This window comes from Salmo salar, chromosome 01 (genome assembly GCF_965601325.2).
Source record: "Salmo salar chromosome 01, fSalSal1, whole genome shotgun sequence".
Taxonomy (NCBI): domain Eukaryota; kingdom Metazoa; phylum Chordata; class Actinopteri; order Salmoniformes; family Salmonidae; genus Salmo; species Salmo salar.
This window is the reverse complement of record NC_138291.1, coordinates 142,309,711-142,370,658: the sequence shown is the minus strand read 5'-3', so window position 1 is coordinate 142,370,658 and position 60,948 is coordinate 142,309,711. Positions and strand designations below refer to the sequence as shown.

The following is a 60,948-nucleotide window of genomic DNA, read 5'->3' as shown; positions in this document are numbered from 1 at the left end:
CATTTTTAAATAAATTGTGGTTAAGGTAGAGTATGATTTCATTTAATACTTTCATTAGAATTGTTTTAACACCAATCATAGTCAAACTATCGCAAACTGTTTGACTTGAAAAAATACAAAACATATTTTTTTAAAGAGCCGTTTGGGAGCCAAAAGAGCCGGCTCTTTTTGGTGAGCTGAGCCGAACGAGCCGGCTCACTGAAAAGAGCCGGAATGCCCATCACTAATCTGCAGAAATGTAGTGTGATTTTGTGTAGACGCTTTTCTTGTCTACAGTAGTAGAGACGTGTGATCGCCCCGATGTCGGTGTTGTAAACAGTTTTTACTCCTGTAATTGCAATAAAAGCAAGACTATAATTGAATTGCACATTCATTGTACGAAATGTTTATTCATGAATGGGAATATGCAGAAGAGTTTGGTCACGAGGGAAGAATGACGTCACCTTTTCAACCCGTTGAACAATCAGAGAGCTCCCGGTCAAGCGACAGGGACTTGAATAGCCCAACTTTTAATGTATTCTGCCTGAACCTAGCCAGCACAGCCTATCTTGGTGGTCTATTTGTTCATATTAGCCACTCCTTTTCTATGTGTCGATGCTATTTGAATAGATTCCTACCGACTGACAATTTAGTCAACTCTGCATTGAACAGGTTTTGTAGTCTATCAAGAGCAGGCTATTCCTCTGTGAGTCCAACTTTTATAGGGTAAGTGTCCAGTGTTCATATTTACAAAGTTGATGCTTGACTGAATTGTTAGCTCGCTAGCTCTGTTCGTATCTTTCGCTAACGAGCAAGTTTGGTTGAATGATACAAATGTATCGGATAAAAAAAAATAAAAAATCTAAAACCTTGCTGTGGAACATTGTGCACTAATGTAGCCATTATATTCAGTAATCTATTGCTCCAGGCTACTGTAGACAGCCCAAAATCACGTCCAACGTGCGGTGGGACTCGAGCGCTCGCTTGATACTTTGTAGCAGCCAAAAGCTTCAGTCCCATGAGTTTGTTTTCATTCATTAGTGCTGGATAGGCTATGGCGCCTTTAGAATAATGAGCAGAGGGCAAGACACGTTTCTATTGCAAATTGTTAATATTACACAGTTACATAATATTAATGCTAGTAAGGGCTAACTCTCAAATAAGTTATCATGTAAATTACATTACGTTTTCACATTTTATTAATGCCTCGCCCTGTTGCACTTTATATACTATTTAGAGTTATTTTTTTCAGCAGTTAGGCTTATTAAAAGTTTAAGATGTGTAACTATGCATTTTGTTGTTGTTGTTTCAGAGGCTCTCCTGGATAAGTGGGAAGACTGTATGGACCAGGCTTAACATGAAGAGCCTTAAAGCAAAGTTTAGGAAGAGCGACGTAAGAACATGTATCACTTGTCAGTGGGGTTGGGGGGTGGTGGTATGTTATTGCCTGACAGAATGTTTTCATTCATCCATTCATCCGTATGGCTCTGTGACTGTCATAGCAATGAAGCCCTCAGCCGTAAAGCTATTTCAATAACAGCCTCCATAGGTAGTTTCTCCATAGCTGTGACTGAATCATTTGGGTGTGAGTTTTCCAGGCAGGGAGTATTCTAAAGATCCTACAGGAAGTGAGTAGCTTCCACTGAGTATGACTCATCGGTCGTCACGGTGACCTGTATCAGACAGCATTAGTGCCAGAGTGTGGCCATGAAGGGGGGCGATTTAGACACTTTAAATTGGCTACATCCGTCATCTCGGAGGAGTACGTACCTAATCAGGAAGCTGGGGAGAAGTCCAAAAGTCAGGGAGTAGAACACTCAAGTTTGGGTTTTCATAAATCAATTTACATTTCAGAACCGTTCCTATGTTATTGACAGGCAGAGAATTTAGATGCAGAATACCTTCACTGAAATATGTAGGAGTTGATGATTCCTCCTGTGTCATTGGAATACTAAGAGTTGCCAAGAGGCCCAAAAAGTGTTTCAGGGTGGGATTATCTGTGGGAAAAGTACTCTGTTTAGCACTAGTCGTGCGCCTTAAATCATAGGACATACATGGAAGGTATATTTTCTTGCATAATGCAAATCTGATGGGAGATGTATTAACCTAGATACCTCTATTAGCTTGTAATTATAAAAGTGTGAGGCTAAATGCAAATATTAATGCCACAGATAATGGAGTCGTGGATCTGATGCTTTTGTGGTGAAACATAACCATTGCTGATGAATGTAGTTTAACAGTGGGAGTTGCAACCCGTGGGTGTTTTTCACATTAGGTTGCTTAGGAACAGTCTGTCTGTATCTCTGTAACCATCTACTTCACACCCACATAATCACTTCTCACTCTTTTTTTGCTATTAAAAATTCCTCTTCTGTCCTCAAGATTGGCTACAGTTCACTCTTTCCACTGGTTGCCTTAGTGTTAGTAGATTGTAAATGACCTAAACTGTGACCCAGTTCTCTACTCTCATCCTCACAAGAAACACATCGCTCATTGGTGGTCATGGTAGAGTCTTGGACTGAATACATTCAAAACAAACGTTCAAAACTGCTCACTCAGGAAGAAAAAAAACCCATCAGAACCAGCCGTAGACTTGCCTTCTTTATTAACGGATATATTATATTTTAGTTGAATTCTGGTTTAGCATCCAATTGATCCCGTCTTATGAATTTAACATGCTGCTATCGGCCCGTACATATTCCATGTGGCGTTTAGATGTCAATACCAGAACCATGTGCCATTATGAGGCTAGACTTTCCCTCTCATACAATCTGAGAAAACCCTCCTCATATGTCAGAGTAGTGGGATTACTGTCGATCAGCTAGCGCCGCAGACCACGATCATTCTTCCCTCAGCCATACCAAGCTAATCAAGGGCAATAGAAAGAAAATATCCTCCTGATTCTATTTTAGGGCTGTGTGGTAGCCTGAGATTGCGGTGGAATTCATTCCAGAGCCAGACCTTCATTCTTTTACAAAACAAGGAGACCTGGAATGCCAGTATATAAATCGTTTTATGTAGTCAGCCATTTGCCAAATAGTCCTTTTAATGTAATAGGCTATTTTATCCAAGGACTACGGTAATGTTAACTGTCAAATCAATGCTAAATGTGTCTCTCAGGATTTTCTTAATCTGCAATGATCTATTTGCAATAGGCATTCAAGTCAATCACTCTTACAACAGGGAACTCCGCTGAGAATGTTCAGGAATGGAGTGGAGTTGTGTCTACAGTGATTATTAGTGAAATGTCTTGCCCAGCACTCCCAGCTATGTCATTATAGTTCATACATCCTAGTCTCAGCTATCCTTCCCTCTGCACCTCCTCCCCCCCCCCCCCCCTGTTTCTTGTAGCCCAAGTGCATATTTTTCAGACTAGACAGTAATCCCCTATAGACCTATCCTTACCTGACACCTTCATTGAGTCTAGTCATCTAGTATGTATGCAACTCTCTGTTACAGGTTAGCCTCTGTTGCTGCAGCTGTATCTTACTGGTTAGTGTTGCAATTGGCTCATATAGGTTAGACACTGTTCCGTTGACCTGATGCTGTTTTACGGAATGCAAGCGCCTTCACAACCCAAATTGGAACTGGATCATCTAGCAGGCCTGTATTGACAGGGCCAGGTGGTGTAAATGTGCTTTCCCAGCTTGGTATTAAACAGATTTAACGTTGCATGAAGGAAAATGTTATATCAAGTGAGCCATGTCTAAAAACAAGTTTCACTGGTAAAAAAAAGAAGCAGCCATTGTAAACTATCAGCAGCAGGTGTCTTACAGTGTCTAGCTATACAAGGTCATAGTAAAAGATAAGAGCTGATTATTTTTATTTTTTGTTGTTGTTGTATGTGTCTGAATAATATTAGCGTTTTAGTCTAAGCCCATTTGGCGATAGCAACAAAAGTGAGAGCCTTGTTTTTTTCTCTGTCTCAGTAAGTCTCTGTGGCTAATGGCCAAGCACATTCCCAGAAACCAGGTTATATCCAGTCTGCTCCCTCCCAGTCACCAATCAGAAATCCACAGCTGCAGTATCTAGACCACAGATCCAATCAGGAGAGAGCTTGAGACCTGGCCAAACTGCAGGTGACCAATCATAGAATCTGGCAGCGGCGCAGCATAGGGGAATGAGACTGGCTGGGCGCAGCGGGACAGGGAGGAGTCCAAGCCTCTGAAGTACTATGCTATTAGAGTCTTTGTAGATCCCTATTCCCAAGGTCTCTGTGGTTTACAGTAGCTACCTTCTGATCTGGCCGAGTTACCATGAACAGTTTTGCACACACACACCTACACATTTCACAATATTCCTCATTTGAAATATAGATATTGGGATGTGTACTCGAGGTTGATCCAGTCATTATTGTGGTATATCTATTGAAAATACCCCCGGTCTGGCTGGTCACGAGAAGAGAAATTGTAAACAACACTGGAAGCTATTACAACCATGTGTGACCATGCTCATCTTGTTGTCATGTCAACATACTCCGTGTCCCTGCATTACCCTTCTCCCTCCCAGACAGACTCTAGCCTACTACCATACTTCTGCACTGGAGTTGATGTATTACCCTGCCCTGGCTGTCCAGAGGGATTAACAAAGGCTTGTCTCAACATACCGCCCCCTCCAATCCCCTCTAGCCTCCAGACTGTGTCTAATTCATGCGTGTGCTGGATTATGCATCCTCGAGTCACCAAACACGGCTGTCTGAATGATCTCAGCACAGAGCAGGCTACACGCACACTGTCTCTTGTCTCTGTCGTCTCACTGAAAGGCCTCTTAATGGGGGACAGTGACAGTAAACCGGTGTAGGAGGGCTTTAATCTGGGCTGCCTGGTGGGGTGTGTGGGGGGATAGACCCTGGAGGCTTGTCTGAGGGGGGTCTCAGAGACAGTTTATTAAAACTATCACCACGTGGTTTCGTTATCAGTTGTTTACAGAAGCAGAGACAAAGTAGTGGAACCTGGTCAATAACAGAAGGCTTGACTCCCAGTAATTCTGGGTTGAGCTGACTGTGACCCGGAGCATGGTATAGAATGGCTCTGTGGATGTTTAGAGCGCGGTGCTAATTCTGTCTGTTTGAACGCGACAATGGAAAAAAAATAAAAAATGTGGTAATAAATCAAATGTTCCTGGGTTCGGGCTGGCGGTTACATTATCGCCAGGAATGAGGTAATGATACAGTCCACTGATCACTGATAAAGGGAATGCCAGTAGAGTAGTGGGAGAGAGTGAAACTTAAGTAGAGGAGAGTAGGAGTTATTGGATTTAGCACCTCTTGCATTACTGCAGGCATGACATGTGACCTGAAGGAGTCCAGGTGAAAAGCTTGTAGTGAGATCACTGACAAGGTCATACTGCTATTTGTCACGATTTGGCAACCTTGTGTTAATTTGTTGTTCGCAGAACATTCCTCCTCTGGTCCATCTGATTCAGCTGGTATTTTGGTAGTTGCGCCTCCATAATGCATAGAGTGAGAAGAGGAAACTAAGTAATGAATGTGTTTCTGTGAGGGAGAGCTGTTTTTTTTTCACAATTTCTCAACAGGCATTCAGTGTTTCCGGAAATGGGGAGCTTTCCAAGTCGAATGTTGCTTATTTATTGAACAGGAAAGGCTATTTGTGTTCGTACTGCGATTATTTTTACTGTATGCATCAAAAGCGACATTTAGGCCTCGGCTTGTGGGACGTAACTGAAAGGGAACTCCTGCACAATAATAAACCTTGTGCTCACCCCACCGACTGCAATGGTTCAGAAAACCAGCATCTTTGCCAAGATCACATGCGAGGGAAAACATCATGTTCTTACTCTGAAACCCATAGCAGGATACATATGCTTTCCAACAACAGTCCCTTGTCTGTACCCCAGCCTTGGCTACTCGTCACCTTTACAAGATGAAAAACAGTGAAGGTAATTTGGCCAAGCTCAGTCTGCACTGCGGGGATGGGGAAGCCAGAGGATGGACTGAGAGACTTGAAGCAAAAGGAAATGTGGAAATTATCATTTCTTCCCTCTTTATTTAGCAGTAATTGATGCCATGGGAATATACAGTAGAGTATTTTTTTGCATGATGTCTACACAATGGATTCCTAGCTACAATTGCAAGTCTAAATAGGCTATAAAGTTAATTTGACTAAATGTGAGGGTGTGCATTCAACACACGTTTAGAGGTTTAATACCATGAGGTAATACTGTACATGATAAGATGTACTATTTTGCATGAAAACAACATGAGACTACTGCTATGTCTGAGAGTGGAAGTCTGTCTGAAACCTACCATATGTTATTTGTTTAACTCAGATTTTTCTGTGGTCTCCAATCCCTTATTTTGTTTGGAGTTTCAAAGTCATGTATACTGCTCGAGCCTATTTGAGATTGCTTAAGCAATTTCAGCTGTTATTTAGTAGAAAGGATGCATTGTTTTGGGGACATTGTGCATGTGCTTTGCGTTAGGAAGTGCTTGAAGTGAACATTTCCATTGTTTATCGAAATGCTGTAGATACTTACCACCCTTTCTACACAGACATGCATCTGTGTGGTGGTAGACAGACAATACCCAAAGGGACGCACTTGAAGTGGTGTCAGAACTCGGGTCATCGGCTGCTCCTCAGACCATTTGTTTTGTGCAGTTGTCTTTGCTGAGCCTGAGAAACAAACCGTATTGCCTGTAGCAAGTTTGCGCTCCGGTGTAAAACTTGCTCCATAAACCAAACATTGAAATCATGGCTCGTGGGTTTTGGCTGTCCTTGGGGGTCCAGAGAAGAGAAAGAGAGAGTGACTTTTACAGTTGCTGTCTGTCTGCACTAAGTGGTCTCCATGTAAATCTAGGCTGATGATTTCACCAGCAGGCCGTAGTGGAAGTCCTTCAGACCAGACCCGGTATGGTAGTACAGTGCACGATAGTGAGAATACCAGAGGAAGCAGGTATACTTTTACAGTACATTGCTCTTATTGTGTGGAGAAGTAATCCTTGAATAGTTGGCACGGTAACAGTATAGAGAGAATACCAGAAGCTGGCTGAGTGACACAACTGTGAGCATTGGAATGAGAACAAGTCTACATATGGAAAAGTGTATTCGGATGGCAATCCAGAACAGAACACCCCATATACTTGACTATTGTGTAGAAAGTACATGCCTTGTTTCACAGTATTTATTTTTTCATGTTGAGCTTAACATACACTCGTAATCACATGGTTTACTGGGGTCTTGGTGTCTTTTACCTAGATTTTCCCTCTCACAATCTCCATAACCCCCCCCAGGTCAAATCTATTTATACGATTTGGGCTGCAGATTATGGTCTAAGTGTACTTTTGCCCTCAGGAAATTGCTTCCGGGATAGAGCTTTGCAAGATGGCCTCCTCTTTGTTGAGTGGGACACTCAAGCAGATTCCAGAAATGCTGCATCTGCAATTCTCAGTAGGTCTTATGTAGTTTGTTTCTGCAGTAAGTCCTCCTATGCATGCTTCATATCTGCTATCCAGTAAAGAGCCCTGCTATCACCAGGGACCGCTGTGCTGCTAAGCTGGTGTGACCCAGTGAGCTTCATTTGCTGTGTGTTTATGATGTTGGCCCAGTTGCCTACTGTAATGGGAGTGGCACAGTTAGGATCGTTGGTACAGTTAGGGGACCAAGGTGCTTGCATGACCTGTGGCTAAATAAGTTCTGCACTACAGATTTAGTTGACAGGCACCACTCAATCTTTTGGAATGAATTAGCAAATTCAGCTTTAAGCGTAATTGTTATTATGGCAACATTGGTAAGAGGATCAACAGTTTGTTTTAAGCAGTGACCTGACTATCCGGCTGAGGGGGCAGTCTTCTGATGTAGACATTTCCTTCTTCCTAATAGAAAGTGGCTAAAATTAAACAAATACGTTGAGTGTAGCTGAAGGAATTACAACTTTGCAGTCTGGGTTTATTTTTTCTATTGGAGACATGGGGCCTCAGAGAACAGGAAGTGGACTCGAGTCTAGAACAGATTTTGGAATAACATTTGATGTGAACATTTTATTTTCACCTAATTCATGTCTATTTTCTTTGAATTCTCCATGCTGGTTAGAAAAATGCTTTTGCTCAGTTATGATGCAATTGTCCATATCTGTTCCATTCAAAACTCGTTTTGATATTCGCCATGGGGATTAGTATTTAAAGTGATACTATCCGGTTTGACAACAAGCCTTCTTTGTTGAGATATGTCTCAGAGAGAGTATTGACAGGGGGTTCACCTGTTGGGTTTTTTGACCGGCAGGTCTGGTGAGGTTCACAGCCCTTACATAAAGTAGTCCCCCTGTACACCATACTGTAACCGGACTCATCGGGGATAGGGGTGTTCGGAGGAAAACTTGCTCAGGAACATTACAATAATAACCTTTAAAAAAAAAATACTGTCAAGGTAATTCATGGCAAAGACGGTCTATTTTGCATGTAATGTGCCCATAAGGGAGTAGTTTCTCTATCAGTGTGCTATCCTGCTGCCAGGCTATGAACAGAGACCATTGTGTAGCGATTTAGGGAGCAGAGTTCATGCTTTTCACAGGTTTGACTGGCCTATTGTATAGGAGATGGTACATGTTTAACCTGCCTATGGGCTGACACCATACTGTTACACGCTGTCTGTACCCTGGGGTTTAGCTTGGGAGACTATCATGGTGCTAGTTTCATAGGCAGATGAAACAATCAAATTTGTTGAAAATCCCAAATTAGAAATATTGCAGGTGTGTAGCTTGATACAGTACAAACTTCCAAATGAGGCCCACCTATCCTGCATTAGATCAAACCGAACAATATTGATACAGTTTTGTGAAAAGGTTTCATTAGTTGATTTTGGAACATTACTCAGATTTTCGGAACACTACTCAGAGGACAACTGTTCCCGCCCCTCTCGTTCCCCTGAGGAAGACCTGTTAGAGATAAGGGCTGAATGTTTACTCTTCGAAGAGGGTGGTTATGTTTGTCCCATGTCTTTCTTTACCCTGATGGTCATTTAGCTGCACAAGCCCCTCCAGGTCATTTTAAGTGTTTCCTGTTTTTACAGGGCCTGGCCCTGACTCGAGAGACCCCAGACCAGCCGGTAGCCACTGGGCCATTTTACACAATATTTCTTTCAGCTCTGGGTTTATGAAGGGATGTAGCAAGTCATGGTTTAGTTTTATACGCATCCAAATCCAAGTGGAAATCTGTTCAATTGTTTACTCTTTCACTTTTGCATTAGTTTGAGTACATCGCAACTTCCTCCAACCCCTCACTCAATCTGATCATCTGTCTCCACGTTTGACAAAAGAGCATATTCCAGCCCAAGCCGGTCCATGTCTTCACTAATGTGATCCATGTACTTCTACTGATGGACAGTGGCCTAATCTGTAGCTAGTGTTTCCATGCTTTGGGAGGGGGCTGATTCAGCCCGGATACAGTATGCCGACTTAGCTATTGCTCTACATTTAGTTTTTGAGTGAAAATCTGCAGCAGGGAGGAGTCTCGTGCCTCGCATGACTTATGTGCAAGGGCTGATACATACACATTTTAGTGTGGTGAGTGGGTGTATTATATAAGTAAGCGTGTATTACTATTATCTAGCATTTGCAAGCACTATTATCACATTTCCTTGATGGGGAGGGGGGGGGGGGGATTACTGTTGTGTGTTTTATGGCAGTTTTATCAGAGGCACAGCATCCAGCCACGCCCATATTACAGTGGTTTTGAATTTGATCCATTCCATGGAATGTCACTCCCTTTGAAATTTGAGCATTGCATTCCGCTCCACTTAGTCCACTACTGTAGATCTGTCAAATGCAATGGTAAGGCATTCACAGTCCACTGCAGCAATATCCCGCCTCCTGTGTGTCTGTTTCATCTATCGCACTACACCGTACAGTCACGCGATATTGTTCAGTGTTCTGTTTGGTTAGTTCTTCTAGAGCACGGCAGTATTTCCATGTTTTGTTATCTTCTCCGTTCTACTGCAGTTGAAGTAATGCTGGTGCAACCACAGTTCCACAGACATCATCTGGGTTCAAATGAAAGAGAACTGGGAACTGTGGATGTGGTTTGGAACTGCAGTGAAACTTCTCTTTGAAACCGTGAAATGTTTTTGCAGGCTCCAATCAACAACTTTATGATAGACTTATTTACTAAATGTGAATAAGGCTAGTCGACATGTGAAATCCAGCTGGAGTGTAGGCCTAATAGTCAGGAAAGTAATGTGGACTTTGACCCCAGTCTGTCAGAAGTGCAGAGTGAGTGGTTTTTAATGGTGTTGGAGAACAGAACAGACCAGAGCAGGACTGCCACCATTTTAAAGTAGCTGCACTATGTCTCTGTATTAATCTGTAATCCCTGTTTACCCTCCTGCACATTCTTGCTGTAGCCGCTATGGTCTCTCTATCTGGCTGGCTGGCTCACTCCCTTACTGTACTATACACTGACTGACTTTTACTGACTATCTTTGTCTGGCTCACTCCCTTACTGCACTACCAAGGTGTTTGTTACTGACTGTCTGTAACTTCAAATCACTTTTTTTTTGGTCGCGTACACATATTTCGCAGATGTTACCGCAGGTGCAGCGAAATGCTGATATTTCTTGCTTCAACAGTGCAGTAATACCTGACAATACAAAACAATACACAAATCCAAAAAATAAAAATTAAGAAATATCAGAATGAGCAATGTCAGAGTCCAGAATATAAATATATATGTACAGTGCCTTCAGAAAGTATTCACACCACTTGACTTTTTCCACATTCTGTTACGTTACAGCCTTATTCTAAAATGGATTTAAAAAAAATTATAATCCTCAGCAATCTACACACAATACTCCACAATGACAAAGCTAAACCAGGTATTTTGATTTTTTTTGTGCAAATATATTAAAAATAAAAACGGATACCTTATTTACATAAGTATTCAGACCCTTTGCTATGAGACTTGGAATAAAGCTCAGGTGTATCCTGTTTCCACTGACCATCCTTGAGATGTTTCTATCACTTTATTGGAGTCCACCTGTGGTAAATTCAATTGATTGGACATGATTTGGAAAGGCACACACCTGTCTATAAGGTCCCACAATTGACAGTGCATGTCAGAGCAAAAACCAAACCATGAGGTCGAAGGAATTGTCCATAGAGCTCCGAGACAAGATTGTGTTGAGGCACAGATCTGGGGAAGGGTACCAAAAAACATGTCTGGAGCTTTGAAGGTCCCCAAGAACACAGTGGCCTCCATCATTCTTAAATGGAAGAAGTTTGGAACCACCAAGACTCTTCCTAGAGCTGGCCGCCCGGCCAAACTGAGCAATCGGGTCAGGATCAAGGCAAAGATGAATGGAGCAAAGTACAGAGAAATCCTTGATGAAAACCTGCTCCAGAGCGCTCAGGACCTCAGACTGGGGCGAAGGTTCACCTTCCAATAGGACAACGACCTTTAGCACACAGTGAAATACAACGCAGGAGTGACTTCGGGACAAGTCTCTGAATGTCCTTGAGTGGCCCGGCCAGAGCCCGGACATGAACTCGATCAAACATCTCTGGAGAGACCTGAAAATAGCTGTGCAGCGACGCTCCCCATCCAACCTGACAGAGATTGAGAGGATCTGCAGAGAAGAATGGGAGAAACTTCCCAAATACAGGTGTGCAATGCTTGCACCAGAAACAATTTATAAGCCTAATTATAGAATTACATATAGAATCCCTATTAATTCACGAGGATCTCTGTGGGCCTAGTCGTAAAGATTTGTAATTTTAACTTTAAAATGTATTACTTTTTATTGTGTCTTGAACACAACCCGTTACACACAACACCAAAAAGTGTCATGACATTTGGCGATTGTCATTAGGCCAGAATTAATGCGTCCACTGTTGTCTGCACATGGCTCAGTGTCGGCCACTCATCCCTGCCTTGGCAAAATGTCAGTTCTCGTGGAACCACATCGCATTTTAGAGCGTAGGCTGTACCACCCATTTTCAGTGGTGTAAAAATACTTTAAAGTACTACTTTACTTAAGTCGTTTTTTGGGTGTCTGTACTTTACTTTACTATTTATATTTTTGACAACTCTTATTTTTACTTCACTACATTACTAATGAACATATTGTACTTTTTACTCCATACATTTTCCCTGACAACCCAAAGTACTCCTTACATTTTGAATGCTTAGCAGAACATGCACTTATCAAGAGAACACATGGTCATCCCTACTGCCTATGTTCTGGCAGACTCCGTAAACAGAAATGCATCTTTTGTAAATAATGTCTGAGTGTTGGAGTGTGCCCCTGGCTATCCGTACATTTAAAAAAGAAATAAGAACATGGTGCTGTCCGCTTTGCTTAATATAAAGAATTTGAAATGATTCATACTTTTACTTTTGATACTTAAGTATATTTAAAACCAAATACTTTGACTTTTACTCAAGTAGTATTTTACTGGGTGACTTTCACTTTTACTTGAGTAACTTTTTATTAAGGTATCTATACTTTTACTCAAGTATGACAATTGAGTACTTTTTCCACCACTGCCCATTTTCAAGTCCATTCGCACATTTTTCTGACATGCGGTTATGATAAAAAGTCGTGTAATAGCCTACAGTTTTCTTGATATTTTGTTTTAGTTATTGTGATCGGCCCAGGTTTTACCGGTACGGCGTACCCCCACTATTTATTTTGCCGGCACGCCGTACTGGACTGTAGCGCCTTGCTTTCACCCCTGACTGTTTTAGAGATTCAATGACCAGGAGATTGCATGTGATGAGCTGCTGCATTTTACAGCTTGACTTTTTCCTTCCCCTCAGCTAGCTGCCTGTAGATAGCCTAGCCGACTGGAATAACACTGGCTATTCCCAAATCTCTTGCAGAGCCGTGTCTCATTACGCTGCATACCAAAAATAGTGACAGAGACTTTAGCAGCCAGCAGCCACACCGGGCCCTCTACAGTATATATCAGGGCTGACTTCACTGCTCTACTTTCCCCTGGCCCCTGCTGTGTAGAAACTGCAGGTCACCAAGTCCTCCACCAGCACGGCTCAGGTAGCGCTACAACAGAAAGGGATGAATCAATTTATAAACAAAGCACTGTAAGCAGTAAGCACCACTGTTCAATCATATCCCATGGACAAATTCATGCAGTATACAGTCATTTTCATGAGGACATAATACTAGAAATGTTGTTTTGACAATGTACCTTTTTTCTATTCCTACAGTGCACAATATGTAATATTTGACATCTGTAGGAGCCTTCAAAGGGTATTTTTTTCCCCCAGACGTTATACACACAGTCACGTGGCTTGTTATATAAAGCAGGCAGACGGGCATCAAGGTTTTCAGTTACTGTTCAGTTGAACGTTCGAATGGACAAAACTAGTGACCTAAGCGACTTTGAGTGGGGTATTATCGTCTGTGCCAGGCGCGCCGGTTCCAGTACCTCAGACGACTGGCCTCCTGGGCTTTTCACACAGGTCATAGTCTAGGGTTTACCGAGAATGATGCGACAAACACAAAACATCCAAACAGTGGCAGTCCTGTGGACGAAAATAGCTCATTGAGGAGAGAGGCCCGAAGGAGAATGGCAAGAATCGTGCAAGCGAACAGGCGGGCCAAATAACGGCACAGTACATCAGTGATGTGCAGAACGGCATCTCGGTACGCACAACTCGGCGATCCCTGTCACGGATGGGCTATTGCAGCAGACGACCACGCCAGGATCCACTCCTATCAGCTAAAAACAAGAAGAAGCGGCTTCAGTGGGCACGCGATCACCAACACTGGACAATTGAGGAGTGGGAAAACATTGCCTGGTTCGACGAATCCCATTTCCTGTTGCGTCATGCTGATGGCAGAGTCAGGATTTGGCGTAAACAGCATGAGTCCATGGACCCATCCTGCCTGGTGTCACCTGTACAGGCTAGTGGCAGTGGTCTAATAGTGTGGAGAATGTTTTCCCGGCACACATTAGGTCCCTTGATACCAATTGAGCAACGTTTCCATGGCACGAAAAATTTTGGCTGTTATGGAAGAAAAGGGGGTCTGGCCCGGTACTAGTGTAGATGGGTGTACCTAACAAACTGGCCACTGAGTGTATACAGTATGTCACGTTTCAGTTCATTATCTATAGATCACAGCAATGGCCTTCCAATGAGATGACTGTAGTCTGCCAGCACAGGTCCTGAGCTTGATGTTTATAAGAGGAATAATCTACCATACAACACTAACGTCAGATCATCCTAACAGTATAACCCCTTCACTATTTAGGTGCTAGAGTTCTACAGGGAAGAAACATGTGTTCACTAATTGCTACCACTAGGCTTGTGTTATCTAATACTGTAAGATATGCTTTCAGTTTGAATTGCTCATAGAAAACCAGTTGGCTGAATCCAAATGCCCTCTATTACCATGTATGGAAAGTTGGAAACCAATTACATGGAGGTTTTCAGATTTGTTTTACATATTTGTCCACTTACCCACGTGAAAAAATACTACAGTACTTACTACATAATTCTATACTAAACTGTTGTAGACTATAGAATACTATACTACACACTGTAGTATCCCTCGATCATGTGTAGTACTTACTATATATAGAATGTTGTAAAATACTATAGTAAATACTACAGTATTATCCGAAGAAAAAAAAAATCGCTGCAGTAAATAGTACAGTAATGTCCACAAAAACAGTATAGTCCGCAAAAACACTACACTTTTGTAAACTATAATAAATACTACAGTATTAATTTGCGTATAACCTTCCCATTCCCCTCCCCCAATATCGCAATTTGTGCCACCCAATAAGTGGGAAACCTACAGTACATGACAAGTATAGACCATATATTATGTTCCCTACAGGTTATAGAGAAGAGCTGAAGCTCTGAACTATCCGTTCAGACCCCAGTCCTACCTACAGGTTATAGAGAAGAGCTGAAGCTCTGAACTATCCGTCCAGACCCCAGTCCTACCTACAGGTTATAGAGAAGAGCTGAAGCTCTGAACTATCCGTCCAGACCCCAGTCCTACCTACAGGTTATAGAGAAGAGCTGAAGCTCTGAACTATCCGTCCAGACCCCAGTCCTACCTACAGGTTATAGAGAAGAGCTGAAGCTCTGAACTATCCGTTCAGACCCCAGTCCTACCTACAGGTTATAGAGAAGAGCTGAAGCTCTGAACTATCCGTTCAGACCCCAGTCCTACCTACAGGTTATAGAGAAGAGCTGAAGCTCTGAACTATCCGTCCAGACCCCAGTCCTACCTACAGGTTATAGAGAAGAGCTGAAGCTCTGAACTATCCGTTCAGACCCCAGTCCTACCTACAGGTTATAGAGAAGAGCTGAAGCTCTGAACTATCCGTCCAGACCCCAGTCCTACCTACAGGTTATGGAACATTTGCTCTTTTAGTAGTTCTCCAGTAGGTTTCTTCAAGGAGAAAGCTTCCACTTCTATGTAAAAGATAATAAAACAAAATCACTTCAGTCAAGACTACAGAAATGTCTGCAAAAACACTACAGTATACTACAGTCCACAAAAGCACTACATTAATTACTATAGTGTATATACTACAGTTTTCTTTTAATGCCATATTTAGACTATAGTTAAGTGTAGACTTTAGATTCTGCAAAGAGTTTACAGTGAATACTACAGTAAAGTCCGCAAAAACACTACAGTATTTATTAATTTATATATATATATATATATATATAGTATTTTTTTTATGTGGAAAGTTGTGTGTGTGAGCTGAGTTCATAGATGATGAATATGTCATACCCTGCTGTGTGTACCAGATCAGAACAGTGCATCTTGCCGGTGTTGGGTAGGGTAAGGTTTGGTATTCCCGGACTGTCTGTGAGCTGGCTTCTGTTACAACATTCCCAAAATAGTGATGGAGTAGAGGAGTGTCTGACCCCTCTGCTCTTTCTGCAGCTCATCTATGCATACCTGAGGTCGCAGGTCTCTTCAACAGGTCCCCTTCCTCTGCTCACGTGGCGGTGTCAGGTAGAACCCATAAGAACTAATAACATAGCTTCAACGTAAACCTGGCTTTGAAATGGCTTCGGAAAGGACACCATGGAATAAGCATCATCTCCTACCGTCCACATACTGATGTCTGATAGACATCTTGACTTTTGATGACACTTCTATTGTCGGATGGCCCTCAAATAAAAACAGAATTAATACTACCTACCAGGCCAGACAGTTTCCTTCAGAGCAGCACGTAAAGCTGAGTACATGAGTCAGTCACAAAGCATTGGTCCGGTTTGTTTTTGGTGTGGGAGGGAGTGGTAAAGAATCTTGACTGGGGGGGGTTCTCTGTGTTATTTTTCTCCCTGTTACAGAGGCGGACTGTCAGACTGATGGATAGTCCTCCTCTTGCATGTAGAGTTAACTTTGAGTTCCCACTCTACTCACGTCACCTTACTTTTCCTTCTCTCTCTGTCTCTGCGTGTGTGCACACAAGTGCGGAGAGAATGGATACTCGTTCCAGACTGAGCCTCCCATCATCCTAACAGTTAAGCCAGTGCCTTAACCCTCCAAAAAGATGGAAATGAATGGGTGGATAGTTGCTATCATCGAGCATATGAGCATGCCAGGCAGGGTAGGGCAGAGTCAGTGTGGCCTGGCCAGCCAGTGACCTACTATGAGGTCAGACTGGAGCCCTGTACGTCTTGACAGTCAGTCAGGATTACAAATGAGGGCAATTCGTTGTGAAAATGGACTGCGGCTGAGTTAGAAAAACAATCCTCCCTGTTTTGGGACATTAGTCACTTTCGGGACATTTCAACCATTCCTGTGGCCTCATTTATCAATGGTGCATGCGCACAAAAACATACCCTAAACCTTTCGTGCGCTGGTTTTCCCGCAAAGATTCGTATTTATCAATGTTGAACTTGACGGGAAAGTGTGCGTATTTCCACGCACTTCTCAAACCATGCTTACGCACGACTTCTAGTGGTTTATCAATTGTATTGCAAGCAAATATTTGTATTTAGTTGGAAATAGAGGTTTTTCATGCACGGGAATTATAATAATGGTAGGCTAATAAAACATTAGAGTAGGCCTAATGATAAAACGGGTGCATTTTCTGTTGGTAAGAAGATCGCATAGCAATGTCGCATAATATAGTCTATTTATTTTACTTTTATTATATAGGCCTAAATCATAATCATATTGCAGGGCATGTATCCTTTTCTCATATGACTGGTTTATACACAACAATTAGTAGGCTACCATTTATCAATCGCTCATTCAATAGTCAACCATGCTCGAAAGTAAAGACCGTGAGTCTATGACAGTATGGCTAGGGTACAGTATTGCTGTGCGATAGGAGCTCGAGTCTGCGCAACATAATATCCTGTTTAATCTCAGAACCTATACCAAGTCAGGACATAGAAACACAATCATTTATTGCTGAATAGTTTTTGAGGGGGCTTTTTATTTAGTTTTTTATTTTATTTAGTAAATTTAGATATGCGAATTGTTGTTCAATATTTTGTTTAACGTGTGCACTGTAGCATTTACTTTTAAAGTGTTCAATAGACAGTTCATTTCGCAAAATTCACGGCCAGTGTTTGGCAGTCGCTGCTAATCAATGTTACTCGCTAATTTCTTGAAAAAAGATCAAATTTGACAAAGCGCTTCAGAAACTGTCATGACCCAGTTCTAACATTTTCAAATCATACAGCCAATGAGGGGATTTATGTTACCATAAAAGGCGAATGGAGGGCGTTTTCCCAGGCGGGGTTTGTAACGCGAACGCAGAAATATAATATGCCTCTGATTTATCAATGAAAACATGCGTATATGTTGAAAGCGACAGTTTGGTAAATTTCAATTATTTGTTGCGCACGCAAATCTAGAATCTCCATGTACGCCAGAATTGTGTTAGGAACGTGTGCACGGTTGATAAATGAGGCCCCTGGGCTCTGGTAAAATGAATGCCCTTGTAAATCTCTGCAGACAAGCATTTATTTGAGCAATTGATTTCATGGTTTAGGAGCAGAGGGAAGCTGGCTCCCCTAGGCATTGTGTTTTCACAGTAATATGATCACGTGGTCTCAGGCAAGAAAACATGGGATAGGCCTAAGGTTTTCGAACAGAATGAGTGTCACGCAATACAGCCACGGTCATCACGTTATCGTGGCCAAAACAACGTGTTAAAAGTGAAACAATCTTCTGTTAATGGTGTTGAAACAACCTCCTGGTGCAGCTTGTCTAATGCCCATAAGCTACCCTAATGCCTTTAAGCTATAATGGAACTGTGTTCATCAGGTTATGTAATGGGGAGTTCCCTATTTAAGGATTAAGTCTAAATGGGATTATCACCTAGATTTGAGGTTACCAGAGAGACACGGCTGGCCGCGTTCACAGGCTGAATTGTGTTTAGCTAGGTTCACTGTGGAGTAAAACCAACCAACCGCTATGACTTCTCTTATCTTTTATGCTAATTGTCTACAATGGGTAAGGAACTGTGGTTTTTGCCACACAGGATTTGGAAGAGTAGTGGGAGGGTAGTAGGTACATTCTACTCTGTGAATGAGAAGCATTAGCCTCTGTGACGTTGTTTCGTTCTCTCCCTCCTCAGGCCCACGAATGGAGCAAAAATGATGAGCGCCTCCTGGTAGCTGTGGAACACGGCGAGGTGGAGAAGGTGGCCTCTCTCCTCACCAAGAAAGGAGCCAGCGCGGTCAAACTGGACAATGAGGGAAAGTCAGCGTGAGTATCGAGGGTTGAGGGAATTGGGACAGCTTGGAGATTTAGGAGGTGGGTTTTGCAAACTGAATTAAAGGACAATTTGGAATATGAATATAGTCTGTTTATTGTTTGAATCAATTACATATTTGCTCATCTTCCCCAGACCATCTAAAACTCCAATACTGATACTGTTTCAGTGCAGAATAGAAGTTGCAGTACGTGGCTATTCCCCCACAGTTCTATGATGACACATCCTACAATAGTTGATAACGATGGAATCGGCCCCAGGCAACTGTTTGACTCAATAAGCCATAGCCCCTGTCACTAATGGAGATGCTACTGAACTGAACTGCCCTAGATACCCTGTTGAAGGAGGGAATAAGTCATGTGGAGCCAGATAAGGTTGAGGTATTATCATGGTTAGAGAAAGTTAAAGAAAGTAATGCAAATCACTGGTTCTGAATGAACTGCACCCTGACAATGAATTGCTAACTATAGCACCATAGAGATGTAATTATATCTGTACCAGCATCACTGTCATCATATATCTCCTTTCTTCCTCCTGTTTAGCTTTGCCCTTCCTCCTATTCCATAATGAATATGTGCTAAAGTCTAAATGCCATCTTTTGTTACTCATGATGGGGAAATGATTAAATTGGTGAGCTAATGATTCATAAAATGCACCCCACGCACTGTTTTGGGAAAGCCATTCCTGTGCCCTTCTCTCTTTCCATGTGTACAAACCTGTGAGAATCTATGGCCTTTCATTGATAGCCTATTGAACATAATATAATTCCAATTGTATAGAGTAGGGCATGGTCTCCTTTTGTGTTTAACAATCTCCCAAATACCACAAAGCGTGATTGTGTCCTGATATTGTCCTGATTTCTATAGGCTCTGAATGGACTTGACAGCCATGCTCCCACTTCCTAGCTGGACCAGATAATGCGGAGGGACAGTGTTAATGTTTGACCTCTTTCTGACAGTTGTAGACAGAGCACCACCTCCAGAGACCAGTGAAAGATGACACCACTGACCTAAATATATTTAGTAATTTACTTTGAGGGAGATTTGCACACACCAGCCAGCCACACAATTAGGGCTGGGAATTGCCAGGGACCTCACGATACGATATTATCACCATACTTAGTTGCCGATACGATATGTATTGCGATTCTCACGATTCTATATGTATTACGAATCGGAAACTGTGATTTTATTGCGATTTGATGTTCCAAAAATATTGCTCACTGTATATCTGCTGCAGAGAGACAAGAGAAAGAATGAGTTTTGATCAGTCCGGGAAATAAAAGGGCTGAAAACATGTTGGCTCACTATTTAAAAGGAAGATGGAGAACAAGCTATAGGATGAAAACTACCAGAGTTTTGGCGCAGGTACAGCCGACTACAGAAACAAAAACCATATATATATAATACTATATATATATATATATATATATATATATAGTATCATATTGCGATATGTAACTATCAGGCTACATATGTGTTTTTAATGTCACTCATACAAAGACACCATTGTTTACATATCTGACCTTCCAAGGTTTCCCAGAAGGACACACACTGACTGGCATGGCATACCCAAACAGCCAGTGTCGCCATGGAGATACTGGAGACTTCTAATTTGTGCATAATGACTGGAATGGGTGGAAACTGCTGGTGTCTGAAAGCACGACATCTCTCATTATTATTATTATTATTATTATTATTATTATTATTATTGCAAAACACACACACAGATAATCACGTGATAACTCTGTTTATGTGTGTGTGTCCTATGTAGTCTGATTCATTAGGAAAATGCAACTAATTCAGTTCATTACATGACGAGTAATTGCAAGTCATTGTCTTAAATTAATATTGATAATATCGTTTTCTAGGAGTTAAATTGTGCCCTTCCACTTGTGCTTGTTATCAGAAATGAATAATAATTTATTGACCTTGCAATTGATGTCCCGAGGAAGTGTAATTGGTGTTGAAATGTGGGCTCACTGTGGAAGCTGTTGGAGAATGCTTAATTAAACATTCATTAGAAATGGAACAGACATATCAGGCTGTGCCAGGCATATCAAACATGTTAGTCAGGCAAGTGTGTTTGATTAATGCCTTTCCATTCTGAGGGTAATTCATTTCAGCAGATACACTGCGTAAGCTCTATTAAATAGTCTGGACACTTAACTTATCTAAACACTTGCTTATCTAAATGTTCCAGTATTAGATCATCCATGTTCATTACAAAAAATCTGTGTTCTTCCAAAAAACTATGTGAAAGAAATGGTCTCGTTATCTCTTCCAATTAAAATCACAACGTTTCACAGCAGAACTGATTTATAAACAGGTGCAAACACACTTGGATTAATTACTCAGTCTGACTACTTCAATATTTCTTTCACACATCCTTGGATCAGTCAAAGTAATTCGGAAGAAGTGCACCAGAATGCTTGGAATCTGGAACCTGCTCTGCGCTTTCCTTCTTCAACATTTTGTTTTCATCGTTTTGAGGAAGACATCCTCTATAGCAGTGGTAATTGTTCTGTTGTCATGTTCTTGAGTTAAATGGTGCTAGAGGCCGTGTGTGTGTGTGTGTGTGTGTGTGTGTGTGTGTGTGTGTGTGTGTGTGTGTGTGTTAGCTCTGAGTCGGCTTGATTGCCTAGAGCAGAGCTCATTGATCCACAGCAATGCACTCACCCTGTTCTAACACCACATTCCGTAGCACCGAATTCAAAAGTCACCTTGCCACTTAACCTTCTTTTGATGTTTCCAACTTCAAGAAGCAGATCTGGCCAGTGATAATCATATTGACAGATCACATTGGTGAAGATTGAATTGTAGTGTTGTTGACCTTTTGTTTGCTTTTTGTGTAGGGAATTGTAGTATTTATTTTCTTCACAATTTGATTGCTGTATTTTCTGTTTATTCCTCCAATGACATGTTTAATCTCCACTGTACCATTCCACTGTGTTAGACTGATCATCTCGATGTCCTGTCTCTCCTCGTACAGTCTCCATGTGGCTGCCACCCGTGGTCAAACTGATTGTCTGGCAGTCATCCTGGCCCATGGAGTGGACACATCAGTCATAGACACCTCAGGTTAGTGGACTGCATTCCTCAGGGTTCCCCAATAGGTGATTGTTATTTGGCACCATGAGTTTTCTGAGCAATGTTTTTTTTTGTAAATCATTTCCGGTGTTGGACATAAGACTGTCAAATCACCAGGAAATCATTTTAAAGTGATTTAAAATATGTTCCCAAGTATTCCCACGCATAAATAGAAAGGTATATGTGATCGTATCCCAACGTAATCAAGGTTTGAAATGATTCTTTACTTGTTAAATACTAAATCTGTTTTGGATTCTTGCAGTCAATTTGTAGTCTACAAATTATTTATAACTATGTTTTGCCCCCCCCCCCCACACGGCTGAATTGGGACCCCTGACATACCTTTTTGTACTGTGCCTGCCCAAAGATCCAGATTAATAATTCAAGGCAGAGCTACTTACATAACATGTGAATATCTCCAGAACATAGTGTAGGTGAACATTCACCTATAGACCTAATCTGCCCAGAAACTTTTCTCAAGTATGATTCTACTGCTAGTGGTTACAGATATAGACTTGAGACCAGCAGGGAGTTGAATTCAACTGAAGCTGCAACGGAAGATATCTCACCTGGATGTATTTTTCCCCCCCCCCCTCAGGTTTTAGTGCTTTACACCTCGCTGCCAAAAACAACCATCAGGAGTGTGCCAAAAAGCTTATACAGGTAAGATGGAGCTACTGAATGAATGAAACTGCAAATGTAAATGCTGACCGATAACTCTCTCACTGGCTGTATCGGATGAAGCCATTGTGTTATAGCTTCGTTCTGAAGGTAGGTAAGGAGTCAAGCGCAGGAGAGCAGAGATGTCAATGTAGCGTTTCTTTTAACAGGCAAGTCCAAAAAAACGGTACAATCACAATCACCCCAAAAAACAACGCCCAAGACAATGAGAACTAACAGTTACTCACGGAAGGAGAAGGAGAATAAACCAATGCTCCTTACTATAACAAACACACGTGAATAAACTGAGGAAAGCCTCCACGAGCAACATGAAGATAATCCCGCACAAACCTAAGCGGGGAAACGGGTAAATATACACACAGAAATTAAAGCAAATGAAAACCAGGTGTGCATGAACCAAAGACAAAACCAACGGAAAAAAAGAAAAATGGATCGGTGATGGCTAGTAGGCCGGCGACGCCGAGCACCGCCGAACAAGGAGAGGAACCACCATCGGTGGAAGTCGTGACACATTGATATGTTATTATCACCCTTATGTATGGGTCATTTGTATGCAAGCGAGCTAAAACAGTTGTGCTTTTCGTTGAATCCCAATTTTAAAAAAAGGGTCTCTCTGACCATTGTGAAGATGGGTTCACTGACTGACTGTAATGTCTTGTGGTGAGAGGTGTGTCATATCTGGTTGTGTTCTGTCTGGAGGTTCCTCGGTCTGTCCTAGTGCATCTGCTGACCTAACCCACGACCTCTCTATCCTTCACACAACTTTGATATGACCTCAGTTCAGCCGTGCATACGTCCACACAATAAACGTCTGTTAATGCATCTGCGGGAGCTTGTGGAAATCAACAAGTAACAGTGGATAGCTTGTTTAAGTCCTGTTGTAGTTCAGGGTTTTCTGCGTGCATGAACTGTTGTTAGTCAGTATCTTTAAACATGTCATAATTGTGTATGTAAAATGTGATTTTATGAAGCTGTCCGACTCAAGCCTACACCACAGTGTGCATACAAGATAATACTTGGCCATTAATCAGAATGGCTGACTTACTGTAATATGATCTGCGAGTCAGTGTTCATTTCGTCAACAATAACTATGATGAAAAATACTCTGCAAAACAACCTATTTTTCCTGACTAAAACTATGACAATAACGAGACTTGATGCCCTGGGAAGAAGCTATAACTATTACAAATTACTTTTCATTTTAGTCTTCAAAAATGTGATGAGAATTCCATGTCAGACTAATGGACATTTTTAATTTGACATGAAGATACTTTTCATCTGTTTTGTCCAATTCTAAGCATGCAGCAGAATATTTCATGCAATCCTCTCATTGGCAGAGTTGACATCTTTCAGTTGGGCGGTCTGATTGAACTGGTCTGCCCCGCTCTCCCACACAGCTCCCAAGCGGTCAATTCAGTCACACTATTGAACTGATGCAAAGCCAGCACACTTGACTTGTAACTAACCTCAACTAGAAACAATGTTTACTCTCTCTCTCTTACTTTAATGTAGGCTATTTTTGCCTTGATTACATCAGAAGCTCTATTTTCCCATGTGCTCTGTTTTTCTCTAATCTGTGTTGCCGCTCTTACACCATGGTCCGCAAATGCTATTTGAGTTAGCTTTTTTCCTATAGTGAAAAACAAATTATATTTGTTGAATATTAGGAGTGCAGTAATACTTCTGGCATTTTTGTAAAGCTCAAATTCTCCCATTTTCAAGGAAAACCATAGACCGCTGCGCCACTCAGGAGCCCATGATGGGGAGAAAATCTGAGCTGGAAATTGTTTAACCTGTAGCCAAGGCATTCGGAAAGTATTCAGACCCCTTGACTTTTTCAACATTTTGTTACGTTACAGCCTTATTCTAAAATGGATTAAATCGTTTTTTCCCCTCATCAATCTACATACAATACCCCATAATGACAAAGCGTTTTTAGAAATGTTTGCAAATTTACACAAGTATTCAGACCCTTTACTCAACCCTTTGTTGAAGCACCTTCGTCAGCGATTACAGCTTCAAATCTTCTTGGATATGATGCTACAAGCTTGGCACACCTGCATTTGTGGAGTTTTTCCCATTCTTCTCTGCAGATTCTCTCAAGCTCTGTCAGGTTGGATGGGGAGCGTCACTGCATAGCTTTTTTCAGGTCTCTCTAGGGATGTTTGATCGGGTTCAAGTCCGGGCTCTGGCTGGGGCACTCAAGGATATTCAGAGACTTGTGATGAAGCCACTCCTGCGTTGCCTTGGCTGTGTGCTTAGGGTCGTTGGCCTGTTGGAAGGGGAACCTTCGCCCCAGTCTGAGGTCCTGAGCGCTCTGGAGTAAGTTTTCATCAAGGATCTCTCTGTACTTTGCTCCGTTCATCTTTCCCTCGATCCTGACTAGTCTCCCAGTCCCTGCCGCTGAAAAACATCCCCACAGCATGATGCTGCCACCACCATGCTTCACCATGGGGATGGTGCCAGGTTTCCTCCAGACGTGAAGCTTGGCATTCAGGCCAAAGAGTTCAATCTTGGTTTCATCAGACCAGAGAATCTTGTTTCTCAGGGTCTTAGTCCTTTAGTTGCCTTTTGGCAAACTCCAAGCGGGCTGTCATGTGCCTTTTACTGAGGAGTGGCTTTCGCCTGGCCACTCTACCATAAAGGCCTGATTGGTGGAGTGCTGCAGAGATGCTTGTCCTTCTGGAAGGTTCTTCCATCTCCACAGAGGAACTCCGGAGCTCTGTCAGAGTGACCACTGGGTTCTTGGTCACCACCCTGACCAAGGCCCTTCTCCCCTGATTGCTCTGTTTTGGCCAGGCATCCAGCTCTAGGAAGAGTCTTGGTGGTTCCAAACTTGTTCAATTTAAGAATGATGGAGGCCACTGTGTTCTTGGGGACCTTCAATGCTGCAGGAACTTTTTGGTACCCTTCCCCACATCTGTTCCTCGATACAATTCCTTTAACCTTATGGCTTGGTTTCTGCTCTGACATGCACTGTCAACTTTGGGACCTTATATAGACAGGTATGTGTGCCTTTCCAAACCATGTCCAAGCAATTGAAATTAACACAGGTCGACTCCAATCAAGTTGGAAACAGGATGCACCTGACCTCAATTTCGAGTCTCATAGCAAAGCGTCTGAATACTTATGTAAATAAGGTATTTCTGTTTTTTTAATTTATTATAAATTTGCAAAAAATTCTAAAAAGCTGTTTTATTGTGTGTAGATTGGGGATTTATTTTGTATTTTATCCATTTTAAAATAAGGCTGTAGCGTAACAAAATGGGGGGAGGGGGGGAGTCAAGGGGTCTGAATACTTTCCGAATGCACTGTATGATTAATTATGGCTGCCTTTGGTTACACTCTGCCACAATATCAATGTTGCCAGCTAAGATATATGAGGAGATAGCCTTGTCCAACTACACTTACTATCTGAATGTGCACATGATGGAAGTTGGAGGTAGCCTAAATATTAATTATTTAATAGAAGAAAAACATACACTGACTATTATGTGACTAAAATGGCTATGACTACAACTAGACTAAAAGAGTTTTAGTCGACTCATAACTGAAACTAACAATGGATGAAATGACTAAAATGTGACGAAGACTAAAACTAAATCTAAAATAGCTGCCAAAATGAACTCTGCTGTGAATATGTCTGTATGTACATCATCTACTTAATGCTAATATCAGTCCTTCTTATATATTTGTTTTGTAACCAGCTGAATTCAAGGCTTCAGTGCAGCAATTCTGTACTAAAGCTGTTTTTGTGATCGATACGCAGCCTATCAACAACTGAGGGAACTATTTTCAGTGGGTTCATTTTAAGTGTCTCTGTGAGATTGAGACCATTTTCTAAACAGTTGGGTAGGTGAAGTCAGATTTAATACATATCCTTCCCGCTCTCTGGTAATGCCTGTCACTTGAATGGCCAGCTAAGCCACTTGCCCATACAGATTGTCTTGACACACTGTCGGAAACCTGATGCAAAGGGCACTCCCATTAATTCCAAATGAAAATGTGTCTAAAAAATGGCTTACAACGGTGCCTAATGCTCTCCGGTTTAGTGTGGGACTGTCTGTCAAAGTGTGCACCTCTTTCACTCAGGGAGAGTGAGGTAGAGCTAGAGCGAGAGCTCCGTCACAAGGTTATGTGCCCCTCACTGAGCGCTCGGTAGAACTTTGTGGTCACAGGTTCACAATTTGACCTTTTTCGGCGATCTCAGCCAAGCAAGAAGGAAACAGCAGCCAACAGTGGGCTTACTGCACGTGCAACAACACACGCACGAGGGAACTTCTCATAAACACAACACTGTCACTGACCGTTTTCAAAATATACTGAACAAAAATATAAACACAACATGTAAAGTGTTGGTCCCATGTTTCACGAGCTGAAATAAAAGATCCCAGAAAATGTTTAAACGCACAAAAAGTATATTTCTCTCAAATTTTGTGCACAAATTTGTTACTGAGCATTTCTCCTTTGCCAAGATAATCCATCCACCTGACAGGTGTGGCATATCAAGAAGCTAAATTAAACAGCATGATCATTACACAGGTGCACCTTTTGCTGGGGATAATAAAAGGCCAATCTAAAATGTGCATGTTTGCCACACAACACAATACCACAGATGTCTCAAGTTTTGAAGGAGTGTGCAATTGGCATGCTGACTGCAGGAATGTCCACCAGAGCTGTTGCCAGAGAATTGAATGTTAATTTCTCTACCGTAAGCCGCCTCCAACTTTATTTTAGAAAATTTGGCAGTACCTCCAACTGGCCTCAGAACTGCAGACTAATCCATAGATTAGGGTCTAATGAATGTATTTGAATTGACTGATTTCCTTATAACACACCTTTTATTATAGTCCTATTTTCAGACCATTTCTCTTTCAATCCCTTTCTCTGTAGCCTAAACCAAGCAGAAAATGCGTGTGCGACAAAACAACACACTCAACTTTAGTGTGCAAGAAATGTATACTGAAGCCAACATTTTACCCACCTTTTCGACAAGAACATATCCTCATACCTTTTTGTCATGTCAACCATCCATTCAAATAAAATCATTCCACGTGTCCGCTTGGCTTTTGTCTTCATAAACGTTCAGTATCTCTGTCTCCAAACTAGGCTAGAATTAGCTACCCCATAAGGTATGCGGATATTTTCTTATCTAAAACGTGGGTGAAATTTGCTTCAGTATATATTTCTCGAGTGCTTAAGTTTATGTGTGTTGTGTTGCTCATGGGACTCTGCTTGGTTTAGGCTAAAGAGAAAGCCATTGAAAGAAAGAAATGGCTTGTGACTATAGGACTATAATAAAAGGCGTGTTGGGTGATGTGGTAAAGACGGATGTATTTTGAAAACTGACGGTGACAGTGTTGTGTTTTATGAGGAGTTCTCTCATGCGTGTGTTGTTGCACGTGCAGTAAGCCCTCATGGGCTGCTGCTTGCTTGGCAGAGATCTCAGAAAAGGTCAAATTGTGAACCCGTGACCCAGATGTATCATATACAATGTTTATGTTGCATCGCACAATCGATTGGTCTTCCCAGATTTAGTATGTTTGCTGTGACGGAACGTACATTTTCTATCCCCATATATTTTCTGTATTCCATAAAGTTCTACCTAGCGCTCAGTGAGGGGCGCATAACCTTGTGACGTAGCTCTCGCTCTAGCTCTACCTCGCTCTACCTGAGTGAAAGAGGTGCACACTTTGACAGACAGTCCAACACTAAGCCGGAGAGCTTTAGGCGCTTGGACAAATTTCTGAAATTTGCCGTGGTTCCCCTTTTTAAGGCTAAGACCAATTTTTCAAGACAAACATAACAGTGATGGAAAAATAATATAGTAATATAGATGTTGACCTAAGCCTGTGTTTTCCCAACAGAGTAAATGTGTGTTGGATGCTCTGGACAGCTCAGGGAAGACAGCCCTTCATCACGCAGGTAAGACTTGGTTGGAAATAACTTGTATGCAGAAGGCCTCTATAATGCCTACATGAACGTATGACACTTTATGTCTATAGGACATCCCTAGGCATCAGCTCTGGGAAAATTGTAACTTAGGCATTGAAGATTCACACTGAAATGATGGTGTTCATCAGAAATTGATTGAGATCTATTTGTATTACTTGAGACCATCAAACCTAGGAGGATAAAATGGCTTGATGATTCCTCTTCTTAGGTGCAGAGCAGCAGATAGCCTATCCTCTAAGCACCTGATCTCAATTCCCCTCTTTCAGTCACGGTCCTGTACTCATCCATGACACCGTCCATCTCAATGCTGTACCTCAGCTCAAAGTCCTGCTGATGATTACAGAAGCGGCCGCGGCTATAAGACCAGACAATACCTCGGGTGTTTTCTTATGCAGTATATGACAGGAATGTTTCAGTGCCTGGGGTGAACCATACTTTACTAAAGAACATATACATTTAGAGAGGCTTCGGCCAGCAGAGGATGCTTTTATCTGGGGGCCGGGGTCTTGGATCAAAGACTACAGTAAAAAGAGTCATGTCAATTGCATAGTAAGAGACTCTACTGACAGGTTTTTTTTCTCCAGGGTTCCAACGTCCATCTATGGGTGACTGCAAGATAATTGCACCATGTTGGACACAGTAGGGTTCTATTCAGGGAGCAAGCTGCTATAGGAGGAGTCATGCCGGGGGCCTGTGGGAGAGCTTTGACACGGCTCTCAAAGTTAGTCAATAACCTGCCGTGGCGTTTTTGTATTCGTGCCGTTTATAACTCAATGGTAGGCAGGGCATTTTGGGCTTATCAATCCATGTATCTTATTTTTCTCCCTCAGCTGCCAGTGGAAGCGTTGGGATTGTCCAAACCTTATGTGAGCACAAGTGTCCGGTAAACATCAAAGACACGGTACGTATGCCATTCGATCAGATACAGTGCAGTTTTCTCATTCAAGTTGTTGTTTGTATCGTCTTCAACTAAAGAAATATCCAGGCCTGAAGTATTATTACTACCCTGTGTGTTGAGAGAAGGCTGTTCTGCATAAATGCTGCATGGAGTAGTCCCACTGTACTGGCTCTGCTGAGCCTCAAACAATGACAAGCAAATTAACATCCCCTGACTGTGTGTGTGTGTGTGTGTGTGTGTGTGTGTTGGGGGTTCGCTGTGTGTGAGAGGCATACATTGTGTATTTGTGTCATGGTAGCTGGGCTTGTGGTCTCCAATGGAGACATTTTACATGTCTGTGGTTTCTTTCAGCTCAGTGTTGTTTTTCCTCCTCCTCTTTGGGAGGCGTGATGCCACATCCCTGCTGTACAAGATGTCTCCCTCCCGCCAGATTCACTGACAAACCCACTCCCAGCACACACTCACCCTCATATAGAAATCCCTATGAACCTCTGATTCAACTCTGCCGTAGAGAAGCATACTCTTCCTTTAGTGAGGGTTTGAGTTACATCCGCTGTCCTCACACTTAATTGTTTGAAACGTTTCTCAAATCCTGCATTTCCTTGTACTTTTGCCAAGTCTATAATGCTGACATAGAGCATTTGTCATCAGCTGGCCCGCATGAGAGAAAGTGATACATAAAACAAGATAGGAATTACGATACTCTTTTTGTTAACAAATGAATCAATTTGGCACAATCAAAGACGTTCGCTTTTGATGGGGGAAGTATTAGAAAAAAGAGCTGTGCTGCAGTGTTAGATATCAACCCTCTCCAATCCAGCTGTGGCTTCTCCTCAACCCTCCGTCATCCTGAAATAGCACGCTGATACACTCCAAGGAACTGGGCGCCTTGGAGGGCCAGGGAGGGAGTCGCTTTCTCACCCCACTCAAACCCTGGTTGACACGTCTTCATTACTGTGAGCCTGTCATCCTGTCTGTATCCTCCAGATAATAAACACACAAGATAACTATGTTGTGTTTCTGTTAGAGAGCTATTGCGGCAATCAAAGTCTCTCTTAGACACAATCGCGGGTAATGGTGGAGTGCTATCCATCCGATCCAAATGGGCTTTGATGCCATCTGAACGGCGGTACTTTAGCTGTGTGTGGGCAGAGCCTGCTGTTCAGAAACAGTCGGGCGCGGGAGGCAGTCAGCTGCGGTATGTATCCTTGTTGAGAGGTTTTGTTAAGTTCACGGAGTATGACCTCACTAGGAGGTGATGGAGACAGTCATCAGCAGCGCACACGTCAAGCCAAAGTACCTCATTTGGCTGCATTTCACATTCAGTGGGATGAGCTGTTGCTAACGCCTGCTCTTACTCTGTGTTACTGTAGGTCAACACCACTATCGCCTAGGTTCACAGTGAAGGGTGAACCTGGATCCTGGTCTCTCTCACATCTGGATCTAATTCATCTTCTCTTCTAACAGAAAGGGCTGGGAAAAACATGCCAACTTGTTAATACTTGACGTGCCACATGCCTATATATCTTCTTTAAATACTGTAAATACTGCCAAAATGATGTAACAAAGAGAGAATTCCTGGGATTGGCGGTTTTTGAACATTCACAGTCGCGGAGGGGTGAATGTTTACCGTGTGGTTGGCTGTAATCCATGTTCATGTCAACACACCGATAAAACACACAGAGACAGAACTATGTCAATACCATTACAGGATGGTGATGAGGTACTTATTGTAGTCACGCAGGCCTCTCAAATGCAGGAGCGAATGGAGTAGAAATAAGGGAAACTGTAGCCAGTGGGACACATTATTGCTGTAACAATGTGGCTTTGCTAGGACCCTGGGCACTCCTTCATGGTTAACCCTCCCCATCTCTGTGTCGGGCCAGACTAGCCTTAGCCACAGCTTTCTGTGGTGCACCGTGCTGAGTGCTGAGATTACACATGGTTTTAATGTTAGATTGTTACATTAGCCTCCTGGGCCCTGGCAGCCAGCCTCTGCTCTGCTGGCCTAACCCACAGATGCCATACTGTAGCTTTATTTAGGCATGAGGATCAGTCCACGTATTTCTCATCCCCTTGTTTCCCCCCAGACTGTGAGTGGTATGAAAACATTCACACTCTGGAAAACATTCACACTCTGCGCCTGCCAGGGCTTTGTCTGCCAGAGATGAGGAAAGCAGGACTTTTGTCTTGTTCTGTTTTCAAGACCAAAGTTAGGCCTTTTAGCTGGTAAATACATGAAATAAGGCCCTTAGAAACCCACATAATAGCTTTGCCCTTTGTGGTGTGTGTTCGTTTTACACTAAGCAAGTCTGACACATTCCCAGTCAACTCTGACACATCTCTGAACCCCATTTACATTCCTCGTGTCAAATGGTGTATTTGTCACACCTACACTCAATGGCTAGTGTTCATTCCTCTTTCCTACCAAGGTTGATCTGTTCTCTCTTAATTTGAGCCAGTTTGCTACACCAGGAAAATAATCCTGTAGCAACAGGAAATGTGAATTATTATGTGGATTATAATAAATTGACATTTCTGTAGCGGTTGATACATTTTTGTAAGACAAAATCAAGTCAGAAGCCTTTTTAAACCTCAAATAGCCTACACGTTTTACATTTCATGCATTGCTGGAAAGTTCTCCTGCAACAGGATTATCAAATTAAGATCCTACACCTGTATAGACATACACACACTAACTAAAACTGTCCAGTATGGTCTGAAAAGATTCCCATGTTATTTACCAGAAATCACCCCAGTGACAAATAATATGGTCTAACTGTCCAGAGTGTGGGCTGAACGTCGAATGTTAAACAGCTCGGAAGGTTCCATTTTATACACAAGAGAATTATCCAAGTTCATTCTTGGTGAATAAGAGCTGTCACTGTCAGTTTTCTCACACCTGGCTGTCAGGAGCCTCACCACCTTGACAGAGCTAGTAGTCAGCGTCTAGACAAGGTCTTGGAAATGTAAATATCACCAGAGAAATCACTCAACCTACTTGTTATTGTATGTGACGTGTATCTCTGGGGACAGTGTATTGTATGTTGCTAATGGTGAAATGCTTTTTAAACTGGCTCCTGGTTTTAGTGTATGGTACAAGTTAGAAGTAATTAAGTTACTACATCTGTACCTTCAAAATCAACTTCAAAGTATCTTAATTTGATCACCGCGTTGCAGGAGAATTTCCTGCTGATACATTTTTCACAAGGGAAAATCAAGTCAGAAATTTGCAGGAGAATTTCCTGCAACACAGGAAATAAAACATTTGTTGTGAATTCGAGTTTTTAAAGGGCTTCTAAAGTTTGTAATTTCCACTTGGAAATTTCTGACTTGATTGTCCCTTGTGAAAAATGTATCAACCGCTACAAAAATGTCCATGAATTATAAACCACATAATAATTCATATTTCCTTTTGTTGCAGGATTATTTACCTGCTGTAGGAGACTGGCTCAATCTAAGGTCCCACATCTGTATGAAGTTTAGAGTCAGCCATCAGTATTTCACTTTTTATGGTTGGTCCAGTATGTGTTTTCCGAGAGCTTGCAGGGATAATATGTGATTTTTGAGAAATGTTCCATCTACCAGTGAGACAGAAAGTGTGTAAATCCTCCTGATTGTGTTAAGAGTCGACGCCCAGTGCAGTGTGTGTAATGTCCTGTGAAGCAGACAGGCTGCGCATGTAGATATTGCCTGCCTCTGCTTTTGACGAGGTGTCAGTTTCCTAAACCTTATTATTAAGACAAGCCAAACCCTGGGAAAGAAAGGATATAAGGAAAGGAATCTAGAAAATATGTGGAACATATGTGGGTGGCTGGCTGTGTTGTGTACATTATTTGATAAGGAGGACTGGCTGTGCATGGGACGGAGAACGCTGTGTGTGGAGGGGTGTACGAAGGGGTCTGTGTGTGCGTGTGTATGTGAGAGAGAGAGAGGGGGTAGAGTAAAGTTTCTCTTTTTCCCTCTCTGAGCTGTGGGGGAGAATGGCTAACTCCGCATGCCAAAATAATATAATAAAAGGCCTATGCTCTGGTTTGTTTGAGTGGAGGTTGGAGCTATAAAGTCGTGCTTTTATTTTAGCGGGATGCTGAAGGATGTAGCCCAGCCTGTTACCACTCATCAAAGCTCCAATTGTCGTCTTAGGAATTGCATTGTGGTAATAGACTACATGAGCGAAACAGCTGTTTTTTCTCTGTGCTATGCGTCTGGTATGTTTTCATTGCAGCAGACCAAACAATGCTTCTAGTGTACAGCAGCCGAATATGTACTGTAGCGCTTACATTCCAATCACTTCTCCCACTTCTTCCTTTCCCGAGAAACAAGGTTGTGGATCCTTTAACAGTACAGTATGTGAACGTCGGTATGTCAATTTGGTACAGTAGGTGTGCTTCTGTGTTCACTCGCTATGATCAAGGCATCTGAACAGACCGTCTACACAGGATACTGTTACTGTGAGTGAACTATGATGTGTGGGTCCTGCAGGATGGCCTAAGCCCCCTGCTGCTGTCCGCCAGACACGCCCAGGCGGAGGTGTGCGGTAGCCTCCTGGACTGGGGAGCCGACGTCAACGCGTGTGATAAGAACGGCAGGTAGGGAGGACTCACCTGGCAGATCACACGTGCCTTCCACTTCATAACTTCATCTCATCATTACAGGGTTGTCTACAAGCACGTTACATTATAATGCCTTGATGGTGAGGATGATGATGATGGTGAAGATGATGATGGTGAGGATGATGGTACGGATGGTGAGAATGATGGTGAGGGTGATGATGCTGGTGAGCCTGATGGTGAGAAGGAGGATGATGACGTTAATGATGAGTATTGTAATGACGAGGACGACAATGACGATAGTATTTCTGACTGTGTGATACAGGACAGCGGTGATGCTGGCCAGTGAGAGCAGCAGTGTGTCTGTATTGGAGGTTCTGGTCCAGAGAGGAGCTGACCTCCAGGCTGTGGACTCTTTGGGTCACGACATCCTGCACTACGCCAAAATGTCTGGCAGCAGTGAAGTCAAGGCCGTCCTCACTGCGGCGCTGCACAAGGCCCACTCCGACTCAGGTGAGATAGATACTGTTTTCATTACTGGATCGTGCCTAGTGTGAGGCAGTTGACCAGAGACTCTAGCAGACTTCTTCAGGCTTAATTTCCCTTCAAATCTATTTGAGGTGTGTGGAAGTTATGAAATTCAAGCAGAGCGTTTCCCAACTCCAGTCCTCCAATGCCCTCAACAATACACATTTTTGTTGTAGCCCCGGACACCGTGCCAACTAGTCATCAAGCCCTCAGTGAGTTGAATCATATGTTTTTGTCCGGGGCTACATCACAAATGTGTGCTGTTGGCGGTACTGGAGGACTGGAGTTGGGAGTCACTGCTCTAGCAAACTCCTAAAGGCTTAATTGTTTTGAGGTGTATGGAAGTTATTAAATTCAAGATTTCAGATGTTAATAGCTGTTGGTTGTAACGTGAAGCATTGCGTAAATTTATAGAAAGAAATATGTTTTGACTAGACGAACATTGGGCTTTTCTTTCCTTTTCTCCATAATCTACCCAGATACATCACTGACCTCTTTGTGGTCAAGCTTTGAAATGCAACTTTTCAGTTTGCCTGTTATGCAGAATTGACCCAATACCGCCATCTTCAGGCTGTCCCTTGAATGTTTTATTTTTCTTCCCCCTTCTGTCCTCATTCACAGACACCCCGAAATCCCCAAAGTCCCCCAAAACTCCTCAGGTAAGTTACCGGTACTTCAGCTTCTGCAATCTTTCTATCTTCTTCCGAACTTCACAACTGCAACCAGTTGTCCTGCTCATTGACCCTACACACATTCACTTGATATGAACGTGATAAATCACACTTATTAGTCTAATCAGAAGGAATAATACACATTAAACAGTCAAAACCAACCTCTTGCCACAGTATCATCATTAAACAACCTAATCTAATCTTGAATGAGATTGATGGCTTTCTTTTTAAACCTTACGTTTTTTTTACATAATGAAACTCGTTTTGAAATGCACTTCAAGCAGCATGTATTTTATTTTTTTGTATTTCATTTAACCTTTATTTAACTAGGCAAGTCGGTTAAGAACAAATTCTTATTTACAATGACGGCCTACCAGGGGACCAGTGGGTTAACTGCCTTGTTCAGGGGTAGAACAACAGATTTTTACCTCGTCAGCTCGGGGATTCGATCCAGCAACCTTTCGGTTACTGGCCCAACGCTCTAACCACTAGGCTACCTGCCGCCCCAAAACAGGACCATGTATGAGCATGAATCTAACACCTTAGCTAAACGGAGCAATCTCCAAGCCCTTGCTACTCCTGGATAAATACCTTCTCTTTGATTACAAGTTCTCCAAATGTTTGATTCTTCTTTTTCACTAGCTAACCTTACTAAACACTGCGGGATCGTTCTTCTGTTTTTGTTCTTCTTTCTTCCCACTCCTTCACTCACACCTCAGCATGATCAAGTGGCTAGGTTATGTGGCGATCCAAGCACAACTCCCAAAAAACGAAAAGCACCTCCACCTCCCATAAGTCCTGTGCAGGTAAAGGCATGTCTCTCTCTATCAGTCAGTCTGCCTGTCAGTCAGTCTGCCTGTCTGTTTTCGGTCTGTTCATTTCCCGCCTGTGTGGCTATTTATGTGTCTGCTTCCCTTTTGATTGATCCTTAGCCCTGTTTGTGTCAGGTAACGCTTTACTTTTACTCTGAATGAAGTTCTTGAATGTTATAATATGTGTTTACCTCGTATGTGTCTGTTTGAATTCCCAGTAGTAATTACTGTGTCTATAGAGCAAAACACTTAAGAAATGTAATTCATATTTTATGTTTTCAAACTTTCTAGATGCCTAGTCCTTACTCTCTTGCATACATGACCCCAATTGAAACTCCAGTCTTCAGTAAAAGTTCTAATATGTGTTTACCTTTGTATCTGTTTGGATACCCAGTGTTGTCCTTAAATGTTTTGGACCCTCACCCTGCTTGTCTACTGCTTTCATTCAAGGCCTCTTTGTATTCAGTGCATTGGGATTGTTATTCTGTCTGTCTCAGTGTAATTGTATGTATTGACTATTGCTGAACTACTGTAACTGAAATGTCTAGTTCCGGACGCAGGAGTAAACACTGAGAAATGTAATTCATGTTTTATGTTTCCAAACTTTCTAGATGTCTAGCCCCAACTCTCCCGCGTACATGACCCCAAATGAAACTCCGGTCTCCAGTAAAAGTTTTGGATCGAAAGTATTTAATTATAAGGTACATGCACTTACACTCAAGAATTTCTTAGAAGTCATTACAGGGCTCTCATTTAAAAGAACAGCTCTTTTCTCTAAAGTATCATCTTGGTTGTTGCCCGTCATGTTTTTGTTCTGTGTCGATATTTTTGTTTATGTTGGTCTTGCTCGCTGCTCGCTCTCTCTCGTCCGTCCCCCCCCCCCCCGCCCAGGAGGAGGAGTTGCAGAGCGTGTCTCTGAGGGAGGAGGTGGAGAAGCTACAGGGGGAGAAGTGCATGCTGCTGGAGACCATTGAGGATCTGAAGCAGATTGTGGACCAGACTGTGACTATGAGCCAGACGGAGCCAGGGCTGGGGCCCAAGGCGAGTTACAGCTACAGCGCAGGCCTTTAATATCACTTGCCTGCGCTGCTTTGATCCCAGGCCTCTAGCATTCTCTGTCCCCTTTCTATCTCTCTGGAACCCATTTATACAGCTGTGTTTTTAATGGCTGGGGATGTTCAGGTAGAGAATCCAGTCTGCTCCAGGGCACTGTCCTGCTGTAGCTCAAAACCTCACACTGTTGACTATATTACTACATGTACTAATGGAAGGTTATGGATGTCTCATGAGATGCCCCAAGAACTTAACATATTCCCTGGTAGTCCAAAGATTAACTGTATAATTGTGTTGATACAGGCAGAGGACTGTGGGAAGGTAGACTCAGCTCTAGTAGTGGCCCTACAAGCAAAGATTACTGCTCTGTCTCTGGAGAACCAGCAGTTAGCCCAGATACTCAAGGTAAGCTGTCAAACGAAACAACTCGTCATTCCAAGAGCGTCAATAGTAATGCTCTGTCAATAGTAATACCAGTGTTTTGTTTACTATAATTCGTCACTCTACATAAGAAATATCCATTAAGATCCTAATAATTGACTAAACCGTGTTTACTTATTTTTCCTCAATCTCATCTCTCCATCTCCCTCTAGAAGCGTCCGTCTCCCCAGGGAGGTGAGGGGGGCCATGAGGACTCGTCCCGTCCAGATAGTATGAACTCTAACGCCTCCTACCACACCACCCACGAGTCCCCCAGCGAGGCCCTGCTCCAGCCTCAGGGGACCGAGGAGGACATGTCTGAAGGATCCGCCCTGGAGCTCAGCAGCACCTCCCTGAGACAGGAGGAAGAAGAGGGTGAGGAGGGGGGGAAGGAGGGAGGCGAGGAGGAGATCAGGCTGCTGAGGGAGACCCTAGGGAGCATCCAGTCCAAACTACAGGAGACGCAGAAGGAGAACCGCACGCTCCATGCCAGGTTCATACCTGAGCAGGATGAGGAGACAGGAAGGAAGGGAAAGGTGCTGCTTGAGAGTCTAGCAGAGCTCCAGGCCAAGCTGACGGAGACACAGGAGAAACACCAGCAGGCCAGAGAGGAGGTGCTGGCCCTCAGGGCACAGATTGAAAGAGGAGGTGGTGGAGGAAGGGAATTGGCAGAGCAGGAGCTCCAGAGACTGAGAAGCTCTCTGGAGCAGGAAGTGAAAGACCTGAGGTCCCAGCTGGCCCAGTCAGGGCAGCAGAGGGAGAGGGATGTAGGCCGGATCAGGGAGCTGGAGGCCAGGCTGAAGGCAGCAGACCACAGCTCTGATCACGATAAGAGCTTGCTGGTGGACCGGTACAAGGAGGCACAGGAGGAAATCAGGATGCTGCAGGAGGCCCTGAGGGGGACGGTCCCTGTGGAGGCTGCAGCTAATGACTTTGAGGAGATGAAGGGTGAACTGGGGAGTGTGATTGATGGGCTGCAGCGCCGCCTGCTGGAGCTCTCCAAGTCCTACAGCGAGGCCAAGAGTGAACTGAGCTCCACCAGGAACCAGCTGGAGGAGACCCGGGCTGTCAAGCCTAAGCCTGGCAGCCCTGTATTCTCCCCAGTCAAAGAGCAGGACATGCTGAGGAGCAGAGTGGAGGAGCTGCAGGCATCGTTAGCCGACACACAGAGCAAGTACTCGGCCTCTCTGGAGGAGATCGCCCTCCTGAAGCAGGAGGCTGATGCTCTGGCCCAGGGGTCAGTGGCGTTAGCTGACCACACCCAGGTGGTGTCCTCTCTGGGCAGCGCCATCAAGGACCTGGAGGACCAGGCAGACGCTCTGAGACAGCAGCTGTCCCAGAGGGCCCTGCAGGTGGACGCCCTACAGAACAGACTGACCGTGGAGAAGGACCACACACCGGACGACTCTATATCACGGCTGGAGCACGAGCAGATGAGAGGGGGTCTGGAGACTGAGGTGGGCCACCTGACGCAGCTCCTCCAGGGGGCCCTGAGGAAGCAGGATGAGGTGGCTCTGGAGGCGGCTGCAGCGTGGCAGGAGCTGAAGGAGGGGAGGAGCAAGAGGGAGGCCCTGCAGGAGCTGGCAGTCAGCAGGGAGAAGGAGAACCACACTCTGAGCACCAAGCTCAGAGGGGCCCAGGATGCCATAGCTCAGCTGAAGAAGCTGGTGGAGGGACACGTCAGCTCAGAGAGAGAGAAGAATAAGAAGGTTTGTAAGTTACAGCTTTCTGTTGGTAGAGTGTTAAGTACAATGTTCACCAGTAATGATATAGCAAATTTCCCTGGTTTGGCAAAGGATATACTTTGAGTTTAGAAAGCTATCCCTCTATTTTGCTTCCTCATTACGTTTTGTTTTGTTATGGCCATGATAGACAATCAGTTTCGTCTAAACCCTTGTATCGATCCCCCACGTTGTTTGTGTCTCAGATTGATGACCTGACGAGAGAGGTGGGGAAGTTAAAGGATGCCTTAAACAGCCTATCCCAGCTGTCCTACAGTGCAGGCTCTGCTAAGAGACAGCAGACCCTGCAGCAGCAGCAGTTGGACAGCCTACAGCAGCAAGTTAAGCAGCTGCAGTACCAGCTAGGGGTGAGTCATACACCTTCACACTGTAGCTAATATGGCTCATTCAACCATGAATCAGTATACTACATTCACCCTCACTCCGATAGCATCAGAGAAGACAGGATACACTGTTTACACAAATCCCTTCGGCTAAGGACTTTCCTGGAACAACTGCCAGACAGTTGGAAGCGGAGTTGCGATGAATGATGTGCTGAAATGTTAAAATGAAGATCTCTGTACTGTCATGATTAGCCTCCGTGTTAGAGCCAAGAGATGTAATGGACTGATCCAGGGCATCCTCCTCTGGTCCAGGACATAATGAGACGCAGGAATGTGTGGGGCTGGGAGGCCAAACGGGATCCTCCTGTATCTCACCATCTGCTGCTGCTTATCACAGGCTGCACACGGCTTCTTACGCCTCGATCACAACGACGGCGTCGTTGCATTTTGGTACACCAGAAGTCCATTCCTTTCCAATGGAACGCTGAGTTTGCCTTGCAGCATGGCGTTGCAGAGGCAGTTGCAGAGGCAGTTGCAGTGCGTTCTGGGTGGTGTATACGTTGGCTTTATCGAACATATGCCTCAAACTGTATGTGTAGACGGCTCGACAGAAATGGTAGCAGAGGGCGAATGTTGAACTTTTGTTGCGCACATATCCAGATGATGCTGCGTACTATTTTTGCGCATTAACGCTGTCGGTGTGATCGAGGCGTTAGTCATTGACCAACCTGTTCCTCTGGATGTACTGTGCAAATCAGATGGCTCTGAGGAAGGACATTTGACATGTAGATGCTGATCTTTGAAGGACGTCTCCTGTAGTTTATGTTTTCTGTTTCTGTCACGGCTGAGTGCTTGCCTAAAATATGCAGTCTTTGGTTTATTGCTTATCTTTCATAATTCTGAGCAGTTTCATCATGGTTTTTATAGCTGATGTATGATATTCCACTAGCTAATTGGTTAACGCGCTAGCCTGTTTCTGCATCTCTTTACTATAGGAGTCAAAGAGGCAGCACCATGAGATAGTGTCCGTCTACAGGATGCATCTCCTATATGCCGTCCAGGTACGTTTTTATGCATACTGGGTACTCTGTGATTTCATATTAAATGGCGCAGGTGTGGTTTTAATGGTATTACGTCATTGCTTTATTTCTCATAGGGTCAGATGGATGAGGACGTTCAGAAAGCCTTGAAGCAGATTCTGAGGATGTGCAAGATGCCAACAGAAGCCAAATGAAGTGTCTGAGATGGAGCAGCCTATCTATCTACTGCCAGTGCTGGAGAGGAGACAAGGAAACAACATCCTTACACGCTGGTCTCCTAACCTACATGGCCTGTCACACGTGTGCCGCATCCGTCCATCAAACACACACGTCCGTCAAAATCAAAGATAATGATTCTTTATTTGTCTACAAACTATTTCAGAGGGGAGCTACAATATGAAGACTCCTTGTCAATAGATTTGAATGGCATCCTATCTTTGAACTAGCAGTGTTAGTTTTGTATTGTTGTCACTTAGTTTTTAATTGTAGCACTGGTTTTCATGACATAATGATATAATCCAATTTTTGGGACCTCTGCATGCAATTTTTCCTAAATCAACCACATGCAAAATGCTTTTTCGGCACTTTTGTCAATATTTTCCTAATAGCATAAAACTTTTATGAAAACGAATAGTTTCAAATGTATGGAAGATTTTTCTAGATACATTTATGAAATGAAAACAAAGAAGTTTGGTAGTTGTATTTTTGAACAACCCTATTTGGGGGTTTTGTATGAATTCAGTATTTTGTGTGATAACCTAGGCCCTTTTCAGTGTCTGTGATCTGTGAATGCCAATTTTACCCAATTTGGGGGGTTTTGTCCTCATTTACACCATATTCCCTTGGAGGCTTTTTAAATCAATATGACTTAATGAACAGAATCGACCTTTTGAGTAATGTAACCCCCCATTGCTTCAACAATGATATTTATTGAGCAATTATCCAGTACTTGAAGGGTGAGGTGGTATCAGATCTCTGGGGAGTGTCTCTCTGAGGACAGAAAATACCCATGTGACTAATGCACTTTCATCATGCTGTACTCCCATTCAAACTCTATAATGCCTCAGCAGATTACCTGTCCCATCCGGGAAATCTTAGTTTGTGTCCCATGTGCCTGCTCTTTCTGTGTTGAAGCCTGACAGACTTGTCTTGATTCTTGATCTTCTTCCCTCGTTTTATAATATCATTATAGTGTAAGAACTGTAGCAGGTATTCATATTTTGTGTTTTTTTGAAGGGGGGGGGGTGAAACAACCAACTATTTCAGTGTTGCTATACTGTATCTTGGTATGGCGGCATTTGAGTCTGTTGGACTGTTGAGCAAGTTGCTCAGCCTCATTCAATCCACTTCATCCACATACTGTACATGAGCAGTAGAGTAGGAATAGTATAGTAAAAAGTAAACACCATAAAACACGAAGTTCATTACTCATAAGTAGGGCTATAATCTCTGGTGGACAGATGCATGTAACATATAGCATCTGTCGACAGACTGGGATGCATTACTAACGAGGAACTTTGTTCTGGTAAACAGATTCTTCATCATTTGGACAAATCACGATTTTGAGCGCTCTCATTTTTCGGAAGGGGACATTCAGCCCATAGACTTGCCCAATACTGGCTGATTTTTTTTTTCTGTTTGGGTGGAGACTTAGCTAGTCTTGTTCAAGAGGCCAGGGTTCCGGTCTAGAAGCACGATTTCGACTGCACCTACAGTCTTTCTTCGGTACTGCAGCTTAAATGATGCCCGGCCCAGAAAGACAATTCACATAGACGATACCATAGAGAAATTACATTTAAAAAGTCCAAAAAAAGACACTTAAGTCATCACCTTTGTGCACACACATCCATTGAATTATTTAAATAATTGTCGCTGGGGCAGATTCGTTTTATTTATTTTTCCATAGCCGAACATATAAAAATGTTCTATTCATCCAATGTCTCATGTTTTTGGATGACATGATGATGTCATCGCTAATCGCTCTGCTCCCTGTGTGCACTGAGTGCTAGTGAGTTGTGCTGAGTAAACCCGGATGCAACCCAAATATAGATGGTCCATGAATCGGCGTATGCAAACGTGAGTAGATTACGTTTAAAATAACTGTCGGACATTTTAGACACTTTCTCTAGTTCTTCTAGCTTAGTGGTCTCGTACACAGTGTACTCCCTTAGTGATCGCAGTGATGTGCAATTACATCAGACGTGATATGCAGGATGACCCCAGTTATGGATGATATACATAACCCGAACCTATACATACCACCACAGTGCTGTACTCTGTGGTTTTAGCATACATTTCTACTCTTTGGGCTCCTCACTGTGTTTACACAGGCAGCCCATTTCTGATCTTTTGCCCAATTATGGGCAAACTATCTGATCTGATTGGTCAAAAGACCAACATATCAGTATTGGGCTGCCTGTGTAAACACAGCCTAAATTATTTAGGATGATCCACTACAGCGGAGTAATAGAATATAATAGAACATGATGAAGACAGGAGTGAAGTTGTCCTTATATCCCAGGTCACTTGATGAGTTTCTCTAACAACTCCTGTTAATAAGGTAAAAAGAAGACTCCTCTCTGTGACAGAGGTTAATAAGCATTGCCTGAATGTTTTGAATTTAGAAAGGGATAAGGATGAGATGCCCCTTGTCTCCTGTTGTTTTTACAACAGTTTTTGTAATGGAAACTGATTTTGATGTTTGTTTGCCAGTTGTTTTTCACCCAATTCAATAAATTGTGAAGACCTCGCCTGTTGCCTTTTCCATAAATATGGCGTGTATTGATCCAATTGGCTGTCGGGATGATTGCTTTTTATTTCAACCCCTGCCAGAGAGCCCAAGGGCCCTAATCAATAATCAATTAGGATGACCGAGGGGATTCTGCCAAACAATAAAGAATGACTAGCTCTGATTTCAACACATACCACTTTTGGTGACGTAAAGCAGGTGGACATAATTTGTTCTCTGGAAAACGTACTTCTTTTTAGAAGTTGTAGAGCATTAGATGGATGTTGAAATGGTAAGCGGCTCAGGTTTCCCCAGGCATGGATGTCTGTGTTATATGTATAATGGCTATTAGATAAGGATTTATCTCTATTAGCCTGACAGCAGACTGCATTTACAGCCCTGATGACATTCTCCTTTTGTATACAGGGACCTGTTTCAAAGACTTTTGCCTGCCCTATCTCTGGTCATTATTCATGTCTGTTCCTCTCAGGCCTAGATTCAATCTGTAGCGCAGAAGGTCTGCACTATAGTGCGATTTGAAATTAAAAGGCATGTTCCCATGTTCGAGGAGACCGCTTTCAAGGTAAATGCTGCCATGGCCGTAACTAATTTGAAAAAATAAATGAATAATAAAAATATATATTTTGTACACAAAGAAAATCAATTATGGGTCAGCATCGAAAATTTTGCTCCCAGTGTTGATCAAAGCTCAGAACACTTATATTGTGTTTTATTATGTTTTCCTCCGTCCTCCGGATTTGCCTCCCGGGTAAGCCTTTTTAGCAGCACTTTCACCACGCTCTCAAACAGCCGAGGGCCTGAGACATGAAATTAACTACATTTTTCTTCATACATTTCCCCTTACAACCTAGAGAACTTAGGTTGTCATGGAAAATGTATGGAGTAAAAAGTACAATATTCTTGTTAGGAATATAGTGAAGTAAAAGTTGTCAAAAATATAAATAGTAAAATACAGATACCCCAAAAAACGACTTAAGTAGTACTTTAAACTATTTTTACTTAAGTACTTTACACCACGCTGTCTAAAATTGCCTTTTTGTCTGGCATCTCGCAAACATACTATGAGCAGAGCCGACCGCGAGCTGGGGTAGTTCGTTTCATGTCAAATCTAATCAGATTTTATTGGTCACATACACATGGTTAGCAGATGTTAATGCGAATGTAGCGAAATGCTTGTGCTTCTTGTTACGACAGTGCAGTAATATCTAACAAGTAATCTAACAAATTCACAGCGACTACCTTATACACACAAATGTAAAGGGATGAGTAAGAATATGTACATACAAATATATGGATGAGTGATGGCTGTGCGGCATAGGCAAAATGCAGTAGATGGTATAGAATACAGTATATACATATGAGATGAGATATGTAGACATTATTAAAGTGGCGTTATTTAAAGTGACTAGTGATACCTTTAAATCCGTTTATTAAAGTGGCCAGAGATTTGAGTCTATATTGGCAGCAGCCACTCTGTGTTAGTGATGGCTGTTTAACAGTCTGATGGCCTTGAGATAGAAGCAGTTTTTGTGTCTCTTGGTCCCAGCTTTGATTCACCTGTACTGACCTCGCCTTCTGGATGATAACGGGGTGAACAGGCAGTGGCTCGGATGGTTGTTGTCATTGATGATCTTTTTGGCCTTCCTGTGACATTGGGTGCTGTAGGTGTCCTGGAGGGCAGGTAGTTTGCCCCTTTGATGCGTTGTGCAGACCGCACTAACCTCTGGAGAGCCTTGCGGTTGTGGGCAGAGCAGTTGCCGTACCAGGCGGTGATACAGCCCTACTGGATGCTCTCGATGTGCATCTGTAAAAGTTTGAGTGTTTTAGGTGACAAGCCAAATTTCTTCACCCTCCTGAGGTTCACACTGTCTGTGTGGGTGGACCATTTCAGTTTGTCCGTGATGTGTACGCCGAGGAACTTAAAACTTTCCACCTTCTCCGCTACTGTCCCGTCGATGTGGATGAAGGGATGCTCCCTCTGCTGTTTCCTGAAGTCCACGATTATCTCCTTTGTTTTGTTGACGTTGAGTGCGAGGTTATTTTCCTGACAGCACACTCCGAGGGCCCTCACCTCCTCCCTGCAGGCCGTCTCGTCGTTGTTGGTAATCAAGCCTACCACTGTAGTGTCGTTTGCAAACTTCATGATTGAGTTGGAGACGTGCATGGCCACGCAGTCGTGGGTGAACAGGGAGTACAGGAGGGGGCTGAGCACACACCCTTGTGGGGCCCCAGTGTTGAGGATCAGCGGGGTGGAGATGTTGTTTCCTATCCTCACCACCTGGGGGCGGCCTGTCAAAGTCCAGGACCCAGTTGCACAGGGCGGGGTCGAGACCCAGGGTCTCGAGCTTAGTGACGAGTTTGTAAGGTACTATGGTTAAAAGCTGAGCTGTAGTCAATGAATAGCATTCTTACATAGGTATTCCTCTTGTCCAGATGGGTTAGGGCAGTGTGCAGTGGGATGGCGATTGCGTCGTTTGTGGACATATTGGGGTGGTAAGCAAATTGCAGTGGGTCTAGGGTATCAGTTAGGGTGGAGGTGATATGATCCTTAACTAGAATCTCAAAGCACTTCATGATGGCAGAAGTGAGTGCTATGGGCTGATAGTCATTTAGTTCAGTTACCTTCGCTTTCTTGGGAACAGGAACAATGGTGGCCCTCTTGAAGCATGTGGGGACAGCAGACTGGGATAGAGATTGATTAAATATGTCCATAAACACACCAGCCAGCTGGTATGCGCATGCTCTGAGGACGCAGCTAGGGATGCCGTCTGGGCCGGCAGCCTTGTGAGGGTTAACACGTTTAAATGTTTTACTCACGTTGGCCACGGTGAAGGAGAGCCCACAGGCTTTGGTAGCGGGCCGTGTCAGTGCCACTGTATGGTCCTCAAAGCGTGCATAGAAGTTGTTTAATTTGTCTGGGAGCAAGACGTCAATGTCCGCGACAGGGCTGGTTTTCTTTTTGTAATACGTGATTGACTGTAGACCCTGCCACATACATCTCGTGTTTGAGCCGTTGAATTGCGACTACTCTCTATACTGATGCTTTGCTTGTTTGATTGCCTTGCGGAGGGAATAGCTACACTGTTTGTATTCAATCATGTTTCCAGTCACCTTGCCACGATTAAAAGCGGTGGTTCGCGCTTTCAGTTTTGCGTGAATGATGCCATCAATCCACGGTTTCTGGTTGGGGAAGGTTTAATAGTCAGTGGGTGCAACATCACCGATTCACTTGCTAATAAACTCGCTCACCGAGTCAGCGTATACGTCAATGTTGTTCTCTGAGGCTACCTAGAACATATCCCAGTCCACGTGAACGAAGCAATCTTGAAGCATGGAATTCGATTGATCAGACCAGCGTTGGATAGACCTGAGCACGGGCGTTTCCTGTTTTAGTTTCTGTCTATAGGCAGGGAGCAACAAAATGGAGTCATGGTCAGATTTGCCGAGGGGAGGGCGGGGGAGAGCTTTGTATGCATCGTGTAAGTTAGAGTAGCGATGGTCCAGAATGCTACCAGCTTGTGTCGCGCATTCGATATGCTGACAGAATTTAGGAAGCCTTGTTCTCAGATTAGCTTTGTTAAAATCCCCAGCTACAATAAATGCAGCCTCAGGATATATGGTTTCCAGTTTACATAGAGTCCAGTGAAGTTCTTTCAGGGCCGTCGAGGTGTCTGCTTGGGGGGGGATATACACGGCTGTGACTATAATCGAAGAGAATTCTCTTGGTAGATAATGCGGTCGGCATTTGATTGTAAGGAATTCTAGGTCAGGTGAACTAAAGGACTTGCATTCCTGTATGTTGATTACACCATGAGTCATTAATCATAAGGCATACACCCACGCCCTTCTTCTTACCAGAGAGATGTTTGTTTCTGTCGTTGCGATGCGTGAAGAAACCAGGTGGCTGTACCGACTCTGACAACGTATCCCGAGTGAACCATGTTTCTGTGAAACAGAATGTTACAATCTCTGATCTCTCTGGAAGGCAACTCATGCCCTTATTTCATCCACGTGGTTTTCTAGAGATTGGACATTGGCGAGTAATATGCTCGGAAGCGGTGGATGGTGTGCTCGCCTTCTAAATCTGACCAGTAGGCTGCTCCGTCTGCCTCTCCTGCGGTGGCCGCGTTGTTTTGGGTCGGCCTCTGGGATAAGATCCCATGTCCAGGGTGGATGTCCGAACAAAGGAACCGCTTCGGGAAAGTCGTATTCCAGGTCGTAAATTTGGTAAGTTGACGTCACTTTTATATCCAGTAGTTCTTCCTGGCTGTATGTAATAACACTTGAGATTTTCTGGGCTAACAATGTAAGAAATAATACATAAAAAAACAAATTACTGAATAGTTTTCTAAAGACCTGAAGGGAGGCGACCATCTCCGTTGGCGCCATTGTCTGAGGCCCTCGGCTGTTTGAGAGAGTGGTGAATGTGCTGCTAAAACGGCTTATCCGGGAGGCAAATCCGGAGGACGCAGGCGAACATAATGAACAAACAACTGTTCATGATTCCACTCATTCGCAAAGAGGCAGGTTACATTTTGAATGCTTAGCAGGACAGGAAAATTGTGAAATGCACTTACAGTATCAAGCGGTCCCTACTGCCCATGGTCTGGCAGACTCACTAAACACACTTGCATCTTTTGTAAATAATGTCTGTGTTGTAGTGTGCCCCTGTCAATCCGTACATTTTTAAAACAAGAAAATGGTGCTGTCAGCGTTGCTTAATATAAGGAATTTTATACTTGTTCTTCTACTTTTGATACTTACAGTTGTAGTCGGAAGTTTTCATACACTTAGGTTGGAGTCATTAAATCTCGTTTTTTCAACCACTCCACAAATTTCTTGTTAACTTCTTTGGGATCTGGGGGCAGTATTGAGTAGCTTGGATGAATAAGGTGCCCAGAGTAAACTGCCTGCTACTCCGGCCCAGAAGCTAGGATATGCATATTATTAGTAGATTTGTATTGAAAACTCTCTGAAGTTTTCTAAAACTGTTTGTTTGAATGATGTCTGTGAGTATAACAGAACTCATATGGCAGGCAAAAACCTGAGAAAAATCCAACCAGGAAGTGGGAAATCTGAGGTTTGTAGTTTTTCAAGTGATTGCCTATCCAATATACAGTGTCTGTGGGGTCATATTTCACTTCCTAAGGCTTCCACTAGATGTCAACAGTCTTTAGAACATTGTTTCAGGTTCTACTGTGAATGGGGAGAGAATAAGAGCTATTGGAATCAGGTGTCTGGAAAAATGGCATGACCTCGGGCCGTGAGAGCAAGCTGACTTCCTTTTCATTTCTGAAGACAAAGGAATTGTCTGGTTGGAATATTATTGAAGATTTATGATAAAAACATCCTAAAGATTGATTCTATACATCGTTTGACATGTTTCTACAAACTGTAATGCAACCTTTTTGACTTTTCGCCTGGACAAAAAGGAGTTATTTGGACATAAATATGGACTTTATCGAAACAAAACAAACATTTATTGTGGAACTGTGATTCCTGGGAGTGCATTCCGATGAAGATCATCAAAGGTAACTGAATATTTATAATGCTATTTATGACTTTTGTTGACTCCACAACATGGCGGGTATCTGTATGGCTTGTTTTGGTGTCTGAGCTCTATACTCAGATTATCGCATGGTGTGCTTTTGCCGTAAAGCTTTTTTGAAATCTGACACAGCGGTTGCATTAAGGAGAAGTGTATCTTTAATTCTATGTAAAACACTTGTATCTTATATCAACGTTTATGATGAGGTATTTCTGTAAATTGATGTGGCTCCCTACAAAATCACTGGATGTTTTAGAGGCAAACATTACTGAACATAAGGCACCAATGTAAACTGAGATCTTTGGATATAAATATGATTTTTATCGAACAAAACATACATGTATTGTGTAACATGAAGGCCTATGAGTGCCATCTGATGAAGATCATCAAAGGTTAGTGATTCATTTTATCTCTATTTCTGCTTTTTGTGACTCCTCTCTTTGGCTGGAAAATGGCTGTATGTTTTTTTGTGTATAGGCGCTGACCTAACATAATCATATGGTATCCTTTTGCCGTAAAGCCTTTTTTAAATCAGACACTGTGGCCGGATTAACAAGAAGTTAAGCTTTAAAATGGTGTATAATACTTGTATGTTTGAGGAATTTGAATTATGAGATTGTTGTTGTTTTGAATTTGGCACCCTGCAATTTCACTGGCTGTTAGCGTCCCACATATCCCAGAGAGGTTAACAAACTATAGTTTTGGCAAATCGGTTAGGACATCTACTTTGTGCATGACACAAGTAACAACTGTTTACAGACAGATAATTTCACTTATAATTCACTGTGTCACAATTCCACTGGGTCAGAAGTTTACATACACTAAGTTGACTGTGCCTTTAAACAGCTTGAAAAATTCCAGAAAATGATGTCATGGCTTTAGAAGCTTCTGATAGGCTAATTGACATCATTTGAGTCAATTGGAGGTGTGCCTGTAGATGTATTTCAAGGCCTACCTTCAAACTCAGTGCCTCTTTGCTTGACATCATGGGAAAATCAAAGGAAATCAGCCAATAATTTTTTTGGGAGACCTCCACAAGTCTGTTTCATCCCTGGGAGCAATTTCCAAACGCCTGAAGGTACCACATTCATCTGTACAAACAATAATACGCAAGTATAAACACGCAGCTGTCATACCGCTCAGGAAGGAGACACATTCTGTCTCCTTGAGATTAATGTACTTTGGTGCGAAAAGTGCAAATCAATCCCAGAACAACAGCAAAGGACCCTGTGAAGATGCTGGAGGAAACCGGTACAAAAGTATCTATATCCACAGTAAAATGAGTCCGATATCGACATAACCTGAAAGGCCGCTCAGCAAGGAGAAGCCACTGCTCCAAAACCGCCATAAAAAAGCTACACTACGGTTTGCAACTGCACATGGGGACAAAGATTGTACTTTTTGGAGAAATGTTCTCTGGTCTGATGAAACAAAAATAGAACTGTTTAGCCATAATGACCATCGTTATGTTTGGAGGAAAAAGGGGGAGGCTTGCAAGTCAAAGAACACCATCCCAATTGTGAAGCATGGGGTGGCAGCATCATGTTGTGGGGATGATTTGTTGCAGGAGGGACTGGTGCACTTCACAAAATAGATGGCATCATGAGGGAGGGAAATTATGTGGATATATTGAAGCAACATCTCAAGACATCAGTCAGGAAGTTAATGTTTGGTCGCAAATGGGTTTTCCAAATGGACAATGACCCCAAGCCTACTTCCAAAGTTGTGGCAAAATGGCTTAAGGACAACAAAGTCAAGGCATTGGAGTGGCCATCACAAAGCCCTGACCTCAATCCTATAGAAAATGTGTGGGCAGTACTAAAAAAGCGTGTGCGAGCAAGAAGGCCTGCAAACCTGACTCAGTTACACCAGCTCTGTCAGGCGGAATGGGCCAAAATTCACCCAACTTATTGTGGGAAGCTTGTGGAAGGCTACCCAAAACGTTTGACCCAAGTTAAACAATTTAAAGGCAATGCTACCAATTACTAATTGAGTGTATGTAAACTTCTGACCCACTGGGAATGTGATGAAAGAAATAAAACCTGAAAGAAATCATTCTCTCTACTATTATTATGACATTTCACATTCTTAAAATAAAGTGGTGATCCTAACTGACCTAAGACAGGGAATTTTTACTAGGATGAAATGTCAGGAATTGTGAGAAACTGAGTTTAAATGTAATTGGCTAAGATGTTTGTAAACTTCTGACTTCAACTGTAAGTATATTTTAGAAATTACTTACTTTTGATACTTAAAAACAAAATGCTTTTAGACTTTTACTCAAGTAGTATTTTACTTGGTGACTTTCACTTTTACTTGAGTAACTTTTTATTAAGGTCTATGCTTTTACTCAAATATGACAATTGGGTACTTTTTCCACCACTGTTTAAAACCATCCCGCAACTCCTGCGGTGTCTACAGACATCCCCCAAACAAACAAAAACTGACTCTCTGAGAGAGAGTGCACAACTTGTAAATAGTCGCTTATAGATCTCTGTCAGTCAGGTGACTAGCTTCCGACAGAAACTTATATTGCAGTAATGCTCTGGCTAGTATTACTTAGCTTCTTACTTCCTTATAGCTGGCTAACGTTAATCGGAGCCTACCTCAGCAAGAGCGGAAAATATGCTACTAAGTTTTCATAACTTTTCTTTAGTAGGCTACTGAGACAGACAGTGATGTGGCGCTTAGTGGTGAGGCAGGCTGCAATGCATGCAGGAGGAAGCAGAGAGAGAGGAGCAGAAAGGTTAGTACAGTGGTTCCCAAACTTGGGGTTGGGGACCATGTGGGATCCCTTACGAAAATCAGTACTAATCTTATCAAACAAGTTAGGAACGTTTTGTCGCTTATGCTACATGTCAGTGTGAAAAATGTAGCATATTTCCCACCCTTTCAGGGGAATAACATTGCAATAGCTAATAGGCTATGTGTTTGTAGATTGACTGAGGTGAATGAACGTACAGCAGCCAAGGTGATAATGGCTGGGGTAATTTTTGCTCGTTTTTGCTGTTCTCTAAATAGCATTAAGGTTTTTTATTTGTACAGAAATGCAGTTAATAAGCTTCAACTTTTCAAAAACAGGAGGACACTGACTGCTGCTGTAGCCTCACTGACGGCAAGCAGCACACATATTTTACAGTTTTGCCCTTGCTTTGACTTATTGGAAGTCATTCTCAGTTGTCATGTGGAAGATATTGAGTCTGAGATTATCAGTATCAGATTTATCCTGAAGACATTCTATTGATCATTTCAATTGATAATTTTCTTCAGAGAAGTGGAAATAAGGTGATTGTGCCCTGCAGACATGTACTGTATGCACTGTCGTTCTCCTGCTGCCAAACACACCCATCACAAGTGCATATTATTGTGCCTGCAGACGAGCATGACTGGGATCTGTGGTTCTTTGATTGTAATCTACCCTGAAAGTAATAGCATTCAAACTTTTCCTGAACTTCATATTAACATCACTGCTATACCCCAGTAAAGGGAAAGGCATTCTGTTAAAGGGCTCAGTGAAGTTAGAAAGGGTTGGGACCAGGGTTGGGGAGTAACAGATTACATGTAATCCATTACATGTAATCTGTTAAATTACATGTAATTGTTCCACCTGAGCAAGTCTGACCACAAGTCAGAGACCACCAAATGATGACACACCAAATGTGTTTGATGGATCGCGGGAAAAGAGCAAGAATGGGCTTTTCTAGGCTACAGTCCAAACTATGTCTTCCAATGGGCGACTGCTGTCGGCATCCAAAGATTATCCAACTTGAAAAACGCTTGGAGGTCAGGATGACAGCAGTGGTGTAGTCTACAGCAATACAGATATCACTTATTATTGATATCTACATAGCGCATTGATGTGAATCACACTGCTGCTCTCTCATTTAGCTATCTGCTCCTTACGGATTGTGGTTGTTCTGGATGGCTGTTCACAAATCTAAATGTATATTTGAACCCAATTGAATTCAAGAAGTTTAAACTGCCTATCAGTCATTGTTTTTGAAACCAGTGGACAGCCAGTGAAAAATGCACTGTTGCAACAGCTGCATAGTGAGGATCCCAGACTAAGGAATAAAGTGGGGCTTTTATTACTCAGTCTAATTCATGCTGATAAAAAAAATACATCCATAGCAAACTCAGACTTTTGATAGATTTTGGACTTAGAAGAATGTTACAAGAAGCCTACATAACCAACCTATAAAGTAAAATTCTACATCCATGTATGGCCAGCTAGGTAAACTTTAACATTGATTTATCCAGCAATAGATGTTGTTCAATTGGTAACAGAGATTGTTGTCTTCTTTTAATGCCTCTTAAAGGGAAAGTAATCTAAAAGTAACTGAATGTAATCAGATTAAGTTACTGAGTTTGGGTAATCCAAAAGTTATGTTACTGATTACAATTTTGGACCGGTAACTGTAACGGATTACATTTAGAAAGTAACTTACCCAACCCTTTTTGGGACTAGGGTCTCTATTCAATCAAATCCGATTTAGCCGAAATCCGCATAGCTATTATTTTGAGGTGTCGGAGGTGGAACAGCGATAGAGCTGTCAAATCCAAATGCGGCTCCTGGAATTATACCTAAAGCGGACATTGCCATTGGCTGCACAGAGTCGCATTAAGAGAAATCCCATGGAGCATTGTTTATAAGTTCAAACATTGGAATGTGAGATGTAATCTACACCTTAATTAGGCTGATAGAAATGCTCATTATTTTGTTTAATGATTTTCAATTTGACTATAATTATTTCTATATACTGTAGCCTAAACGGGAGTGGGACTGGTATGGCTTCTTAACAATGATCGAGCAGCTGCTCATTGATTTGGCAGTTCCAACACAGTTCCACCTTGCCTAGCTGACACGCGACCCACGTGACTACAGTCGTGGCCAAACGACACAAATATTAATTTTCACAAAGTTTGCTGCTAAAGTGTCTTCAGATATTTTTGTCAGATGTTACTATGGAATACAGAAGTATAATTATAAGGATTTCATAAGTGTCAAAGGCTTTTATTGACAATTACATTGTCTGTGCAATCGGCCCTGGCATGCTGTCAATTAACTTCTGGGCCACATCCTGACTGATGGCAGCCCATTCTTGCATAATCAATGCTTGGAGTTTGTCACAATTTGTGGGTTTTGTTTGTCCACCTGCCTCTTGAGGATTGACCATAAATTCTCAATGGGATTAAGGTCTGGGGAGTTTCCTGGCCATGGACCCAAAATATCAATGTTTTGTTCCCCGAGCCACTTAGTTATCACTTTTGTCTTATGGCAAGGTGCTCCATCATGCTGGAAAAGGCATTGTTTATCACCAAACTGTTCCTGGATGGTTGGGAGAAGTTGCTCTCGGAGGATGTGTTGGTACCATTCTTTATTCATGCTGTGTTCTTAGGCAAAATTGTGAGTGAGCCCACTCCCTTGACTGAGAAGCAACCCCACACATGAATGGTCTCAGGATGCTTTACTGTTGGCATGACACAGGACTGATGGTAGCGCTCACCTTGTCTTCTCCGGACAAGCTTTTTTCCGGATGCCCCAAACAATCAGAAAGGGGATTCATCAGAGAAAATGACTTTACCCCAGTCCTCAGAAGTCCAATCCCTGTTCCTTTTGCAGAATATCAGTCTGTCCTTGATGTTTTTCTGGGAGAGAAGTGGCTTCTTTGCTGCCCTTCTTGACACCAGGCCATCCTCCAAAAGTCTTCGCCTCACTGTGCGTGCGGATGCACTCACACCTGCCTGCTGCCATTCCTGAGCAAGCTTTGTACTGGTGGTGCCCCGATCCCGCAGCTGAATCAACTTTAGGACACGGTCCTGGCGTTTGCTGGACTTTCTTGGGTGCCCTGAAGCCTTCTTCATAACAATGGAACCGCTCTCCTTGAAGTTCTTGATGATCCGATAAATGGTTGATTTAGGTGCAATCTTACTGGCAGTAATATCCTTGCCTGTGAAGCCCTTTTTGTGCAAAGCAATGATAACGGCACGGTTTTCCTTGCAGGTAACCATGGTTGACAGAGGAAGAACAATGATTCCAAGAACCACCCTACTTTTGAGGCTTCCAGTCTGTTATTCGAACTCAATCAGCATGACAGAGTGATCTCCAGCCTTGTCATCATAAACACTCGCACCTGTGTTAACGAGAGAATCACTGACATGATGTCAGCTGGTCCTTTTGTGGCAGGGCTGAAATGCAGTGGAAATGTTTTTTGGGGATTCAGTTCATTTGCATGGCAAAGAGGGACTTTGCAATTAATTGCAATTCATCTGATCACTCTTCATAACATTGTAGAGTGTATGCAAATTGCCATCATACAAACTGAGGCAGCAGACTTTGTGAAAATTCATATTTGTGTCATTCTCAAAACGTTTGGCCACGACTGTACACAGCGAGCTGGTGTTAGCCCATAGAGAATGATAGAGGCCTCTAGTGGCCAAAATGCCATATTAGCATGGGCAGCACCATTGAGGGCTTCCAACATTTTAATGTAGTCAACTGGGTGGGACTTCCAATTTCATTGGTGGATCCCTCCTGGTGACCCTGTTGGAGTCAAGTCCAACCGGGTCATCAGGAGGGATCAGCCAATCATGAAGAAGAAAATGTACTACTTCAAAATGGAGATAGCCTCAATAGTGCAGATACAAAGATGTCCTCTATCTATCTTTATGTGTCAGCCAGACTACGTTGCACCTCCAAAACATCAGCTACAGTGGGGGGCAAAAGTATTTGATCCCCTGCTGATTTTGTACATTTTCCCACTTACAAAGAAATTATCAGTCTATAATTTTAATAGTAGGTTTATTTCAACAGTGAGAGACAGAATAACAACTAAAAAGTCCAGAAAAACACATGTCAAAAATGTTATAAAATTATTTGCATTTTAATGAGGGAAATAAGTATTTGACCCCTCTGCAAAACATGACTTGGTACTTGGTGGCAAAACCCGTGTTGGCAATCACAGAGGTCAGACGTTTCTTGTAGTTGGCCACCAGGTTTGCACACATCTCAGGAGGGATTTTGTCCCACTCCTCTTTGCAGATCTTCTCCAAGTCATTAAGGTTTCGAGGCTGATGTTTGGCAACTCGAACCTTCAGCTCCCTCCACAGATTTTCTATGGGATTAAGGTCTAGAGACTGGCTAGGCCACTCCAGGACCTTAATGTGCTTCTTCTTGAGCCACTCCTTTGTTGCCTTGGCCGTGTGTTTTGGGTCATTGTCATGCTGGAATACCCATCCACGACTCATTTTCAATGCCCTGGCTGAGGGAAGGAGGTTCTCACCCAAGATTTGATGGTACATGGCCCCGTCCATCGTCCCTTTGATGCGGTGAAGTTGTCGTGTCCCCTTAGCAGAAACCCCCCCCCCCAAAGCATAATGTTTCCACCTCCATGTTTGAGGGTGGAGATGGTGTTCTTGGGGTCATAGGCAGCATTCCTCCTCCTCCAAACACGGCGAGTTGAGTTGATGTCAAAGAGCTCCATTTTGGTCTCATCTGACCACAACAGTTTCACCAGTTTTCCTCTGAGTCATTCAGATGTTCATTGGCAAACTTCAGACGGGCAAGTATATGTATTCTTGAGCAGGGGGACCTTGCGGGCGCTGCAGGATTTCAGTCCTTCACGGCGTAGTGTGTTACCAATTGTTTTCTTGGTGACTATGGTCCCAGCTGCCTTGACATCATTGACAAGATCCTCCCGTGTAGTTCTGGGCTGATTCCTCACCATTCTCATGATCAGTGCAACTCCACGAGGTGAGATCTTGCATGGAGCCCCAGGCCAAGAGATATTGACAGTTCTTTTGTGTTTCTTCCATTTGCGAATAATCGCAAATGAATAATCGTTGTCACATTCTCACCAAGCTGCTTGGCGATGGTCTTGTAGCCCATTCCAGCCTTGTGTAGGTCTACAATCTTGTCCCTGACATCCTTGGAGAGCTCTTTGGTCTTGGCCATGGTGGAGAGTTTGGAATCTGATTGATTGATTGCTTCTGTGGACAGGTGTCTTTTTTACAGGTAACAAGCTGCGGTTAGGAGCACTCCCTTTAAGAGTGTGCTCCTAATCTCAGCTCGTTACCTGTATAAAAGACACTTGGGAGCCAGAAATCTTTCTGATTGAGAGGGGGTCAAATACTTATTTCCCTCATTTAAAATGCAAATCAATTTATAACATTTTTGACATGCGTTTTTCTGGATTTTGTTGTTGTTATTCTGTCTCTCACTGTTCAAATAAACCTACCATTAAAATTATAGACTGATCCTTTCTTTGTTAGTGGGCAAATGTACAAAATCAGCAGGGGATCAAATACTTTTTTCCCCCACTGTATGTGGGTGTTGGGGCTATTGCCGGTTAACGCTTGATCTGATTGAATCTAGGCCTAGGTTAGAGGGCACTTTACTTCCCCGCAGGCCTGCACTGACCTCAGGACACTGACAGCTCCTTTTGGTATGCACCCGACACACACACGTCAACAGACTTTCCTTGCTGTGCCGTGGCCTCAGATGTCCTGCCAGCTGAATTTCGGGGTAATTTATCCACTTTATTTTCCTCTTCCCGGTGGCACGACCCTTTAGAGTTTCCTCCCCTGGCCCACTGTCATTCCCCTAGGGCAGAGAACAGAGAGCCACCACTATAAACCTCTGCCACATACTGACTCTCCTAGAGCCAACAAACTAGTTCACTTCTCATGACTCACGCCAACAGATCTTTATAACCTTTAAATTCTATATTTTTTCCTGGTTAGAATGGGTTAATGGCTCAATTCCTGCTAGGAGATGCAATGATGAAACTTGTGGAAACTTCTAGGACTGGGGACAACCACAGTCCCATATTTAGACAAGTCAGGCAGTTTCATGCAGGCACTATGCCAGCCATTGCATTGAAGCCAATGCAATATTGTGAGGTCCAACTCAAATTAGTTTGACAAAGTTCAGGAATTATGATTCACATGCACTATGCTAATGCTTTCATTGACTATATTTCTTTACTTCACCAGTGAAGAAGTTTACTATTTACCATAGACCGTATGCTATTCACACACCTCTTTGGAAATGTGGAAACATTTCCATAGCAATTCTCTCAGCCTCATGTAGATGGCAGTATGAACTTACCAACAGTATGATCACGCACAATATTGGGCAAATTACAGTTCCCTTTTTTGACAACCACATTCTTTAAGCGAAGCTGTCATCAGAAACTCAACTGCAGTCAAATGAAGTCATACTAATCAATCCCTTTTCTCTAGACCCTGCATCTGGACTTAATAGGGACATACCAGAGGAAGTTAGAGGAAAACAAACAAACAATTCTAAAACCAAATATGAAAGATGTGTGGATGGAGTTGGCAATAAGAGGTAAATTATATTATTTCAATTTCCAAATCCCATTAATATGAAGAATTACCACCGCATTATTTAAGTAAAACTGTACAGGTAAAAAGAAAAGTGATTGATGATGATCTCCTCATAAAGTCTCTGAAAAACGTTGCAAAGCTGTCCATGGGAGAATTTAGATGGAATCCATCCACAACTTTTAAAGTAAATTACATCTGTTGATTAAAACTCCTATTGTGATTAATCACCCAATAATGTATTCCGTTTTCAAATCAGTGTTGTTACTGATATGCTGTCAATATTTGACTTCCAAAACAACGATGTTGTCTTCAGCCAAACATGCATCCATTTAGCACAGGCCCATTAGTTTCCTAAACCTCCAGTGATATCTGGGTTGCATGCTTGTGTTCAGTCAAATGCAACCGCATGTGATTGTCGCGTAATTAACTGATGTCCGCAACATGTTCTGCCTCTGTTCATCATGCCTCAACCATACCATCAAAAACTTTGCCTAATAAACACTGGCCCAGAAAACCAGATCCGATTCATATATTTTCTGTACAAGGCACATGCTGCTAAATTGCTGCAAGATGTGCGGCCAACTGCTTACCCATAGAGCACACGGAGTGTGGTGGTAGTGGTGGGGGTGCTCCCGAACCCAGGTCAGGGAGATTGAGTTCCATTGCCACTTTTTAATCGGAATTTGTGGGATCATGGAACCTGCTCAGATACATTGAGATACGGGTAGGGATGTGAGTGATCATAATGTGCATTTCAAGTGATCGTTCCATAGCGAATGGCAAATGTATTGGCAAATGGCTTTCTTTTTGCCAAATGGCTTTCTTTTTTGTACAGCATAGACATGAAGTTCTGATGAGCCTAAATGGAAACACATGCCACAATCGGATTTCATAACAGATGGGATGATATTGCATTATTAATAACAGAGAGTTTCAAGCTGGGGAAAAAAAATGTCTCAGCTGGGCTTAAATAGCTCAACACACTTTCTACTGGGGAAGTTTCTCTGACTAGAGAGAACCGGAGAACGCCTCTGATTGTCTCAGCAATAACTACTCAACACACAGAGCTTACCCCCATATCCCACCCGACCCCACACACACACACTACTATACACATGCTGTTAACAGAGGTGCTACCGCCCCCTGAACTAAAACCCTGGTCCCCTTTGACCTTAACCACCTGCCGAGGCGCCACTCCAATCCATAACCACACCACCCCTATATTCCTTGGTTAGATGCCAGGGTGGCACACGTAAAGCAATTAGCGCACACAGCTCCATAATTAACACACAGGTCCCTAATTAAATGGCTTCTTTAACCGTCACATCTGACTCACCAAAAATCTAAGGGGTGCCGGAAGCTGTGTTTGCACTGAGTCAAAAAACAAGCAAACAGACCCATTTGGAGGGGAGGGGGGGGTTCAAAGGAGGGATTTCAATGTTTGCAGCCAAGTGACAGAGATTTTATGGGTGTATTTTAGGTCTAAGAGTCTGACACTTGTCTATGAGTGGCTTATTAAAAAGGTGAGAAGTGAGTGTACCGTCTGGAGGGGGGAATAATTGTGCTCTTAAAAAGGACTTCAAAAGGCTAGTGGTGTTTGTGAAAAAGTGTTAGCAAACGTGAAGGGAACCCTGGGAGGAAGTGGCTAGCAAGGGTTTGCTTCTCTGGCGTGGCGACATGTGGCAGTTGAAACTGCTTCGTGGAGAGGGGATGTGGAGGGAGACAATCCGCCTGGTTGGAAGGTGGAGGAAGGTGGAGGGAGGCAGCCTCTGACTGAGGCAATGGAGACAGGGAGCAAGCCTGACAGGGGAAGAGTTAGACAGGGAGCAGGTTAGACAGGGAAGGTTCGTGTTAAGGGTGACCTTGTATGTGGGGAGCTTTCACTGAGAGTGAGGTCTGGTAAGGGAAACTGTCGATCTTACAGCTGGTTATTACGTGTCTGACTGACATTTCCAATCAAGGTCTGTCCTTCAATCTGTCCTCTGCCAGCATGCCGAGGTGATGAAATGGCTTTATTTTCTAGTGAAGTTGAGCTGATCCTCTTTTACTGTGAGTGCCACAGGGCCTGCTCTGCTCTGTGTCCACAGGGCCTGCTCTGCTCTGTGTCCACAGGGCCTGCTCTGCTCTGTGTCCAGACTGGCACGTCACCAGGCTTCTTCCTCTGCAGTATTGAAACTTTGTTCCAGTGGGGATTAGTTGTTCTTTGTGAGTTTATTCAGGGCTTTAGGAAGAGAGTTAGAATCAGAATCACCACGGAGAGTCTGCCTCTGGAATACAGAACAATTATCTCCACAGATCTACTAGTGTTTATGACTGAGACTTGACTAGACTGAGGACTAGGAAGTTATGCCAAGAGAGATCGCTTTTACTGTACTGACTAAGGATTTCTTGCTTTACAATCATTGGGGAGAATTTCCCCATCCTGTCCGACACTGGTCAAGTGACCAGGATAATTGTCTCTAGCCAGCTGGAAGGACCATGAAAAAGACTGTCACTCAGTGGTGAGGAGGTGGTTTAAGACATTCTAATTACCCTGGTTAGAAGGAAAATAACTCAGTAGGACAGTTGTTAATTGACTAACATTGGCATTCAATGTATGTCAATCAGAGATTAGTAAGCAAAAAATGCATACCAGTGAGTGAGCGATTTCTTGAAATGGTCGCTACTTCACTTAAAGACAATACTACATCCTTTGATTCTCTAAGTATTTCCCTCACTTCTTTGGTTAGGGAGCAGTACAAATGTACACAATTGTGACCGAGAGGAAAATGGGGGAGGGTCATGCTTTTTCAATTTCAGGGAGGGTTTTGTGTTTTTTTTATTTAGTCTATGGCAGGGTCATGTAATTTGTAATCGATTTAAATGTCATATTGTTCAGGGA

At 42.9% G+C, this 60,948-nt stretch overlaps 1 protein-coding gene across 4 annotated transcripts; it reads left to right on the top strand.

Moving 5' to 3' along the window:
* The first annotated feature begins 435 nt into the window (after positions 1 to 435).
* Positions 436 to 43,168, top strand: rai14 (retinoic acid induced 14). Of its 4 annotated transcripts, none has more exons than XM_082955284.1 (18): positions 436 to 705; positions 1,292 to 1,372; positions 18,520 to 18,650; positions 21,649 to 21,737; positions 22,345 to 22,409; positions 28,295 to 28,352; positions 29,213 to 29,283; positions 33,763 to 33,869; positions 34,156 to 34,343; positions 34,980 to 35,017; positions 35,749 to 35,835; positions 36,453 to 36,542; positions 36,733 to 36,886; positions 37,202 to 37,299; positions 37,488 to 39,023; positions 39,242 to 39,403; positions 40,375 to 40,440; positions 40,536 to 43,168. In XM_082955284.1, the coding sequence occupies exons 2-18, from the start codon at positions 1,337 to 1,339 to the stop codon at positions 40,611 to 40,613; spliced, it is 3,054 nt and encodes a 1,017-aa protein (XP_082811410.1). In that variant the 5' UTR covers positions 436 to 705; positions 1,292 to 1,336; the 3' UTR covers positions 40,614 to 43,168. The 4 variants fall into 4 exon arrangements, with proteins under 4 accessions (XP_082811410.1, XP_082811412.1, XP_013984763.1 ...); XM_014129288.3 differs by having other exon boundaries at positions 437 to 705; positions 36,733 to 36,882; positions 37,198 to 37,299; XM_082955286.1 differs by lacking the exon at positions 35,749 to 35,835.
* Positions 43,169 to 60,948: the final 17,780 nt, after the last annotated feature.

Excerpts from the sequence above, each read along its gene's own strand:
- rai14 (XM_082955284.1), top strand. The coding sequence starts at position 1,337 with ATGAAGAGCCTTAAAGCAAAGTTTAGGAAGAGCGAC. Across the intron at positions 39,024-39,241 it reads AGAGAGAGAAGAATAAGAAG|ATTGATGACCTGACGAGAGA; the intron begins GTTTGTAAGTTA and ends TTTGTGTCTCAG. Across the intron at positions 39,404-40,374 it reads AGCTGCAGTACCAGCTAGGG|GAGTCAAAGAGGCAGCACCA; the intron begins GTGAGTCATACA and ends TCTTTACTATAG.